Below are 71,494 nucleotides of genomic sequence, written 5' to 3'. Positions count from 1 at the left end.
TGCACTGTTTTCCCACCACCAGACTAGCTAGAAGCATTCAGACTTCAGAGGTAGACTTCGAGAATGCAAGTGTGGTAGAATCTGAAACTAATAGAACACAATATGTCATCATGTGCAGCTTTCTGTCAATAGAATATAGCCAGTGGCAGATGGTAGTTTTCGCTGAAGTGTAAGCCGCTTGCGTATATGCTCTGAAGTAGAGCACCAAGTCGGACTAGTTGGTTAAGATTCATTATGACGACTAAAACTGCGCTAAAAACACAAAGACAAAGACGAGCGCGAGTCTTGTTTTCCTCGTCTTTGTCTGTGTTTTTAGCGCAGTTTTAGTCGTCATATGCTCTGAACTTTGTCATGGCTTGAATTCCTCCCACTTCAGTGGAAATTACTGGAACAGGTGTGGAACCCCTGTTGTGGCAGGCAATTTTAGAAAACACTTCCCAGGAGCAGTGCAAGTTAAGGGTACACTGAAGATGCGACGTTCCTTTTATGACAGTTATGGGCTTTTCGCGATGTGTATTTTTTAGAACTGGCCCAACATCTAGCGCTAATGTACATTATTTTTTAGGCACAATTGTCATGACTTTTCGGCCAAAGGAAGTATATAAAGGCACAGATGAACAAGTTATTATTCCGATAAAATGGCAGGTCTCGCTGTACACAATTATCTTTACGGTATTTAATCAAACAGAAATTACACATAACCTACATTTAAAAAACTGTCCATATCTATTCTTTGCCGGGAAGCGCTGTAGTGATTCTGATCCCGTGCATGTCTTGTATCTCGGTTTTCAATGCCTGCGTAAGACAGTGCAGCATATTAGAAATCAGTTCAATGCGACTAGAGGAGACAATTGATGAATATAAATATGGTAGCGATACAGTTGCTCACCTCGTTAACCAACCTATGCTGCTGTACCCTTGAAAGATTCTTAAATACGGTCGACTGGACATATACTTCGTACATTGCACCACAGCCACCTGCAGAGAGAGAAAGGGAAAAAAAAATTATATCATGGATGCGCAATTCCAGTGCGACCGAAGGATAAATTCGCATTTTGCCCTTGACGAAACGAGCCATTCACTTAGCAAATGCACGTAAATGTCCGCTTGTTTTACGGTGCAGTGTCCATGCATCACCTGAAATATCTTTCACTTGGATGTCTTCCGCCTCTGGAAATTTCTTTTGAAGAATGCAGGACAAGCTCTTCTCACCACTTGTTTTAAGCGCTTCATTTGATAAATGCCTAAAGACCTAAAATGGACAGAATAGACCAACTTCATTACGCGATCCTTTTTAAGGGAAACGTTGTGTAATTCGTTAAACAAGTAAATAATCTCGTAGCAAAACAAAACCAACCTGTAAGCGCCGCACAAAACTAGAAAATACTCGGGACATCGCGAAAGTCCGCGCTTGCAAACTTTCATGCATGCATGCACTGTACAGTGTTAGCAGACAATTTACCTCGCACGCCAAGTTTCGCCAAACTCGCTAGTGTAAGTGGCTTGCTGTCGCAAAGCTGTACATTTCTTTGTCACCGCTGCAGTGTAAACAATAATTCTATTGGACGTTCATTGGCAGAATTACGCACACGCTTTGCAGCGCTAACACTAAACGCGATAAAAGAAGCAGTTTCGGAATCGGGAGTGGGAAAGTGCAACCGCTTGAGAACAAATATGGGCAAATGTGAAGAGACCATCGATCACCGCTTGTTCGACTGTTCCGATTTGACAAATATCGCCAGAATCTCTTTTTTGCTGCCCCATTTTTCTTCCCTACGTATGGAGTAGCAAACTGGGCAAAGTCTAGTTAAGCTTTCCTGCATTCTTTCTCCTTCTCGTTTAGCAAACCCGACACAGCCTTCCCTGCTTTTCCTGATCCTCCCCCCTCCCATTTCTCTCTTTTGAGAACAATTTCAACAAGGAATGTTTCATAAAGCTTTGGTTTTCTGGAGAAAGTTCATGGGCTGAGCTCGTCCTTGTCAAACCGCTTATTGTCAGCCATGCAGCATGCAGCCACACATCACATATGGATCATAGAGTTAATATACTGACTCTAGAGGAAAAGCTGGGCCGCGAGAACCTATAACCACAAGAACGCTGACATCTTGGACGTTGTCCTTCTTGCCATTACATATCAATCTTAAAGAAGCACCTGCACAATTAAAAACTTGCGGATATGTTTTGTGTTTATTTTGACTACTTCTACGAAAGAATACGACGGCTATTTATGAATTTACTGCGCGCGGAAAGGAGCGTTTGCAGGCGGGTAACTAGATGGCACCACCATTGCCACCATATCAACACTCGCGAGTACGCGAGTGTGTGCTTGCCGGCCGATTTGCGCCGGTTTGCGCGTCGTGTCAAAGCCCCCCTAAAACTTCGTTCGCGACGTGTATCTCGTAGTTGTCATAGTGTCCCGTTGTGTGCGTCTTCTGTCGCCGCATACCACTCGACTTGATGTGACAGCCCTTTTTTTCTTTCGAGCTGGAAACTTCACTGCATCAGTGCAAAACCAGGACGGACGGCAAAGAAAGATTGAGACAAGCCCTGAATGTACGAACTAGTCGCAACCGACTTTTTTTATACTTTTTAACGGCGATAAAGCTTCGTGGGCCGTGTAACTTTAGTTTCGATTGAAGCTTTCGGGAGATGTCTCACTCACATTCGCCGCTGCATGCTGCAAATCGACATTGTTCTGCTTTACGGCTCTCTGCGCTGAAGTACGGCAGCGATGAGCTGAAAAAGAACGTGGATACAGGTGTCTCGCCATTGCAAGTCGAATCAGCGCGCGACCACGGCCTACGGACTTTGCTTCGAGCTGCGAATCTGTCGAGTGACCTTGTGCCAGCGAACGAAGAAACTTTGGCAGGGAGTGCCTAGTAAAAACCATGCACAAACAGGTGGAAATTTTAACTGTTATCAACCGGACCAGCTGCACAGACAACCGTACACTAACACACGGCTTCACGCATCAAAACACAGCTGATGTTCTCCGAACAGCGCGTAGCCATAGAGTTAATATACTGACTCTAGAGGAAAAGCTCCCCATAGGGCCCATGCATTGGAACCTATAACCGCATGGGTTCCGCCATGATGGAACAAAACGATCGTTGCCAGCGTTGCCAGACCCTAAGACGCTCGCTATATTTGACGGTGGTAATCAGTTTAATCTACCAACCTAAGCCAGCTACGCGCTGTTCAGAGAACATCAGCTGTGTTTGATGCGTGAAGCCGTTGTGTTTGTGTACGGTTGTCTGTGCAGCTGGTCCGGTTGATAACAGTTAAAATTTCCCACCTGTTTGTGCATGGTTTTTACTAGGCACTCCCTACCAAAGTTTCTCCGTTCGCTGGCACAAAGGTCACTCGACAGATTCGCAGCTCGAAGGAAAGTCCGTAGGCCGTGGTCGCGCGCTGATTCGACTTGCAATGGCGAGACACCTGTATCAACGTTCTTTTTCAGCTCATTGCTGCCGTACTTCAGCGCAGAGAGCCGTAAAGCAGAACAATGTCGATTGCAGCATGCAGCGGCGAATGTGAGTGAGACATCTCCCGAAGGCTTCAATCGAAACTAAAGTTACGTGGCCCACGAAGCTTTATCACCGTTAAAAAGTATAAAAAAAAATCGGTTGCGACTAGTTCGTACATTCAGGGCTTGTCTCATCTCTTCTTTGCCGTCCGTCCTGGTTTGCACTGATGCACTGAAGTTTCCAGCTCGAAAGAAAAAAAGGGCTGTCACATGAAGTCGAGTGGTATGCGGCGACAGAAGACGCACACAACGGGACACTATGAGAACTACGAGATACACGTCGCGAACGAAGTTTCAGGGGCTTTGACACGACGCGCAAACCGGCGCAATCGGCCGCAAGCACACACTCGCGTACTCGCGAGTGTTGATATGGTGGTGCCATCTAGTTAACCCGCCTGCAAACGCTCCTTTCCGCGAGCAGTAAATTTCATAAATAGCCGTCGTATTCTTTCGTAGAGGTATTCAAATAAACACAAAACATATCCGCAAGTTTTAATTGGGCAGATGCTTCCTTTAGTATTGATATGTAATTGCAAGAATCGGCAACGTTCCAAGGATGTTCAGCGTTCTTGTGGTTATAGGTCCTCGCGGCCCAGCTTTTCCTCTAGAGTTCCAGTATATTAACTCTATGCGCCGTAGCTGGCTTAGGTTGGTAGATTAAAAACTGATTTACCACGTCAAATATAGCGAAGCGTCTCAGGGTCTGGCACGATGCAACGATCGTTTGGTTCCATCAGGCGGAACCCATGCGTTATAGGTTCCCAATGCATGGGCCCTATGGGGAGCTTTTCCTCCTAGAGGTCAGTATATTAACCTATGCTATGGGATGGCTCATAACAAGACAGAAGTTCAGGGGAAGATGGAGGCATGAAGTGATGAGAAAGTGTTGAACAGGAAAGGTTGCTGGCGCCAAAGTTTCGACAAGACTTGTCTTCGTCAAGGCAGCAACTGCCTCGATGCAGACAAGTCCGCTTGTCAAAACGTCCAGCGACATTTCCTGTTCAACAATTTCTGGTGGCGCCACTTTAACTTGGATCGCTAATGATTATTTTTACCTGCGGCGTTATTGCAGGTTACTGTGTTAGACTGCATGGCTGGTTCCTCCCGGTATATCCCGTCAAGGTTATGCCTGTGATATCTTAAAGTCAGCGAACATGGTTTTGTAATGCCAATGACCCCAGGACGCAGATGCATTCAGTGCACCTTTCTTAGTAAAATGAAAAGCTATAGATGGACCAAACTTTGATGTGACAATTCCATTCAGTCACCAAAGTGCTTTATTGGTTTCTTAGAAAAAGTACTTTTTGTTTTTGCGAGCAAAGGTAGTAGAAAATTACCAGAGCTTGGTATAACCTGGCTTGGCAAAGTGCAGTTCATGCAAAGTGAAGTCTACAAATGGCTATATGAATGTGAAGAAGCACTTCTTGGAACTTGTCACCAAGCCAAGGCCCCTAGCACTAGGTGCTTGGGCCACCAAATTTCATTGTGCTAGATGTTACAATGAAGAGTTCTTGTATAATGCTGCAAGATTTTGATCGGAGATGCAAGAGCACAAAGTGCAACTTTGGTTAGAAGAGATTGTTTGTTGACAATGCCAGTCATCCTTTGTGCTTCTTGCCTTCGTGAATGATGACACAATGTTGTTTGTAGTGCAGAGTTGCTGTGGTGAAACATGCCCTGAAATTGTGTACTACTGGTTGTGATAAGTTGCGAGCCTTGGTGAGCCTCCTGGTGCGACTAATTTCTCTTAGAAGGTACTTGTGGTGCCTGCCTCCACTGAGTTATAACTTTTTCAGTTGTAGAACAGCCATCTTGCAGCAAGTGAATTATAATAAGAATGCACAAGCTTCTGTATGCCATGAAGGCAAGAATGGAAGCACGCTGAAGGGATAAACAATTTACACAAATAAATGAAGTGCGTGATTTTTCTGTTTCACTCCCGAGTAATGGTGTTCCTATATACAAATGTCAAGTTCACCCCTCCCCCACCTTTTTTTTTGCACCTCATTCGTGTGCAGCACCTTGGCCAGCATATATAGCCTCTTGGCAGGCCCGTAGCCAGGAATTTTTTTCAGGGGGGGCCCACTTACTGAAAACCTTGACTTCTTGAGAAAAATGCCTATTTGCATTATTTATTTTTGGTAAAAACACCTATACCACCAAAATTTCGGGGGGAGGGGGTGCTACCCCCTGGCTATGGGCCTGCCTCTTGGAAAGACTGCAAGATCCAGAATGAATGCGGATTATCTATATACACATGCTTACCGAATAAAAAAATGTCAAGTGCTGCGCCAAACACACAGCACGTAACCTGGAGGAGCGGTCTTTATAGAGGCCATTGTAAACTCGCCTTAGGCCGCCTACTGGAAGCATATTTGTATGTGTATTTTTGAAGCAATAATTATTATGTCTAAGGGCAGACTTTCGAAAAAAAAAAAGAAGCAAGCACAGATGCGAGGTACCCACTACACGATAAAAACATCACATTTTGTGAAATAGCAAAGGACCCACTACATGTCTTCAAGGCAATATGTGCACCTATATACCTGTGTACTTGTTGCTGTGGTGGATGATGAGGATTTCGTTCATAATTGAAAATTTGTGGTGGATGATGAGGAGGATGATGAACTGTGGCCGAGCCATTTGTAACGGGTGGGAAGCTTCAAACCATGCACTTGTTACACAATTCATCAAGCGCGATGTCTGCTGTGATTCTACCCTTCTGCCATGCAATATTACATCGATTAATGCGTTTCCTCGTCATACACGACGCCAGTATAGGTTGTTTTTCCGACAAAATTTCGAGCGCTGGCGTGGCTCTGTGGTAGAACACGTGCTTGTGACGCAGAAAGCCTGGGTTCGAATCCTCCACTAACCCTGTTTTTTTTTAACTGTGGACGATAGGTGTGATGGACACCGGCGGTGGACAACTACACCACCAAGAAATCGGCTGTTGTTGCAATCTCATAAGAGCTTACGTTGTCACATTAATTAAAAGTAGTACTAGCACTTGTATTGAATTCATGCTAACAAAAGCCACATGCCTATTATCAACGAAGGAAAGAGAACTTAAGGGCTCGTATTTCTTTGTTAGGCACAACATTAATGAGAACTAACAGACAATAAAGCCAAGGAAAGTATAGGGGATGTTATTTGTAGTAATTATGATGTAAATGTGAAGAACGTAAAGTGGACGAAAAGATAACTTGTCGCTGACAGGGACCGAACCTGCAACCTTCGAATAATGCGTCGGATGCTCTACCAATTGACCTACGGCGGCGGCCGTCCTCCCGTCCAGTTCAGCATATATGTGCATTTAAACATGGTAGTGTTAGTCAGTGCCGCTCGCAGAAGTAAGTCTACCCTTGTAAACAAGCAGCCTTACATGCCTTCCTTTTTAATCCACTTGAGTACAGACCCAGGTAGCTTGGGAAATGTTTGTCATGCCCACACAAAGCAACACATAAAGAAGATCTGCACTGAGAAACATTCTAAAGACAAGGCAACGCAATAAGAGAGCACCACTTCTTTTTTTATTGTGCTTTGCAATGTCAGTGTTCATAAGCTCTTGACTTTATATACAGCAACATGCATCATAAAAAATTAACAGGTTCACTTCAAATGTGATGAAAACAAACGATATATAACAGCAATGGCCAAATGTGGCTTGCGCATATTTACAATATGTATGCACAACCACAAAAGTTTACTGACCACGTGAGCGCACGCCGAAGTGCCTGTCTGCACCACCTAGCGCTGCGCCATCTACCGTCGACCGCAACACTCGGCCAGAAACAGGTCTTCTTGTTATTCACTGGTATATGAATTTTCTTCTGCCGCGCAGAACATTGTTAGTTCGTTGTTTTCACACAGTGCACTTATCTACGGTATTAGCATCACACTGCTATATAGTACTTAGTACATAGTACTTAGTACCAACAAACACTTTACGCACTAGCTCATTAAAAGATTCTCAGAAGGCAAGTGAAACAATAAATAGTGACATCACGTTACTTTCTTTTATCCTCATGGTGTTCCACTTGCAAATAATGCAGTGGAAAAGTATGCGAAATTATACAAGTAGCTTGGGCAAAGAAGAATGTGTAACATTTATACAATAGGAAAAAGCCCTGCCGTTGCCTTCAATATACAGCATAAGTTCAAACATGACTGCTAAATTGCTCATCACACAAGTTGTAACTATATATACAAAAAAGAAAACAAAAAGTTTGAAGTGACTTCAACAACATCAGCAGCATAGCAAACCAGATGTTTGCCGACAGTTTAAAAGTGTCACAAATGTCTACACAAGTCTTTCCAAAATTAGTAAAAATAACAGCACAAAAAATGGCATGACAAAACATTCAAGTAAGAACATATCAATATGCACTGTTGCAGTTTCATAGCAAATTTTTCATTCAAGTTATCTGTTAGCACAGACATGGACATTTGCCCGAGTTAGACACTTGCTCAAATGTTTTCTTGAATGTAAAATCTTGTATAGATGCTGTCCTGTGTCTCACTACCACAACTAGGCATTTTACGTGGCCCGAAACTTACTTGGAATTGACTTTTAAAAAAGCACGAAAAGACAAAAAAAGAGAGGAAAAAAAAAAACAAGAGCAGTGGCGTTGCACAGGCAACCAATTTAATTTGCGGTAAAAAACCTTCACGGTATACATATGTTCAGGAAAATGCAATGAGAATTTAAAACGAAACTAAGCATGCTATTTAACCCAAAATAAATCAGTTGCTAGTTGAGCGCCAGTTCTCACGCATATGTGTTTCTCATGCATATGTTTCTTGACCTCTCTTAGTTATACACAATGAACCAACAACACATTTTGCTCAGCTTACAAACAGCTTGATCCGCTCTAAAAGGGGAAAGATCATACTAATCAAGAAGCATTGTGCCGTACATAATACAAGCCTGCATTCTTAGAACATTCTTGCATATTCTGGTTGTTTCATGGAAGGCATTATCTACTGAAAAAATGTTGCCGAGGAATAAGGACATCAGCTATGCACTATACTGTCAGCAATACCACTGAAAACAGGAAGCAATAATTTCAAAACGTAACAGAGCACACTGGTGAGCTGCAAATGTAATAGAATCAGTCACAAAAAAACATGCACTCTGAGATCCTTCACCATCCAGTTTACTATCAAATTTTGAGCTGATTCAGCAGTCACAACTGCCAGTCTGTGAAATGTGACCAATCAAAGGATTTCTCGCAATGTAAGAGACACCAAGAATCCCTTCGATAAGTTTGTCTATTTCTAGAGCAAAGTCAACCAGGGGCGAGATTGCGCAGATGTTTTTCTTTCCGAACGTTCGCTTGCTGTCTCGTGATTTGCCAGACACCATGCCCAGCTGACATTTGCCGATGAAGTGGCACAGTGTGGAGAGGGTAAGTGCATGTTTTGAAAGTGCGACGGCTGTGCGCTGCTGTCCCATTATACTTCGAAGAGAGGCACTGATCAGGTGACACAATGAAGTGAACAAAGAGTGACAATGACAAATATATATATCCATCAAATATCAACCCACGGCTCTGATATCAGTCACAGTTTCACAGCATATACAGAGATGCTAACCAAACTAGCCACTACAACTGCAGTGTACAGAGCATGTCGGGTTATGCAAGTGTGCTATTGGTAACATAAAACAAGCTCATAAAGTGGTTATAACCTAGAATAATACAATGTTAAACTCTATGAATACAGTAAAATGCCACTTATTACATGTCACAGTATTTACATGCATGGCCAGTACATGGGGCCATTTTTATCATGCACAAGCAAAAAAAAAAAGGAAAATAAAAACAGCTTTAGCCACTACACAGATTACACCTTTGTGGAAGGATTACTACTTGGCATGCAGGTGCTCATTGCAGATAAATTCTCAAGTAATAGCACATAATCAATTAAAGTCCAAAACATCAGGATGACCACTTGGCATGACATCCGATCCTCATACACGCAGCTCAATTTGCATCAAGGCTAACTGCAGAAAACTTTCGCCTTTAAGACTGTGTACAGAGGAGCCTCGCTACAAAATTTTACATTTTAAATATGAATGGAAACATCACTAAAAGCTTGGGCAGCAATTTGGGCAGTACCCATATGGCGCTGAGAAATCTCAGGGCAACATGGTGGGACTCGTGTCATATCTCTGTACCACGAAGTGTTCATATTGCTGGCTTAGGTGCTGTTCAGAGGCTAAAACAAGGGACTTCGACAATAACTAGCCCTCAAAATGGCTGCTGCTAATACATCCATTGCAGCTGATTAGTCAAATGGTGTGTATCTGTTTTGCCAAACACTACTGCTGCAAAGATGGAATCCATGTAGTAGACAAAGCTGCTTAGCAGCAAAATTGTACAGATGAATAGATCACACCATTATAACAAGATTAAAATACACCTTTATACCTTGTATAGGGAGGCAGAGACAATTTGCTGTTTAAGGAAAGCCACAAGCAACACTTGCAGCTTCTCCATACTAGTTGATATGTGCACGGCAGGAGAGACCTTTGTGGTATGAGGAACATGACACATTGCAGCAGGTGCAAAATGTAGAATAAACAACAATAAAAAAAAGTTTGAAACATAACAATGTGCTGCAGCACAGTGTGAAAATTCCTGCATTTTGGTAGCAGTAATTTCTGGGACGATAATAGTACACTAAGTGAATCCGGAAAGTGTAATGGTAATAAGTTATGTTGTAGCTGTTAACAATGTCAGATGGTAAATATCATTAAACAGGTCCCAGACACAATTTTTCAGGAACACATTTTACAGCATGTCAGACTAGAGTTCATAGCCAATTAATAAGCATAAGCACTTTATGCATGCATGAACTGAACAAGTATGCTTTCACAGTTTGTACGAGCAGAGAATTCAAGAAGTCATGAAAGCAGCAAAAGCTAGGCATATGTGAAAACATGAGACAGCATGTATATATGCAATTTAGTAATAAATAGTGAAAAATATGTCCAATCCATTCTGTGTGACAGTGCCACTTAATGGCACATGCAAATAGGCATTTTGGTATGTAACATACTCCTCACCCCATGCTTACAACCTTGTCACCAGAAATTCTTTACTAGTGTTTTCTAATGTTTACATAAAAAATCAATAATATTCTAAATGCTTTTTCCCATGACGCACTTTCTTGTGCTTTCGAGCAAATTCTATGATGCTATCAAAATATTTTAAGTACATGATGTATTTTCCTTGTGATGTAAACGTTATTATAAATTTTTTTTTCACTGGACCCACAACTAGCCTTCGGCTATGGATCGAATCAGTTTTGGTAACTCAGGTTATGTTCTACCCCTGCAAATAAAGAAATAAAATTGAAATAAAAGGTGGACATGCCACTGCCTCACTTATTCCCTTTAGTGCATCACTGCTTTCGTTGGACTCATTATTAGAAACAGGTGCAGATAAATCATTTGCATACCACACTCGTGTCACAAAAGAAGATGCGCACACACCCTTCCTTGACAATGTAAGAAAAAGCATGCTCACACACCTTCCTCCTAATGTATATACATAGCTTGCATTGACGTCACCGTGGCCGCCATCTTTGTGAACAAAGTTCTGGTGCCCCCTCCAATCCTTTGTGTTCCCCCTTGGCGCAGCTGGCGAACAGAATAAAGCGGAGGTGGGAAGAGGGGGGGGGGGGGGGGAAGAGGAGGAGAGCACAAAAGAACGTGCAGGGAATGAAGCTGAAATGACACTCTAATGAGATAAAAAAAAGATCACAGCATATCCACGGAGTGAATGATGATGAGTGGGCGAAGCTGCGGAGGGTCATCGGTAAACCGTGAATCTTCCGTGAATTCTGCCCAGTACATCATCACCGACGTGAGATCGGGCGCGTTTATACTAAAGGTTCGATGAGTTATGACGACTTGCAGCTCACTTTAATTTTACATGTACGCTGTGAATTTTCATTGTTTAGAAAACCATTGCTTTAGAAAACATCTGGCGTCTTTTCGTTTTGCTTTAGAAACATCTGGCGTTCTTTCGTTTTGCTTTTACAAAACATCTGGCGTCTTTCGTTGGTTTATTTCATCAATCAACGGCGTTTTGAACAAAATTTTTATTGTTTAACCACGCACAGGAGAATCGCACTTTAAAGGGGCCCTGCGACGCTTTTTCGTCTGCATTCTGCAGCGCTGGAGTACGTGTAGTGGTGAATACTGAGATGAACACAAAAAGAATTATCGAAATCAATGCATGGTAATGTAAGTTATTAGCCTTCAAACTTCGAAACCCTAGGAGACTACGAGGAAAAACGTTCCCTTTCGCATTTCACTCTCCCACTGACGTCAAAGGCTGGTTCCAATCACCGCGCGCATCTTACGGAGACATACTGGATGACTCACTTCGTGGTAGCCATTGTGCAGTGTTTCTAGCGTCGTTTTGCAGTTGTTTCCAAAGTTTCACATTAAAAAACGGAAATCCTTTTGTACCTGAGGAAGTATAAAGAGTGCTTTTATAATTTTTAGTGCACAGTAGTGTGGCCTATCTGTGACTTGGAAATTCGCGCTTTTTTATCGTACGAGGACGGACTGAGTACATACACAAACACAGAGCGCAGACTAACAACTGTTTTATTTCAAGGCATTTTCCTCACATATATACCCAAGTGAAAGCATCACAAAAACCCGAAGCAAGATAAAATATTCAAATGGGCATGCGCATGACATATGAGTTAGTTTGTTCCTATGAAGTGGATTTCTTTTGAAGGAAGATTAATGGATGGTGCGCTGATACATTCGTCGGCATGTGCCTGTGTCATCATGTAAGATTCAATAAGGAAATAGTTTACAATAAGGAATGCAATAAGGAAGTAGTTTACAACATTCCTTTGACATGCGGTAGGAGATACGTCGGACAGACGGAAAGGTGTTTAAATACAAGATTAAGAGAACATCGAAATAACTGTCAACTAATCACGCATCCGGGAAATCTAGCAACACATGTTTTGCAGTGTAAATGTGAGCCGCTTTTCGAGAAAACCACAATCTTGTCGCAGGTACACGATAAAATGGAACGAGTTATAACCGAATCTTACATGATGACACAGGCACATGCCGACGAATGTATCAGCGCACCATCCATTAATCTTTCTTCAAAAGAAATCCACTTCATAGGAACAAACTAACTCATATGTCATGCGCATGCCCATTTGAATATTTTATCTTGCTTCGGGCTTTTGTGATGCTTTCACTTGGGTATATATGTGAGGAAAATGCCTTGAAATAAAACAGTTGTTAGTCTGCGCTCTGTGTTTGTGTATGTACTCAGTCCGTCCTCGTACGATAAAAAAGCGCGAATTTCCAAGATGCAACACCAACTAGCCCCTGTAGCTGCTCTAATTACTATCTGTGACCATATGAATATTACGTGCGACTTGTCGTGTCAACCCAATCAAAACGCACGGCCAATGTCGTCACTCCCACGTGAAGGAGCATCACTTCCAATCACAAAAATAGCCATTGTCACACTAGTTCAAAAACAATGTGGTTTGTCCATTGAAATAAAATTATAACAGCTTTGTTTTTGGCGTTGCCACTCGCGCAACGATATCGGTGCATTTCACAGTTCGAGAAGAAGCAATGAAAACTACTTGCTTAACTTGTGTCGCAGGGCCCCTTTATAGTGAAGGAACAGAATGCAATTTACAACAAGTTCATCTCTATATAAGCTGGCACTTCATTTTTGCAACCACCTTACATTGAATTGCCCACAACACTCAGTCCAATGCATGCATCGATATTTTAAACTTATTCAGCTTGCATGCTGTGGCTCCTGACTAAAGAAATGAATCACACAGGCATCCTATTCATTTAGAAAGAAATCCAAATTTCAGAGAATGACCCTCAATGCATTATACCAAAAGATATCCTGAAACCCGTTTCTTTTCTTTTCTTGGCAGAAAGGAAAGCAGCCATCAGCGACAGTGCCTATGTGCTACATCACGCGAGCGCGTGGCAGAGCGCTCTGCAAGGTTGTACAGCGGTGCCAATCGTGGCATATTTTTGAGTTACCGGGAGAGAGTTTGGCTGCTCGTGCAAGTGCACATCGTCTCCACTTGCTTTCACGCTTGTTCTTGTTTTGCTCTGCTGTGATATCAGCTTCGAAAATAACTTCAAGGGTGAAAGCAAGCAAGTGGGGGCGATGCGTGCTTGCATGAGCAGCCAAACTCTCTCCCGATAACTTGAAAATATGCCATGATCGGCGCCACTGTACAACCTTGCAGAGCGCTCGGCCACGCACTTGTGTGATGTAGCTCATATTAAGCAGGATAGTACACATGGTACCTAAACTACACATATTAGCACAATTTTTGCTCACTCTAAACATGCATGCATTACTGATCTGCTAGCAAAATTTTTCCAGTACGATATGTCACGTGGCCTAAATGCAAACAAAAGGTGACATGCTGTAGCAAATGGTTGTCTAATGCTAAAAGTGACATCATGGATATGGGGTGCCCAAACCCGGAGCCGTGTTCGCCTTGAGACCCATGATAAAATGAGAGCTTTGCTACAGCTGTGCCAGGTCCCACTGGAGCCCTTACTGCATCACTACATTTTTCTTTTTAACAATCATAGATGTAACCTCAGAGCAACAAAAGCTTCCGTGAATGTCACATAAAAAAACCGTCTGAAATATTGGTTCCCTTCATACAATGCAGGCAAGTTGTCAGTGAAGTGCCACATGGACAGCTGTGCACACTTCACATGCCTGAGATCATGACTGAGATCTCAAGCCATTAATTTTTCTTAATGAAGTCCATGATTCCTGCTCCCACAGTGAGCATGTAAAAACTGTTTCAACAACTGTGCTCATGTTTAAGAGTTTATACCCGGATAACGTACCACTTACTGACACATTCAAACCTCACGAAAGCATGACTATTAAAACACCGGTAACTCTTAATGATCGTGGTATCATAATTTCATTGGTGCTCTGCAGCTAAAATGCATAAAGTGGAGTGTAAGGATACTACATCTCACAGAAGTATATACAGAAAAGAAAACAAGCAAAGAAAAAGGTGTGGCACACAAAAAATACTTACACGGAAAGCTATGAACTGCTTTCCCAAGCCGACCAGGTCGCAAATAATTGTTGCCAGTCCTAAACAATTAAGGTTAAAACACAGCCTTTTACAAGGAGCAATTTTTTAGATCGTCGTAGCCACTGCTAGTGTGTAGCCCTGCAATCACAGCAACAAATGTGCATGGCACTCATGGGCTTAAGACCAGCTCGAAGGGAGCAGTCAGGGGCGGCTCCAACGTGGCGCTCACGTCCGAGGCAGCCGGCGAGACGTCCTCGAAGCCCTGACCGAACGGCGACGCGCCCAGTGGCTCCTCGGCGGGAGACGCCGAGCCGTCGTCGTGCCGCGGGTCGCCACTGGGTCGTGGCCCACGACGACGCGACCCGGCCGGCAGGTCGGTCCTCATGGCAAGCATGGCGGCCTGCATCTTGGCCAGCATGCTCTCCGGCACAGAGAAGCCGACGATCTCGTCCAGCATGAGTCCTGGGCTACCGCGGTATTCGTCCGTCTCGGCCAACTCGCGAATGTCCTCGACGAGCAGCATGTAGGCCTTGCCCCCTGTGGCCGGCATCTGGTTGTGCTCGTACAGCCACTGCTTGTCTTCCTGGTCACCGGAGTACTTGAACACCTCCGGGTGCTTGATGTAGAGACGACCTCGCGTGGCGCCCAAACCCAGCGCCTTGTTCGCCTTGGCACCCATGATAAATTGCGAGTTCGGCTGCAGTCGCGCCGGATCCCACTTTGGCCCTTCCCGCTTCACTGCATCCGCCTTCAGCTTGCACGGCGTCGACCGACCCGACAGCACTCCGCCCTGATGCAGTGGCGGTCGCCCTTTCTTCTTCTTCACCAGCTGCAAACTCGCTTCAGAGTCGGAGTCCGAGTTGTCGCGTCTCTTGCGGCCCGTCACCGCATGCTTACCCAAGAACCTACCCAACTTCAGGTCTGATGGACTGTTGCGGCCCGAGTCAATGTTGTAGTCGGAGGTCGGGCTGTTTCCCCGAGTGTAGCTACCGTGGTACATCTTCTTGGCTTCTTCCAAGATCTGCCGGCACACGGCTTGGATGTGTTGCTCCGATATCGAGTGCTCGCCGTTGTTGATGCGCACGTTCTCCAGACCTGGCTTGAAGAATTTCTCCAAATACCGCTGTAGTATTTCGTCTATTTCGCGGTTGATGCTCTTCTGCAAATTCTGGCGTAGCACGTCGAGCGATTTTGCGGAACTCGTGATGCACCCCAGTTTTGCACGACTAATGGCCACAGACTGAGACCGACAGGAAGGCCGATAGGACATGGTAGACGGCAAGCACGATAGATTATACGGCCGCATGTTAAATGTGTTCAGCCAGGGCACCATGTTCGAACTGTCGCCTGAAAACACTTCACAAGATCCGCGGAACAGCATAGCACTCTTACGGTCACTCGCGTCTCCGGTTATTCTGCTGCGCTCAGAGTCGGAGGTGTCGTCGCCTTTATCAGAGGGAGAGTAGATCCGTATCTCTGGTATTATAGAAGCCATTGCAGACGACAGGAATAATTCAGAACTATTACGGGGCCAAGCAGCACCAGGCAGACTGCTTGAAGTTGCAGCGCTGCTACAGCGCTTGAGACGCCTACCATCCATACTTGAAGTCATAGTATGACATAACCCGACTTGGATTGACTCGCAAAACTTCATCGACTTCGTTTTATCTGACCGATAAAAAAAAGAGAAGAAAATAGCTAAATTTAGGTTTAACTTTAAGTTAATATTACCAGCATAACTTTATAAAGTTTTTAGTTGTTCCGGAGACTTCTGAAATGGGGTGTTTTCTTTTTTTTTAAGAAAGAAATCTGCCGCGACACTACCGGCCGTAGTTGCGTAAACACCATTGTATGTACTTGGAATTTTTCTTAATTTTGTTCGGGAGGGCTATTGTCTTCAGCCTCATTACAATTAAAGTTGTGCGAAAAGAAGCTCGACCAAACTGTAAAACTTTGCTGCGGCTCCATAGCAGGCTTCTAGAGATATGCTCGTTTCTGCAGTGCGCGTGCCTCGCTGCTTCGACTGTGTGGTGTCTCGTTGCGGCGGACTCCTCGCACGTTCTGCGGTGGCCTGTCGCGTTCAAGAGACCAGCGCGCGCCTGAGGATCTGCCGATCATTGTGGTAATTAGCAATTTGTGATGCGTCCCTGAAGGGTCCTGACGTGCGTCCGTAGCTAGAAGTGCTGTGCCTCGTACGTTCTAGCGTCCTCAGGAACACCGCAATGTCTGGCGAGAGCCGATCAGACCGCCTGCCTGCTAATGTTAAGCCGGTGAACTACAAGATTGAGCTGAAGCCCGACCTGAAGAAGCTCGCATTTGACGGCCGAACAGTCGTGACATTACAGGCAAGTATTCCGCCATTTCTGCGTTTGATATTAATCTTCGAGTTCCACCTCGTGACTGCCGACAGACCGCGCAGGAAACAGTTTCGCCACTTTTCTTCTCTCATTTCATTTTTGCTAGGCATTCAATTCGATCTTCGACTAGTTCCTGTTGTTTTTATAAAACACTACGTGTAACAATCTTCTCCTTAGTTAATTAAATTTTGTAACTTCGTTCGCTGCATATAAAACGCCAACGCTTTTGATCTACGTGCCCAATTTATGGAAATTCAATAATTAAAAACTTCCGTGCGCCATACGTTAGCATCAAATGCATCTTTCCTATTGCATATTTATGTATAAGTTCTGGAATCTGTATTTAGCGGGACATTTTTAAGCGCATACTTTTATCTCTATGGCGGGACGTTTGAATCCTCGAATTGCGAGTTACTCCCCCCCCCCCCCCTGCCCCCCGGGTCGTAAAATACTCGGTTTGCAGCTATTACTTTGAGATGTTACCGTCTCATTTTAGCTGATGTGTGTTTTTTTATTATTATTACGATTGCATTCTGAAAAATTGCAGATCCTAGAGTCAAGTGATGTCTTCGTCCTCAATTCACTTGACCTGGACATCAAGTCTGCCGAGTACATTTCCGATGAAGGAAAAGGTATGAGTGTGCTGTTTATCCATGTGATAAATTAGCGTTTGATGAGATTCCCAATACTCTTATGCAGTTTACACCGGTGTCATACTCTCGTTTAACCCTTTGAGGATCGAATTTTTTCGTGAAATCCAGTCCAAAAATGTGTAAATTTTTTATTCCTGAAATAAATTCTTCAAACGATTCTATTTAAGAAAAAAAGAGTCTAAAATTTTTTTTCGTGACCGTAAAGTGACAAAAAAATCAGTTTTGTTGTTACATACATATGGTTTATTCGTAGTAAAATCAAGCAGAATCCTAAAAATAAAGCTTCACAGTTTTTTATGAATAAAAATTATGCATTGTATTAAACATAGCTCACAAACATACAAAATTAAGCGCACCAGAGTACGTTTCCGGTTAAAAACGCTCGTGCTCTAACACTAAAAACTTTTCAGCGTGTGATAGTCTTTGAAGCATGGCTCCCCGCGCACGCGTTTCAGATGTCGCTCCTTGATCGTCATCGGAGTCGGAACTCGTCAAAAAATCCTCGTCTGACGAACTGAAATCCAATTAATCAGATTCTGATTCGGCACTTGGGGAATAGCTCCGCATCGGAAGAATCGCTGCTCGACTCACCGGCAGCAGCGCAACCGGCGCGCGCTTCCATAGCGTAAGCGAACTGCGTCAGTGAGCGCACAGAAGAAAACTATGGTTGTGCGCCCGTCCGGAAAGCAAAACGAGTGAAAAAGCTACAGTAATACTTCGTCTTATCGCCAACAAGACGTAGTTAGTTTTTCCGAGATCCCAAAACAGGAAACGCAATCACGGCGGCGTCGTTTTTGTAATTTAGCGCCGCACGGAAACAGATGTAATCGCGCGCCGGGGTGCAATAAACGAGAGAGTAACAAGCGGTCACCCTTTGAGAGATTAGAAACCAAACAGCCATCAGCTCTGCGGGCGCAAGAAGCGAAAACCAACCGAAGGACGAAACCGAAACCAGCCGGACCGCGTGCGCGCGTTTTGATGCGAGACTACAGGCCGCCGCGCCTCTTTGGAAAAAAAAAAAAAAAAAGACGGAGAGACATTGGCGCATTTAAAAAATTACACGTATTCCCGAAGCGTGGCAGCGCATTCCAAGAAAGAGAAATGGGAGAAGGCACGCGTTTGAAACCAAACCGCGCCGCGAGCGCTCTCGGTTGCGCAAGCGATAGCCGGTGCGCGGCGCGCCATTTTGCGAAGCATAAAAAAAGCAACAACGGAGAGACATCGGCGCATGAAAAAAATTCTACGTATTCCCGAAGCGTGGCAGCACATGCCAAGCAAGATAAATCATCGAAAAAGGCGCGCACTTTAAACCAGCTGCACCGCGAACGCGCTCGGATGGGCAAACGATAGGCGGCGCGCCGTTTTGGGAAGCGAAAAAGAAAATACAACGGAGAGACATCGGCGCATGAAAAAAATTCCACGTATTCCCGAAGTGTGGCACCACAAGCCAAACAACGAGAAATGATCGAAAAAGGCGCGCGTTTTAAAAATAAACGCTATGCCGTACATGTACGACGAAAACCCTTTGGTACCAGGAAGCTTCTGCCGTACATGTACGGCGAAAACCCTGAAGGGGTTAATAGGTCTTCTCGATTTGGCTGCACTTTCTACACATAATTCACGAAAGTGCCGCGCCAGTTCTTGCAGTGTGAGAGTGCAGCACAACAGTAGCGGTTTCGGTGCAGCGGTCAAATCGTGGGCAAAAGTGCAGCAGTGCCATGTACCTTGCGTTACTGGCACGAGACGAGAACTTGCGGGGAAGCTAGTGCTGAAGTGCAGATGGACTCGTGCAGCACTCTTGAATTAGTGCAGAAAGTGTAGCCAAATCGAGGAGACCTTATACATGGCTTGCACTGACGTCTCTGAAACAGCCACATTGGAGCACCAACATGGTGGGACGCAAAGTTTGTGATGTGATGTTAGTGTTAGCGGTACATCGCATGCTGGTTCCTTCGATATTCATGCACAGAAGCCCAATAACGTTCCAGCGATCTCGTTATCACACTGAAGCAGGTTAATCGCCGCGTGATTATACTGCCTTGACGTCATCTAAGCTGCCATGTTGTGCGTCCACGACATCATGTGCAAGCTAACTTCAGTTTGAGCTTGAAGGAAGACAATAGATGGCTTGCTTGCACTGACGTCACTGAAACAGCCATGTTGGAGCACCAAGATGGTGGGGCGCGAACTTTGTGATGTCACGTTAGTGTTATCGGTATATCGCATGCTGGTTCCTTCGTTATTCATGCACAGAGGCTCGGTAACGTTACAACGACGTCGTTATCACACTGAAGCAGGTTAATCGCCGCGTGATTATACTGCCTTGACGTCATCTAAGCTGCCATGTTGGAGACATGTTTTGCGTCCATGACGTCATGTGCAAGCTATCAATAGGAAAGAAGGAAACGAAAGGCAACAGAATGAACGCTAAACTTACAACTTGTCTTTATTCTATAACACTATAGCGCATTATATGGCTCGCTTACAACACGTGACGCCACATGCATGACCAAAAAACATTATTGAGCGTGTGGCGCTATAACAGAGTGAAACTATGATGCACCAACTTGCCCAATTTGCAGCACTTGTTGGTGTCATAAGGTCACTTTTGATCACGCTCATGGCCGATCAGGATTGGACTCTTGATTTCAGATTGCTGCTACATGGTCCAAACTAATCCGAATCGAGCTTGGTGCAAACATCAGCCAAATCACCGTCTGGGAGCCAAATTGCAATCAAAAGTGCCCTTGTGTTACTAGTATAACTAATGCCCTTTGACTGCTTTTCTTTGCGGGCTCTTTGCACATCATTGAAATTGGCCTTTGATATTTGGCAAATTTGTTACTCTTCAAGCCCGATTGTACTGACAGAAAATGAAAATATTTTGCTGTCTTATTCCTGTGCGCTAGGAACATGGGCAGTTAAGATGAAATAGCTTACTGTCATACTTCGCCCAAACATGCCTCGAGTGCAGGGGCGCAGTCAGAACCTTTTTGGGGGGTGGGGAGGGTTTCAACTAACCTTTGCGTATGTTCTAGCAGTGTGTGTTTGTATGTGTGTGTGTATTAGAGCACTGCACGGGCCCGGGCCTACCCGAAAACCCGAGCCCAACTCGGCCCGTGGGCCGGGCCGGGTAAAGTAGTTTTCACGGCAGGGCCGGGCACGGGCCTGGGGCTCCGGGCTTAGGGCCAGGCCCGGGTTTGAGGTGGCGGGCTCTGGTCGGGCCGGGCTTGAACTATGCTCAGATCTTAAGGGGGCACTAAAGTGAAGCACTGAATCGGTTTAGGCTGATAAAGTGTGCTCTGAGAACTCAAATGTCATTAATTTCATCATCATAAGTTTATATATACCGGAGAAAATCTAGGTCAAAGTTCCATTTTTAAATTTCGCACTGAAATCTATGCGCGGGCCGTCACGGATTTCAAACTGTATTGGTCGTATTTTGGCTTCATTCGCTCAACGAAATTTTTTCTGAATCTTGGTATGTTAGGTCTATGGCCCCCTCTGAGGCCAATGTACTTCATTTTTACCGATTAGGAACTACGTAGGCCCCAGTAGACGCCGTCGGAATCTATGACGTCACGGCGCTTGCTGCGCGAATTTCAAGGTGGCATCGCTACCCGCATTTTCTCGATCACCAAGTCTTGCCGCGGCGAGCGTGGTCATTTTGGAATTTTAAAAGGGCAATTTTCTTATAATACTAAAATCGTTTTTCTCTTTAGTGTCCCTCAGTGGCGTAGCCAGGGGATGGCACACCGGGCCCGAGCCCCCCTCCTCGCTCCCCGAAATCTTTTTTGCCATGGCATACAGAGCACTAAATGAGATTCAACTACATCTGCCTGCCCGGCCCCCACTTCAGATCACGGAGGTGCCGCCACCCGAAAAAATGTCTGCCTAAGCCCCTGGTGTCTTTTTAAGTGTGTTACGCATACGTTGTGCAACATGTTTGTTCCACATGTTATCTCGACAAAAAAAAAATGCTTTTTTATCTGGGGCAGGCTATTTAGAGAAGTTTTATGAGGGTCAGATACTGAACTACTTTTGCTTTTTGCATATGGGGCTACCTGATTTATCTGAAACGGGCGAGCTAAACGTAAATAGACCAGACTCTTATATAGTTAACATGTCAATATTCTGTGCTTTATTAACTGCATTCGCTATTATTTTATATCCCAAATGTTATTTTGTTATCGCAGTAATAAATGTAATATAATAAGTTTATACCTCTAACTTATGATCTCAAGAACGATCACAGAGCTCCAAAGCGGGGAAACGTTCTTGAAAGTTCCAGCCCTGCACTAAAACGCATGCAAGAACTGCGCGGGGTATCGTTACATAGAATCCCTATAAAGACGCATTCTTTTTCCGTCACGGCTCCCAGTGGTCATGTGACTCGCGCGAGATGGACATGCACAGCCTGGTCTGTGTGCCCACATTGTTAACATCTGAGCTTTCGTCTTGTTACGCTATATCAGGGTTCTCGGACCCACCTCAGCAAACGGGCCGCATTCACGAAAATTTACTCCCTCCAGGGCCACGATAGTGACGAAGGTAGGAGCAGGGATCAGGGAGGGGGGGGGGGGATAGATTGTACAAATGTCAGTTCACGTTGCCATTTGAAAGAAGACCTTTCACATTTGAAAAAAGACCTATCTCTTATATGGGTCATTTCTGAAGAGGATTTGGCGGCAGGATTCCATCAACATATCAATACCTATCTCCAAAATGACTAAATTGTTTCATGGTTATGTATCAATACATGGTAACTACAGGGAGTGCCTGAAGAAAAATAATGCTTTAGACCTGTCAAGTCTGTGTAGCTCAGGAATGTACTTATAAAGAAAATAAAAAAAATGTATGAAGACAGTCGGTGTGCGGGCCTCGGGCCGCTAGCGAGAGATCCACTGGCCGCATGCAGCCCGAGGGCCACGTGTTTGAGACCCCTGCGCTGTATAGTGCGAGAGCTACATGATATTGCCGCAAGAGCGTTGGAATGTGCAGGAGTAGCATAGGTCCACCGTACCGGGTGATGTCCCCCTTACGTCGAATCATATACATCCAATGAGTAAGCGTCGAGAAGCTTATTTGCGCCTTTATTACCAAACTGGAACAAACCCTGAAAATAGACCAAAATCGCTTCGTCCACCTCCTGCCTGTCGTACCCGCATAGCGCCGGGGCAACATCGTTGGGAAGGCATACACCATTATAATATGGAAAAAAAGAGCACGGTATAAACCGGTCATAACATACCCTGCTGAAAACTACAAGAAAAAGCCCTGAAAGAGGAGTTTTACAGATGATATTGAAGAGTGGCACGCTGTTCGGGAACGAGAGAAATAAAGCGATGAGGTGGACAGCTGCTATGTTCATTCTGCAGAGGTCCACAAATAAATCCTAAATTTGCTGTAGTGGTGGAAGTTAAGAACAACGACTGCTGACTCCTGCACAATCCGCAAGGCAGATGTACGCCCCTGTGGCCAGCGCAATCAGTGCAAGAAACTTTAGCGGCTCTATATGGGATGCAACAGAGCATGGCGTGCTTCAAGCCGGAATCTCTTGATAATATGATTTTTGGGACAATAACATGTTAAAAAAGAAACTATAAACTATGGCACAAAAAACTGTACTAGCAGTGGTATGATATATGAAAATTATGCTTTGACAAATAGCTTTTTCTTCGTTTGGGCTGCTTATATATGTATTTTTTACAGTACACGGTGCATGCGGTTCGTTTTAATTTTTTATCTAGGTTAGCGTATCTACAACGAGGGTAATAAATATGGCTTTTTTCGTCTACTTCTTTTGCTCTGGCAAGGCGCTACTATGCTGAAGACAGGTGCTATATACTTATCCAGAAGGGTGCACGATTCACTTCGTCGTTAGAGCATGCATTAAATTTCAGGGCAGAGTGAAATAAAAAGAAAGTGAAGAGAGCGTACTGTTCTCTGTCTCCACTGTTCTTATTGCGCTCCCTATCAAAACTGAACCCATGCTGTAAATCGCTTTCCTTGCTCCAATATATGCTACAAAACGCCCTTGATGATCCCCATTGTATTTGCAGAAAAAATACGCTCGCTCAACTACATGTTTCCACCGTGAGCCTCTTTTTACAAGAAATTACCGTAGGTTAAAGCATAATTGTTAGCGAAGCATGCACCAACAAAGCGTAGATATTTGCCACTTAATACACCTCGCTGTCGATTGCATGTACGGGCAACAGCGCCTAGATTATTGGCTCGGGCCCCCTGTCGGGCCCGATCTGCGGTCGGGCCGGGCCGGGTAAGCAAAATATTTCCTCTGGTTCGGGCCGGGCCTCTCTTTGAGTCACCGGGCCGGGCTCGGGCGGGTAAACTTCGAGTTCCGGGTCGGGCACGGGCCGAGAATCACGGCCCGTGCAGTGCTCTAATGTGTATATATGCAGGCACATGCGAAATTGAAAAATTTCGGTGGAGGGGGTTGAACCCCCCTCCCTCCCAGCTACGCCAATGCTCGAGTGGTTATATTTTTTAAAGCTGAAAGATTTCTTCTTTGGTCAACTTGAATGTGCTAGCTTAATGCGGACTCCATCTAGAGTAGCCACTGTTTGCTCCTTATGGCTCGCGTTGCATAATGTTAAGCTGATGTATATGAGTTTATTCTTCATGGCAATGCTGATGTAGTTACTGCACATTTTCAGACATCTCTCGAGCTAAGGCAAGCTTAGTTGATGGCAGTCCGTTTACATGCCCCAACGAAAAAACAGGGCACATTGCGAGGCATTTTTTATTCAAAAGCAGTACTCCATACAAGAAGTTAAGATGGCTAGTGAGCATTTAGTGCTTGTGTAAGTGCTCATCAATTGCCTTTTTATTTTTGGCTCCAGGGAGCAGGAGGAGCTTCCCTTTCTTAAAAATGCTGGCGGAACCTTCTGGTCAGTCTAACTTTGCCGGACAGCCGATCTCAGAGAATTTAGAAAAGGTCAAATATAGTACTTGCCAACACTAGTGATGGGAGTACTATGTAGTTTTGACGTCCTTGCCTTTAGGAAGTAGCTCTGACTGTGGTGTGTTGTGAAATTAGCTGTGGCTGTAGCAGCATACTTTAGCAAAAGTTGCCTAGTTTAGGAATATGGTATCTATTAATGTATGACCGCTAGAGATACAAGTGTCCTTTAACCTTTACGTTGGAGCCAGGCCACTTCCTTACCATGAAATAGTAAAATGAAAGTATTGGCTAGACAGACTTTTTTGCATTGTCTGCTGTTTTATTATGTAGTAAATTGAGGCACTCTTGCCATCCAAAGATGTACTGCTGCTGAACTAGTTAGGATGCTTGCTTTATCATGTTATTTTGCTTTGAGGGCTCAAGGCTAAGCTATCAAAATGAACTTGCTTAACCAAGGCATTTTCCAGAAATCCTGTGTTAAGGTAAAAGAAAGCTTCATTATGCTACTTTCGATAGAGTTGGAAGTACTGCTGCTGGGATTGGGCCCATCGTTCTTCAGGCCAACTTACCTTGTTCCTTGCAAGTTTTACGATGTGTGAGCAGGAGTGGTGACACAGGTGGGACTTGTTTTTCAGTGTTATTGATGTGTAGGGTAGCCGGCTAGGTGGAACCATGGTTAACCTCCCTGCATTTTCTCCTTTGTCTCATTCTTCTCATGGAGCACAGCGTGTGACCGTGCACAGTGAAGAGATCACCCATTGGAACAGTCTATGCAGTTTGACACGCTTTGAATGTAAAAGCCCCCCCCCCCCCTTTTTTTAAAGTGGGAGTTGGTGTGTGTTTGTAGGTTTGCACTGCTTGAAGGCACTGTTGTGGTCAATATTATCTGGGTGTCTTGCAGCAGCACTGCATTCTTGAGCAGCACCATTGATACCATTCTTGTGCAGCCTGATTTTTCTTCTTCTTCCTAATGCGTGTGAATGCACATTAGAGCATGGGACTTTGTAAGCAGCGACTTATCACTGTTGTGCGTTAAAACTTTGATCCTTCAATTGTACATTTGTGCAGTTGTGGTTTGTATAATTTTGACGAAAAGCTGTTGTGTTCGGCTGTGCCATGCAGAGCACAAGGTGAGCAGCATTGCCACATCCAAGGAAGAGGAGAGGATCACAATAAAGTTTGACACTGTGCTCGCCCCAGGCACAGGAAAACTTGCGATTTCCTATTCAGGTGAAATGAATGGAAAGTTAAAAGGCTTTTACTGGGTGAAATATAAAGGACAAAATGGTGAAGACAAGTTTGGAGGTGTTACTCATTTTGAGGTGAGCTCTTCTTTTTTTTGCAACTCCTATTCTATCATTCCATTATTTTGCTTAAGAGATAATTGAAAGCATTTGCTCATTTACAAGCTCTTCACTTGACCAGGTTTCTACTTGCAATAGATATTACATGGTACATGTATCAATGTGACTAAGACCTTCCTTTTTTTTTTTGTAGCAACCAAACTCCACACAGAGTTTATAATTTTGTGTAAGAAGTAGACAATGTTTGATTCAATATTAAAAGATAATTTGTTCATGTACTTGATCTTTCTTTAGACTTCATTATTCGACTGCCAATAGAGATTAACTTGGGGTTTCAGCATAATAGGCCGTTTTAGAAGCATGAACGAAAGGAGAACAGACTGTGTTTGATGTATTGCATGCCTTTTCTGCTTGTGTTGCTAAGATCACTGGCTGTTTGCTGTGGCACATGGAGGCATTGCTTACTGCTTTTGCATTTCCTGATCTTAAACCTTGCTGAAAGATGCAAGAACTTGGGCCATAGGTGTTCTCTTTATGCTGTATGTTTCGTGCTATTATGATACATTTGGGATAAGCCTTTCTCTCCCTTGTTGCATTGCCAAAATCGCGTGAATATTTGTCAAGTTTGTGAACCTTTGGTGTTACATATCTTTGGGGTTAAAATGAATCCAACAGACAGTTAAACCAAGGAAAGCATAGGGGACATTATTAGTTGTTTTTAATTGTATAATAACTATGACATAGATTGAAAGGAATTAAAGTGGACAAAAAGCACCATATTTGTCGGTGGGATCCACACCCACAACCTTCGAATTACAAGTTCGATGCTCCACCAATTGAGCTTTGACGGAAGCGTAATTCAAAGGTTGTGGGTTCGGATCCCACTGATGGAAAGGGTGCTCTTTCGCCCGCTTTAATTCCTTTCAATCTATGTCACAATTAATACAGTACAGTTAAAAACAACTAATAATGCCCCCTATGCTTTCCTTGGCTTCACTCTTTTAAATTCATTTGATTATTAACAAAAGCAACGAGCCCCCCAAAAAATTCCCCTTCTTTCGTTCATATCTTTGGGGTACCTTTTTGGTCACGATTGCATTGACACCCAAACTAGGCTTGCAACTACAATTGCTTCGAAGTTTTGTTTGCGTGTTTAAGAAACCGACAATGGACCTTTGTCAAGTTAAATTCAAAGACTGCTCTGTAAAATAAAGTAGACGTATTGTAAATATTCTTATCTGCTTGTACTTGGAATAAACAGGGCTGCTGTAGCCATAGTTCGTCATTTCTAATTAAGCCACTAGTATAGCTTTTTACATTAGTCTGATCTGTTGGCCGATTTCTGTCTCATCTGTTGCTGAAAGGCCCATGTGGTGTTTAGTAAATGTGAGGGATTGAGGGAACAACAAAAACCATGACTCTTGCAAACTTGCTTTCTGTTTAGATCACCGTGGCACCGATTGGCAAACAATCTAAACATTTATCGATGCACTAAGTCTTGGTTACTCATATGACCCATTTAGAGTGTATGCTGTTATTATTATTTTTTAGCCAACTGATGCCCGTCGAGCTTTCCCCTGCTGGGATGAACCAGCCTTGAAGGCGTCCTTTGATCTGACACTCGTCGTCCCCAAGGGTTACACCGCTCTCTCCAACACCGTAATTCAAATATGTTTTTTTACTTGAGCTTGAATTGTCATGTAATGCACTTGAGCCTTGATATAACTGTCACAGTTATAACGAAGCCACCAGATATAACAATGTAAATACTATAATATTCGTGCTTTTTATTATTTTTTCCAGTTAATTTAGATGAGCTTCAGTGCGCAGTAAAAATATGAGCTAAAAAGAATGCTGCTGATTATGAAGACCATCTCTCAAACGCGGTTGATGCTATGTTTCATGCCTGTTGAAACAAGTGCAATATAAGCATAGGTAGTATAACTAACAAAAAAGCTCAAATCTTTGGCACCTTCAAGGTGTAGCCTGAAAGTTGTAAACAAGCAGGAAAGTTTAATGCCTTCGAGTCAAGTTTTCTCCGAAGATCAGCTAATGTTTATGGGATGAAATGAATGTTTCCTGGAACTGTTGATGAATATGTTATCGTGTGCTATCCTGGTCAATTGCAGTGGACAAACTGCTTTGTATTAACTGCCGATATGGATAAACTACCTTGAAAAGGTGTGTAGTGAACTTGGGAGTAAATTGTCAATATTCTTATAGCTTTGTTCTCATCTACTTTTGTTGTACAAGGGATTGCTAGTGAATTGCTCTACATAAAGGATTAAATATAGTCTCCCTTCAAAGAGAGTTATTAATTTCTTGTTCTATGTGCAACTTTGAGTGTGTGTCAGAAAAATTTCATACAAATCATCCTTATGTCACTCTCAACAGGAAAAGATTATTTAATGCTGTCAACATTGGTTTACTGAGATGGCAGTATAAACAAAGTACAGGTTGAATAATATTAATTCTGTTGCTATTTACATGTAGACGTTTCTGTATAACTTTGTTCAGAATGCACTGAGGTTGAAATTTTAGTGGGTGAAAAGGAAAATAACTTTCCAGGCAGACCTTGAAAGAGTTACCTAAAAAAAGTTTTGCTGGATTCATTGAATCCTGCAGATGCCATCTATAGCGAAAATTAGGGGGCTGATTTTTTGCTTGCTTTCCATAAAATTTAAGTGAACAAAGCTTGAATAAAATTAGAAACCAAATATGATAAACAAAAAACAGACATCATATCTAAAGTAAACGCATGAAATTGCGCATGTACAGTGTAATGCGAAATTTTTAAAGCAAAATTTTCAAAGGCGAAATTTTTAAAGCAGCATGCATGTCCAGAAATATACTCTTGTGCAGTGAAGGTTACCTTGTACATATATATTGTGCCGGGCAGTTGTATCATGCCGGTTGTGGTTGTTAATTTTTATGCTTTCTTATATTTTCCAACTCAGAATGTTGTCATGGACGTGGACTGTCCTGGAGACCCAATGCTGCACATGGTCACGTTTGCCACAACCCCGAAGATGTCGACCTACCTGGTGGCCTTTGTTCTTGGCGAGTATGATTATGTTGAAGGAACTTCAGACGACGGCGTTCTGGTCAGGATCTACACACCCAAAGGCAAAAGCGAGCAAGGAAATTATGCCCTTGAGGTGAGCCATTTGCGTTGTAGTACACTTTTTCTGGAAATTTATATGTGTAGCTAATTTTGCATTGTTTGGCTCAATAGTGTGCTCTGTAGACCTTAAGCTTGTTGCTGGGTCATGTATGTGCTTTCCTTGGCTTTATTATTTGTGGCTTCATATCGCCATGCCTAGAAAGAAATTGGCCCTTTTATCCATACTCCTTCTTTCATTTTCAAGATGAGTGGGCCTTCTTTCTTTTTTCTCCCTGCTGTCCTTGCTGTGATCCCGACTTCCCCTCTTAGGTTTTGGCTAGCTTAGGTTAAATCGGCTAAAAAAAAAAAAAAAAAAAAAACCCTAGGGTTGGTTTCTTCAGGTTATGTGCTGATTTGTGTCTTATCTGTGTGTTTGCAATTACGTTTTGCCTTCTAGGTAGCTACTCGTGCTCTGCCTTACTACAAGAACTACTTTGGAATTGCCTACCCACTACCAAAAATGGACTTGATTGCTGTACCTGACCTTGCCGCAGGTGACCCACATAATGCTTTGTAGTTAACGATGTTGCAAGTGTATTCTTTATAAAGAACTCCTTTGGTATGTCTGGAGTGACTGTTGTAGATACAAATGTTCCCTCTGACTGCAATTTGCACCAGGATATCTTAAAGGGATACTAAAGAGTATCTTGCTTTCTTGCTTCTTAGTGAATTGCAATTTTACAATACCAACAACGCCCCTCTTACTGCAAGAAGATGCTTGGTAAGTGAGAGAACACGTGAAAAGAAAATGCGGGTGGCGATGCCACTTTAAAATTACCACACCAAATGCTAGGACGTCAATGCTTTTGACGGCGTCTACAAGGTCGTACGTAGTCCCTAATTTGCAAAAATGAAGTACATTGGTCTGTGAGGGGGGCCATAGGATTAAAATACCAAGTTTCAGAAAATTTCGTTGAGCCAATGTTGTTAAAGCACAAAAAATACTCTTTGAAATCCATGACATCTTGCGCGGAGATTTTGGCACGAGATCTAAGAATGAAACTTTGACCTTGATTTTCTCCTCTATTAATGAACATGTGATGGTGAAATTAATGATATTAGAGTTCTCAGAGTACAATTTTTCAATCTAAACCGATTCATTGTTTGTACTTAGATTTAGGCGCACGTTAAAAAACCCTAGGTGGTCAAAATTTCTGGAGCCCTCCACTACAGCACCCCTCATAGTCATATTGTGGTTTTGGGACATTAAACCCCAACAATTAATATTGTTATTGGTATTATTATTATTACCCAGATATCTTTCATATTTCTTGTATTTGAGTAGAAGATGGCGAGAAAGTTGACGCTAGGTCATTCAGTGTTCTGTAACTCTGAGCAGTAGAAATACATGCGCTTGGCTGTTCATTCCTTTAGCCAGCTTACTGCTATACTGTGGTGTGGATGCTGTCTTGTTAATTGTAAAAGCTGGGTTGCCCAAAGAAAGTCATTTTTTTCCAAGACCATATGTGTATGATCTAAAGCTTGTGCAAAATGCTAAATATTGATGGCATCCACATAACCGACTGTCTGAGCGATGACTTTTTATCAGAAGTTGTGTGATAAAAAAAAAGGCATCTCATACAAGAATATTCACTTTTTCCTTAATATCTTGCATTGTCATCTGCTGATTGACAAGCCTGAATTGTACAACTCAAGATTTTGAAAATTAAAAGAAAAAGAGCCTTCTATAAACATATGATACATGGGCGCAACACTTAAAAAGGGTGGCCTTGCGCTGCAGTGCAGCTTTTTCAATGGACAGTTGCTACTGCGTGAAGCAGAAACATAGGTTTCCTATTTGTCTGGGGGTGGCAAAGGGGGCCGACACGGCCTGGCTGGTGTCAAGCCAGGCTAACAGTGCATTGTTGATATTGAAATACACAAAATAAATCTGTCATTCTTGCGATCAAATTTTGGAAGCCTGCTTGTGCTAGGTTAATTTGCAGTAGTACTAGATGTCGAACAAAATGCAGCCCTTATTGGGGCTGTTGAGATGGCCTGGTGGCGAGTACTCGTTCTGCCCCTCTGTAACTGATGTTTCTGGTGTGAAGTACAAAGAATGCCTTGACCTACCCATCCCGAAGACTTAGCGCACGAAAACACGAGGACAGGAAGGGCACAAGGACACAGCGCTGTGTCCTCGTGCCCTTCTTGTCCGCGTGTTTTCGTGCGCCAAGCCTTCGAGATGGTGCAAGCACTTCAGAGATGTTGAATTACATTTTACTGTGCACACATGGGCAGAGAGAATGGAAAATGTATGGTTTTACCAGAAATGTTGTGAAACAAATGTGAAAACGTACTACCTCATCAGTAGCGCTGGAAAGGTTAATTACTGCAATGTGAAACTTAGTTATTGTGCTTATTTTTTCCCAGCTGCTATGGAAAACTGGGGTCTCGTGACCCATCGTGAGTCGGCTCTTCTTGTTGATGAACAGAACACATCTGCTGAAAGGAAACAGAACATTGCCCTGGTTGTCACACACGAAATTGCCCACCAGTGGTTTGGCAATCTGGTTACCATGGTATGTTTCTACTTTGCTGCGATTGCATCGTGCATAAAATACTGAGTGTTTTTTTTATACAGGGTGCCCCAGTTATCTCTAGCCAGAGTTTAAAAATATGCAGACTCACTCTATGACGACGCAACCAAATGCAGGGTGCTGACTATTGTCTGGAGTACGTCAAACATTTTTTTGTGTTCTTCTTAATTGTCTAATTAGGCATGTTTAATTAACTAACTTTTGAAGCAACAAAGCTTGGCTAAAAATTCCACAGAGAAAGTTGTAGATCAGTTTGCAAAACATCTGATTAGACAGTTTCTAACTTTCTATGTTTAAGTATTAGTGTCTTTTTGCTTACTACAGATGCCCATGAAATAAAAAAAAAAATGCCACGTGACATGCCCACTTGTGCGTGGTATTGCAGGGCTCCCAAACATTCCGCGCAAAAACGACCATAGTATTTGGCCGGGTGTGCTGCCTCAACAGGGCAGCGACGACGGTAACACAAGTGATAACTGCTGCGTCTGCTCATCGCTGTCATAAACCATCGTGAGGGAAGCACCTCATTGGTACGTGGAACGTTAGGGAGCACTGCAATCACGGTGTGCAATCGGGCATGTCACGTGGTGTTTTTTCGTAACACTAATATTTAATACATAGAAAGTTAGAAGCTGTCTAAGCGGACGTTTTGCAAACTGATCTACAATTTTCTTATAGGAATTTTTTGCCTAGCTTCGTTGCTTCAATGGTTACTTAATTAAACATGCCTAATTATACAATTCAGAACACAAAAAATAGTGTGACGTACTCCGCGTAATGGTCAGCAACATGCACTTGTTCTTGCTTTTGTTTACGCGTACCCAGCGTAAAAAGCCAGTTCAGAGAGGACAACCGGATTGCTGTGTTGGAGAATCTGTTCAATTGATAAAAAAGAAACCAAATTCAATGAATTATTACATTAAGGGGGCCTTGCAACACTTTTTGAAAGTTGTAAAAAAAGTGCCTTGCCACTAGATAATGCTGCCAGAAATGGCTAGACCATACATAGCAGACTTTGTTGGTGTTTGCTTGTGGCAACACCTTCCTGTAGACTGAGTCATGTAAAAGCCATTGATGCCCTGTTGAATGTATTCAGCAAGCTGATATTTAGCAAACCTTTATGGAAGACGAAACCTGCATAAAATTAGAACTGCATGAGATAAACAATAGTTGATCTTACATCCTTAAAGCACTGAGGATAAGAGTTATTAAAAACTGGGGCCCAACTTTTTTGGATTCTTCATACATTTAGAGATCCTCGTGCTCCCCTCTAGTACACCCGCAAAGCTTTGGGAGAACTCCAACACTATAAGAATTTCTGGAGACTGGGAATATGCTAATACCGGATAGCTTTTGAATTGAATATTTAACAGAATTTTAGGCTGCCAAATTTTGTGGGAAAAAAAAATGCTGGGCTTCACACAACTCACCTTATGCATAAAGAATATGTTAATTGTAGAAGCTGGGTCGCGCAAGTGGCCCAAGCTGAGTCGTAGTCTCCCTTTCTTCTGTGTGTTCTGAGCACTTCTTGTATGGTATGGTCTTCTTTGCTTATTAAATGGAACCCCACATTGTGTCAATCGTTATTCACACTACCTTTAGTGCCTTTATAAACCATTTTCACTTTTATGGCTGCAGTGGTTGCTCATTTCTGTATTAGCGCCTTGAATTCTGTCTGGATCTTTCAACCTTTTATAGGAATGGTGGACCCATCTATGGCTAAATGAAGGATTTGCATCTTTCATCGAGTTCCTCTGTGTGGATTACTTGTTTCCAAAGTATCACATCTGGACCCAGTTTGTTACCAACTGCTACGCTCAGGCAATGGAACTAGATGCATTGCAAAACAGCCATCCTATTGAGGTGACGTATTCCTCCTTGTGCTAAATGAGCACTAACGCAAATTTTTATTATTAAAGACGATAGTCTCTCTTGTGATACGTAAAGGGACACTAAAGGCAAATATTAAGTTGACGTTGATTGTTGAAATAGCAGTCCAGAAACCTCGTATTGCTACTTTTGTGCCAAGGAAGTGCTTACTTTGAAATAAACTCACGTTTTAGTGGTCCGCATCGCGTTAGCGCACTTCAAATCACCCACCTGAAAGCAGTCCTTCTCACGTCACTGTTGCTGTGCCCAACGTTGCCCGCCTTTACTGCGCGGCGGCGTGCACCATTCGGGCATCCGGTAACATCACATGCATGCAGCATTTTGTTGAACTTTCTGCCAGAACGACTTTCATGAGCGCGCAGAACACACGCGGCAGTCAGATACCGAAACTACCACTGAGATGCGACCACGTGAGTGTAGCACGGCACCGGGCGAAGTGCAGTTTGGCGAAAACGGAACCTTTGAACCACGCGCGCCGTTCCCCATCTCAATGCCAAAGAGGTTCTTTTTAGGGGCGAAGCTCCTTAAAGCGGCACCCGTTCGTCCCCGTCGTAGTGCGTAACCAGTCTTAACGCTAGTACCAGATCTTGACCTCCAAGGTGGTGCCGGTGGGAGATTTCTCCTGTGCGTTGTTGAACAATAAAAAATTCGCAGCGTGCGTGTTAACTAAAAGCCGACTTCTTCTGTCTCTCGTTCCCCATTAGCAGCCATTGGCATGTTCCAGTAGGAAATGTTAGTAGAAGTAGAAGTGTAAGTGTTAGCTAAAAGCCGACTTCTTCTGTCTCTCATTCCCCATTAGCAGCCATTGTTTACCTCCAAGGTAGTGCCTGGTGAGATTTCTCCTGTGCGTGATTAAACAATAAGAATTCAACGCGTACATGTAAAATTAAAGTGAGCTGCAAGTCGCCATGACTCTCATCGACCCTTTAGTATAAACCGGCCCGATCTCATGTCGTTGATGATGTACTGGGCGTGAAGCTGCGTGACGCCGTCGCCAAGATCCTGCCGTACGAGAGCTTCGCCCCACTCATCATCATTCACCCCATGGATATGCTGTGGAATTTTTTTAGGAATCAAACAGAAACGAACAAGCAGCATTTTAGTACGTCTCTTGATGCACGGAAGGTTCTTTTTTTATTGCAGCTAGTTTGATTACGAGTGATTAATTGTAGTCGGACTCTCTCACGTCATCGGGATCATTTCCAAAATGTCCCGCTCGTGGCGCTCATTTAGCTTAATTTCTCTGTAAGTAGGGCACTGCTGCTGATAATATTGCCGTTTTAGACGTTGTCATACATTGAGCTTTCACTCTGACATAAATAGTTATTTGCCTTTACTGTCTCTTTAAATGCAGAAATTTTGGTCTGTCTGTCTGTCACACGATTCAGCCACCTGGCCAAAGTATAAGCACTTGCTGAACGCCCAGCCATCTTGAACTGGTAGCTGCATTCATACTTGTCAACATTGTCGATCAAAAAGCAAATATTACGCATATCTGAGGTGCAACATCAATACACAAGTGTTAGGTGGTGTGTTCCTTTACTAGAAAATACATAGATACGTAATTCTAAAGACCCTAGTGTTATGCTATGAGCCAGATGCGGTGATTCAACATAAAGGAGTTTTGATAAAGGGTTCCATGGAATTTGGGGGTTCCACAAAAAGGCAGTTTAGGATTTTGCAAGCAGTCCGAATGAATGTGACCCGATTCAGTTTTATCCCCATAACATGCAAATTTATTGATTTAGGGATTAGAAAATTTGTATTGCATTTGTCTTTTACAGGTTCCTGTACGACATCCCAGTGAGATAGATGAAATCTTTGATGATATTTCATATCACAAAGGTGCTTCAGTTATCAGAATGCTCCACAACTACATTGGGGATGATGTAAGTTCTTCAGTTATGCTGTATGTGTCTTGGAACAGTGTTCCATGTAGCAGAGTCCGTTATAACATGGTTTGGCTTGGTGTTACACTTGCTTGATGGTGGCCATCTGTGCCACCTACAGCCCCACCTACTCTTTTTTCTTCTTACAGCAATCTTTAAGGAATGTGATGCAAATTTACCATAGTTGCAGAAATTTGTACTATAATGCTTTCTAAAAATTATGAGTCTCAGAAAGCAGTTATTCAAATTTTGTCTGTTCGGAGCCATGTTACGAGTCACTTGAACCTTGTTATAAGGACAGGAAACTACCTTCATCATACGAGGGCAAATCGGAAAGTCTTTGCCTCTGTTTTTTATTAGCCAAAGTAAGGCACATACTAGCAGTAGCGCATATACGTACTATTCTATGTACCTCCCACTACTTTTCCGCATAGTCTCCACACCATTGCACCACTACATTTGAGATGTCCTTATGGTAGATTTCGTCCGCCCAACTGTGGAGCCACCATCGGATCTGTTTTGGCCTTGGGGTTGTACTTGAATTACTGTCTTGCAAGGAGCTTCTTCAGTGGACTTTTCCACACATATGGGGAAAGGTGTCTTCAGCAAGACACCTTTCCCTATATGTGGGCTCCATTTCCCTGTGGGCTGCATTTCCTTGGCATTCATCACTGTCTCCACAGAAAAGGAATCGCACTTTATTGCTCGTACACTATGCATGTACATGCCATCTTCAACTGACAGCAGTGCCATGCCTTGGAGCTACCAGTAGATAAGGCCGGCACAGTTCAAGAAAGGTCCACAGCTGGGAATGGATATGATGACTTCACATTTACAGCTGTAATTTGGCTAAAAAAAATAGGGGTAACGAATTTCTGATTTGCACTCTTACCTGATATTTCTTATAAGCTTTGCATACTAATCTTGGATAGAAAGCTTTTAAGTGCAGCTCGTTTGCCCTTAAATTTGCCCGAGTTACCATCTGTTGTGGCAAACACGTTAAAGAAGCCAGAGGCCCAACAGCAATTTTGTGTGCGCTACAAATTTGTGGTATAATGTAAGAAGCAATTTTTCATTTTGTTCTTTAGAAATTCAGGGAAGGCATGAACTTATACTTGACGAAGCACAAGTACGGCAACACGACTACGGAGGATCTGTGGCACTGTCTGGGTGAAGTTTGTCATGTCCCTGTTGAGGCCATCATGAACACCTGGGTTAAACAGAAGGGCTACCCTGTGATATCTGTAAGCAAGAATGGCAGCTAGCATGCTGACCACCCCCCTAGTGTAGCCAGCTGTCGGCTGCATGTGTACGTTTTCCTTCCTGTACAGGTAACAAGCCAACAGGATGGAGATAACCGGGTGCTGATGTTCACCCAGGAGAAGTTCAACGCAGATGGCAAGGTCTCGAGTATGTGTCTACGCTTTGGCGCATGTTGTCTCCGGCTGAGCAAAAACAATGCTTTTCAGAGGACGGCTCTCTCTGGATGGTTCCAATCAGCATCACAACCTCAAAAACACCCAAAACAATCGTGAAGCAGTTCCTGCTGGACTCTGCTTCATCGGTGCTCATACTTGAGGGTGTGTCATCTTCCGAGTGGGTCAAGGTAGGAGTTTTTTTATCAAGGTGCATTGAAGCATTATTTTTCTGCTATGAATGTGAATCAGAAAAATATCAGTCATTTGTGCTTCTTCTGTCTTGTGTGTAGCAAGAACTTGTACATTTTTTGTGTACTTGTGTGTTCTTGTGTGTACTTGTGTGTAGTTGTGTACTAGCAACACAACTGCTGAAACGTTTCCAACTGTTTAGTCCTTTTATAGAATACACTAGTTTACAGAAACGTGTTCCTTTCCTTCCTGCATGCTGACTGTTCTGCTGTCATGGAGGGTGTTCAGTTATTTCCATGGTGACTCCCCCCCCCCTTAGATCACAGAGGTATAACCTGTAATGTGCTTGTCCCATAGGTCGGCAAAAAAACTGGAGCTCACTCAGACTCACTCAACAAATATATTTTGCTCCGAGGGCTCAGTCGGACTCAGACTCACCAAAATTTTCCTCAACCGGACTCGCTCGGACTCACTCGCTTAACTTTTTCTCAACCGGATTCACTCAGATTCAAACTCACCGGCATGTTACTCAGCCGGACTCACTCAGACTCACGGCTTCACCCGAGTCTGAGCCTGAGTGAGTCTACTCATGAGTCCGTTGGCGTAAAATGATCTTTTTTTCGATCTTGGTGTCAATGCTCTTAAATGCCAATATCTGACATAATCTGTGCGCTATGATGCGCCTTTTGACCTTGTACATTCAAATACGAGTTTTCAGTGGTTTCAATCCAGTAGGGACGTTTTTATGAAATACACGACTCACACGAGATGATATTGCGATAGCAATTATATCGACAGTCTCGGCTGGTTTTCGCCGCCGCCGTCATGCACCGTATATGTATAAGTATGTCTATATATATAAAAGTCCCAAAGAAAAATAATTCAGAAAAATGCTTCCGAAGCTCGAAATCGAACCGGCGACCTCTCTCTCTGCGGCGCGTGGCGCTAACCACTACGTCACAAAGCGCAGATCCTTCAGGTAGCTAACGGCAAGCGTTATATACACACCCTTTACTGCTGGCAGGACTCTGAGACGGCAGGCGCTTATAAGCGTTTCTTCATTACCAGCGAGATGGCGCGAGGAGCGCAACGGGCGCATTTAAAAGTCGTCGGCCAGCTCGCTCGCTTCTTTTAATATTTGCGCAGAGAGAACCTTGCCCTTCCGCTGTCTGCTCGCGCGGTAGTTGCTGCCGGGGGGCAAATGTTTTTGCAGCATAGCAGCATGTCCTTCACGGGCCACTTTTCTTGCTATCGCATTCATTGCTTCGACCTTGCGGCGAAAGTGTGATTTTTTATTTTGTCAAGAACTTCCCATAAAAGAGTTTGCTGGGGGTAGGTCATGGAACCCCTTCCCCTAACCGCGCCTCTGATCAATAAATATTGAGGTGGCGCATGAATGCTAGTGTGCTGAGATATATATATATATATATATGAATAACCTTTAGTACAAATACAAGCCAATATAAGGCTGATAGTAATGCTGAAGTTGAGTAGACAGGACCATAAGTCGGCAAAAAAAGCTGGAGCTCACTCTGACTCGCTGAAGAAATATATCTTGAGCTTCGGACCCGCTCGGACTCAGACTCATTAATATTTTCCTCAACTGGACTCACTCGGACTCAGGCTCACTAAAATTTTCTTCAACCGGACTCACTCGGACTCAAACTCGCCAAAATATTACTCACCTGGCTTACTCAGACTCACGGCCCGATCTGAGTCTGAGTGAGCTTGAGTGAGTTGACTCGTGAGTGAGTTTGCCAACCTGTGGCTTGTCCCATGATAACAGTGCACTTTTTTTTTTCTTTTTGTAGCAGCACACCCAATCATTTCACCTTGATAATATCTCTGCTTTTCAGTTTTTTGCATTGGTTAGATAGGCTGTGTGTGTGGTTGCTGTTACGTGTGTGTTCGAGGGCCCTTGACATTCTCATGTATGCCAATTCTGCATTTCCTCAGGTCAACGTTGGAACTGTTGGCTGCTACAGAACCTTGTACAGTTCTGAAATGCTATCTCAGCTGATCCCTGCTGTAGAAAACAAGACTTTGCCTCCATTGGACCGGCTGGGTCTTCAGAGTGACTTGTTCGCTCTTGTAAGCAAGTTATGCTTCTACATGCGCACTCATTAATACTAGAGCTGTGTGAATAGCAAAATCTTGGGTGCGAATCGAATCGAATAATTTTCGAATAATTTTCAAATATTTCTCAAACATTTTTCGAATACTTCGAAGTAAGATTACAGAAAAAAGTTGCAGAGAATACCTAAGTATGTTCTTATGAGATAGCAACATGAAAGTTTTTCTTTTTGCTAGGTTAGTGAAGCACTGGTGGGGTGGTGTTTCATAGTTGTCTTATCAAGAATGAGGCAATGTAGAGGCCGAACTGTATTTATGTACATGATTTGGTACAACCAAAGTGTTGCCAACAACACTTTACGCGTGATAGGTAAAGATGCCATTTCCTCAGCCTCTCCTCCTCTTTCAACAGCTGTGGAAGCCCAACTGATGTGGTGGACAAGGGTGTGCTCCCTTCAAGTCCGGAGTTCCAAATCTGCCTCGTAGACGTCGATATATAAGAACATCTGAAATTCTGGATGCTAAAAAGCTTCGGCATCAGATTTTTCGGACTTCCTGCCTAAATTTCAGGTCCAAAACAGCATTAATTGAGCCCCCAACTCTGCCACATCTTTCATCTCCATGTTCGAACCAGCGTTTTCTTGAGTTAATACATTTGCGACCGTAGCGAAGCTTGAAAGGCAGCTTTGCCGCAATACGGTGGTGTGATGAGGTGAAGCATATTGAAAATCTGAAGGGGTCACTTTCAATCGGACGTTGACTGTATTTGTCTTTGGGAAGTTCAAATAGTAAAATTTCAGTGCAAATCGAGTCGAATAGCAAACACTATTAGAAAAATATTTGAAATTTGAATATTCACACACTCCTAATTAATACATAATTTCAACTACAGTCAGGAGCCCTGTTTCTGCATCTTAATGGACGAAAAAAATATAAAAGTTGAAACCTAGGATAAAAAAATTCTTGCATGAGGTAATGTTTTGGTAGCACTGTAGGATTCTGTCCATTTCTGATCTCTTGAACACAAGATGCCACTGAACTGTAATTCAACATTCACAGAATTTCCAGAACGTTGATCCTCATATTATCAACCCACATAAACCTGATTGTTCAAGAAATGCCCAAATGCATTTTCCGCTCACTTATGTAAAATATCGTACAGCATGCTTGCGTGGCTGCGGCCTTTCCTTGGTGGCAAAAACAGCAAAGTGCCAGAAGGGATTAAAGGTACTGAAGTCACTGCACTGTGTTTGTCAATTGCCCATTTAAAATAACATGGTCGCATTTGCCATCGGCTTGTACTTTTATCTAATGACAATGGAGTGGCTACAACGTGCTAAATTACTTAGTGAGCACCACTGCATTCTAGCCACTCTAACAATTTCTGTACCATGCATAAAGCATAATTTTGGCAGTTCAGTGTAGCCTGAAGTTGACTTGTTGTATTGAGAAAAAATTGCTGTGAAAACAAAGGCATCTCTATCATTGATGCGGGTTTGTTTGTGGCACTTGAAATGATAATTGCTACATGGGTGGGCTACTCTTTTAAGTGCTAAAACAGCTAACTTTTCTGCACTTATGCTGACTGGTGTTTATATAACTTCAGGTGCAAAGTGGCCACAAATCGACTGTTGATATCCTTCGCCTGATGGAGGCCTATGTGGAAGAAGACAACTATACTGTCTGGAACTCCATCAACTCGTGTCTGGGCAAACTAAATCAGTTGCTTTCGCATACTGACATGCAGCCACTTTTGCACGTCTATGGCCGACGGCTCCTAGCCAGCATTTTCAGCAAGCTAGGCTGGGATCCCAAGCCTGATGAAAGTAAGTTCTCTGGAGACATTTCAACTGCCCTAAAATGTTTTTATAGAACTATTATTGTGACAATCCACACCCATGGCCTAGCAATTGCCTGATAATTTTAAGCGCACCACATATTTTGTGCTTGTTCCACCTAGCAAACTAGTAATATTGTGAGTGTGCCGCTTTACGTACCCGCTTAAAGTATACCACGTAGTAGTTGTGACGAATTGCCAACCCATACTACAGATAGCCCAATGTATATGATCTCTCTGGGTCATTCCGTACCTGCCATCTAGTGTTTATCATTATCACTTTTTGTCACATAAAGGCTAACTGTGCCGCCTCTACTAGTGTGGCTGACAGCGCTTATTGCTGTGAAATTCTGGCTCCTCTTTGGAAAGCTTAGAGGCCGGTCTTCCTGTAATTCTGGCTTTGTCGCAGCTGGGGTGATGCTTATGTGCACCGAGTTGTCATGTCAGCCTGAGCAAGGAACATAGCAAAGAACAGGAACATAGGTATGTTCCTGTTCGCGTTTGTGCACTCAAGCCTATCCGAAGATGATAAAATAATCTGGAAGCTTCCCAGACATTCGGGCGCGGTTTGCGAAATGCAGTGGCTATACGTGTAACGAATCGGTTACATGGAAATAGAATAAGAAGTGCACGTGGCAATATGTAGTTGTGATCTCAAATTTTCTGGTTTTTGTAATCGTGAGGTGTTTTTCCTAACCTGTGAAGCTTCCTTACCCTATAATGTACATGAATATTACATAAAAGCTGTGCATTTCAGAGCAAGTGCCACTTCAGCTAAATATGATGTGAAACATTTTTCAAGGTCACTTGGCTACCCTGTTGAGGAGCACTGTGATTGACCGTCTAGCCCGTTTCAAGGATCCAGATGTCTTGGCTGAAGCCCGAAAGAGGCTTGATGCCCACATCGCAGGAAAGGCCATAATTCCTGCGGACATTCGTGGCGCTGTAAGTGATGATTTGTGAGCTTGTTCTTCATTTTCGGCACTCTTTTACGGCACTCTTCTGCCCTTTAAAATTGTTACCAGGAAAGGTAATGCTGTCTGGCAAAAGAGCCACAGTTTTACAGTTTTGCCGCAAGGTCGAAGCAATGAGTGTGATAGCAACAATTGCAATGTTATACAAAGTAAGGCTAGCAGCTCACTCTTTTAGAACACAACCTGTTGTAACTGAACAAAACGGTGGCGTAAGGAAATGCGGCTGCTGCAGCAAGCAAAGCAACTGCTGTGCTGTTTATGGCTTCAACGTGAACTGTGCGATGAGAGCACCCCACATACAAAGGCATGAGCCGTCCATTTATTCCCTCTAAAGATACTGCATGCGTGACCACGCCTGGCATGTCAAAGTGCGCATTTCCTGCCGGAGACTAGCAACCACCCTCTGGCAACCTTCCGTGTGCTTTTGTGTGAAGGAAACGGCCAGTGTGTTTCGTCTCTGTGTGAGCCGCAACTGTCCACAGCCCTCGCATGCTTTCACTCGCACATAGGGCATACGACGTGCGGAGCAGTGTTAGCGATTTGGACTTTATAGCGGAACATGATGGCGATGGCAAAATGCACCTGGAGTGTCCATATAATTGCTATTGCAATAATAAGAACCAGTCTCGCTGTCGAACACTTCATTATTTTGTGGCACTAGTCACATGAGCAGCTTCTTAGCAGTTGTGTACTTTGTTTCATGTTCTATGCCTGAGATTTGATCTTGCTTAAAGTTGAATGCTCTTTTTTTTTTCCTTCTTATTTTTAAAGGTGTACCAGGCAGCAGCATCAGTTGCCGATCGAAAGCTGTACAGTGAGTTCTTGAAGGTATGTTCCTGAAGATCTTTGAATATGTAGTTTCAAGCATGATTAAATTTTGTCGCATTGCTGGTGTCAAAATGCCTGAATGTGCAGAAGTGGTTCAAATGTGCATCAGCCTGTTGTAGCATGTCCTGTATGTACTATGATGGTAGAAATGAATTGAAATACAAATTTTTCTTTACACAAGCTTCCTTTGCTTTTCGTGGTCTCTTATGGCATAGCGACTATCTGAAGGTCCATTCTGTCATCTTTGAAATGGTGCCAAGACAACATTGTTGTGTCATTGCAAATGACGTGACAATACAATGGTACCTTCCCCTGATTACTTTAACCAGCTTTTCTTCCTTTGTTTTTTCTTTCCTCAAGTGCACAGTAGGAAAGCAAAATTTTTTCTCAACTAGTACTACTTTATATTTGTTTCAGATCTTTTCCCACATGATAAACACCTGAAAATCACTGGGACAGAACAAATAAACTTAAAGTTTTACAATGGTCATCCAAACAAATACAAACCGTAAGCTCATGGCAATTGTCTGTTCTGATCGTAAAGGCATTCTTTTAATGGATTTCATGCTGAAAGGCACAACGGTCAATGCAAATATTTATTGCGAGATGCCAAATAAACCACAGGGAGCCATCCAAAACCACAGGTGAGGAATGCCTTGTGGAGGAATTATACAGTGCCTGCCCTCACACTGTGCCTGCAACTCGAGAATTACTGAATCGATTCAGATGGAAAAGTTTTGTTTATCCACCCTCTAGAGAAGCGTACGTTGGGGGGCTAGTTGGTAAGACATAATTGAAAAAATTTCTAACTGCGCTAAGGACGAGACACCAGAAACGAAGTGGACAGGACGATCGCAGACTAACAACTGCAGCTGACGGAAATGCAGAAGTAAATGAAGGAAAAGAATCGGAGAAGAATGAAAGGCGCAAGTTTGAAGTGATGCCGTACATACACAAGGTGTCGCACGGCATTAAAAAGGTGGCGAGAAGATACGGGGTCGATATGGTTTTTTCAGCGCCTTGCAAGTTGTCGCGTTTGTGTGCCATGTCCAACGCGAGCAAAGTGAACAATAGAGGATGTGATGTTAAGCACAGACGTGCGTATGTACCCTGTACATCTGAAGTGGTCTACGAATTCCCCCTGACCTGTGGAATGGTTTATGTGGGGCAGACCGGAAGGTGTATTAACAAGCGTTTGATGGAGCATGCTAATTCATTAGGAGACGGCAGTGGGAAGCACCTACCAGTTCATTGTGGCGCATGTGCGCAGGGATGCAAGCCCATCTTCAGTAGCACCAAGGTGATAGGGCGAGCCAGAAGCCAAAGAGCAAGAGAAATCTTGGAGGCATCTCGGATAGCTAGACACGGGCCTGATAAGTGCGTCAGCGACACATCCGTGTATCTTTCCAGAAAAGAGCGTGATTTCCTTTGTAGTAGATAGGAGTCTTGGGGGTGGTGAAACCTGTCACGTGGTCATGAATGTCATTGCGCACGCGCTTAGTTTGTTTCATAAGGGTGGTGTATGTTTCAATAAACCAGTTGTTAGTCTGCGATCGTCCTGTCCACTTCGTTTCTGGTGTCTCGTCCTTAGCGCAGTTAGAAATTTTTTCAACCACCCTCTAGTTCGTACCCTGCTCCTTGCTAAACTAAACAGTCTTTATTTTACTGATGAAACTCTTATTTTAGAAGGCCAGTAAACAAACCAGCTCGCCAATTCATGCAGACAGCCGCGGCGATCAAATTTTATGAATAGCACAGTGCTGCACGCCATGCGGACGCTCCATTTCGAAAATCAATTCCTGTGTCCCTCTCCAGCGCCTGTCCAATCCTCCTCATATGGGAAGTGACGTAATCTTACCCATGGGCAACATTACATTGCACCAACTTCGTTGATTGGTCCTCTGCACTACGAAACGGCACCTTGGCCCTGCGGGGATGCAGTTTTGGTCGCGCATTTACCACGCTTCTTCACCGCGCTGCTAGGGCGCCGCTCTGACATGAACAACACGTGGAGGAAGCCTTGCTTGGTCGTTGGCTGCGTGCCGATGACGTAATCGCTGACATCGCGTTACGTTGCCGAAGTGGCCGTAGTCACGACAGTGGGCTATGCCTGTTGCTCTTGGCTGCCGAGAAGGGATGGAAGGCCGAGCGAGAAACAGAAAACAGCAGAAGCGGGCCACGCCCTTAAACCTTTGTATCCCAGCGTCCACATATGTGGACAGAACATATCAGTGAAGTGGGATCAGGCTAGCCAACGCATTGCCTTAAAAATTGATTTGAAATGTTGGCATTACTTTAGCATTTCATAACATCTATATGTGTCCATTTCTGTGAACAAAGTGCGCACAGAACAGTGGCGTTCTTCTCAAGTCGCCTATAGAAGTGTATGCCTGCATTTGTTTTTATAAGTTCACTCTAAATTCACAAGAGTTTTTAAGTTACAGTAAAAGCTCGTTAATTCGAATTCCACGGGGACGCTGAGCAATTTCGAATTAAACAAAATTCGATATAATGAAAGTGAGCAAAAATGGGTGTATTTTGGGGTTGGGGGCACGAAAAATATTTATTGGCCAAAAAAGTCGGTGATGACCATCTGCTTCTTTTCTCTGAATGCCACAGCGGCGGCTCTCTGTTCCAGCGCGCGGACGCGGCGCAGGGAATCCTATTCACCCTCTTCAAAGGTGAAGAAGAGACACGTCACATTAGGTTCCTCCACTATCTCAGAAGCTGACGGGTGCACAGGCACTTTGTCATCTTCGTCTTCTTCACCTTCTGGCTCTTCAGCAAGAGGCTGCGCACCGGCTACTGAAGCGATAATGTCCTCATCAGTCGGGGCACCACACGCCGATGCACAGGTGTCAACTTCAACACAATCGGCAAAATTTACGCCCTGAAGAGTGCCGCGCAATGCCACTGACATGAGCTCCTCAGCCCCGTCCACCCCGACGTCACAACTATCCTGTGCATTTCCAGCTGGAAATGCACTGTGGCGGAAACAGTTTGCGATTGTGGTCGTCGTCACCTGTTCCCATGCGCTCACTGTGCTCGGAGGTATGCCGTGCTTCATTGCAATTTCACATTTGCTCGACTTCCCGTGGTCTACCTCTCGCAAAATCTCCACCTTCTCCTTGATAGTCTTCGCACAGTAGTACTTGCCCCGCGGCATCTTGCAACTTTGATGCGGAATAAGACGGCGTTGGTGGCGTGAACAAACAACGTGCTCAAAGAACAAAGTGACACCGCCGGGTGCGGCCTAGGACTACTCCGCCACTCCGCTGCCTCAGAGTCCCGCGTATAGTAAAAGTGGCGCCAGGCGCTGAGATAGCGGGAGGGCGACGGAACAAAATTGCTCCTGTGATTTCGGAGGCCATACTTTGCTCACCCTTCGCTCGGAGACCACCTGAAGCACCGTGCATCAAAGCTCGAAAAAACCGGTCATGCCACCTATCGTTCGGCCGTAAAAGCTTCCACTGGTGTTTGATGACGATGACGCTAGGCGGCGCATGATTCGAATTATCCGTAGAGGCGGCAATTTCTGTTCTAATTAACGAGTCGTTTTACACATGGTCTCCTATGCGCGGCGGACCGGACTGCGGCGACCATTTCGAATTATCCAAAATTTCGAATTAACGAGTTGTGAATTAACGAGCTTTCACTGTATTCGGCTTTATTCGAGAAATGGAAGGGTTCATCTTGTTTTTATTTGAGTTTTGTTGCACTGTGAGTGACCAAATATTTCTAAGTTGAGTTGCCGCTGCATACAACGGGCATATTGAGTTAGTGTAAGAAGCTGATAGAATGTAGTCAAGAGTCCGACGGAATCCCATCTGGTCGGGGACAAACATGGTGCAATATAACAAAAACGCCGACCAAGGTAAAATCCACAAAAATTAAAAAAGACAACATTTCGGCACCCCACACAGGAGTCTTGTTCACAATGACAGCAAATGGCGTAGTGCACTCTTATGCATGTGTCATCATGTGTTGCAGACATCGCGCATACACGGGGGGTTTGGAGTGACCCGATATTCCTGTTGAGTGTATGCGCAGTAGTCTGAATGGCCAAAGATTCCATGTGCAATTGCGGAAACAACTTTATTTCCGTAACAATGGTGCAAGCGTCATCCCAGTTGATACCATGTCCAGTAGACGCAGCATGCTCTGCAAGGGCATTAGAAGCTGCTTTCTTGTTCTTGATGTCATTAAAATGTACCCGGAGCCTTCTTTTGTAGTCTCCTGTTTCGCCAATATATACGTGTTCAGTCTTCGCAAGGAATTTTATACGCTACACCAGGAAAGTCGTCTCTGTCCAACTTATCCTTGACATTTGTGAGACGGCCTCTGAGCTTGCGTACCGGAACGTCAGCCACTTGTACGTCGTAGCTGCACAAAACCCGAGCGAGAGTTTCACTGCACCGAGTTCATGAATGAAGGCGGGTAACCGCAAGCAGCCAGCTCCTGTCGAACAGTCTCCACATCTTCTAGTGCGTCTTCTTGCTTAGAGCAAATCCGCCAAGTGTGCTTCACAAATGTTGACACCACTGAACGTTTATGGCAGGAGGGGTGCACAGAATTAAAGCTCAGAAAACGACCGGTATGTGTATCTTTTCTGTAAACGCTGAAAGTCGGGTGGCTACTGTCTCGTTTCACAAGGACGTCAAAGAGCGGAAGGCAGCCATCTGATTCTTCTTCCACGGTAAATTGTATTGTGGCCTCAATAGAATTTCGTCGTTCCAAGAATCGTGGCAGGGCATCCCGGTGCAAAATACAAAAACAATCATCCACATATCGAAGAAGAGTTTTGGGCGGGGCAGCAAATGAAGCGAGAGCACGGTTTTCAACAGCCTCCATGGTAAGGTTTGTGACAGTGATGGACACAGAAGAACCCATTGCAGTGCCATGCACCTGCTTGTAGTATTTGCTCCTGAATATGAAGTAGGTGTTCTCTAAGCAGAGCTGCAGCAACCTTAACAAATCAGGAATATCGATGGGCGTCCTGTCCGGCAATGATTGGTCTGACTCAAGGGCTGCCTTACACACGTCAACGGCCAGGCCAACTGGTACACTTGTAAAAAGCGACCGTACATCAAAAGATGCTAGAACGTCATTGTCATCCAGCACCATGTCGCGTACTTTATCAATGAAGTCGCTGGAGTTCCTTAAGTGCATTTCACTTTCCAACGAGCAGCGAGAGTACCCTGTGTAAGTAAGCCGAAAGCTTGTTGAGAGGCGACCTTGTAAAATCAACAATAGGGCAGATTGGGACACCTGTGTTGGGAATTTTAGGTGGTCCATACAAATCTGGCGCAGATCCATTGTTGCAAAGAAGAGAATAATATAGACTTGTGTTGAGGTGGCACGAAGCGAAAGGCGTCTGCGAGCAGCTTCTGGAGGTCCCTTTGAAGTTTGGCTGTTGGGTCTTTACGTAGTGGAAGGTACGTGCTGGCATCCTCGAGGAGGGAGTTAACCTTATTCACGTAGTAATCGTGTTGAGCAAAACAGTGGCGTTGCCTTTGTCCGCAGGAAGAATTACAATTTCTGCATTGTTACATAGGGACTTCACTGCCTGAAGTTCTGCTGAGGTCAGAGGGGAAGGCTGCACATGACGGAAGTGAAGAGAGCACAGACACTGCACGCGTACGGGCTTCATCGCTATGAGAGGGTTCTACGAGGCTTGCAGCGTTCTCGACGGCGCAAATTATGTTCTTACGGTCTGTTTCAGGGCCTGTGTTGAAATTGGGTCCTAGATTTAGAACTGCAGTCTCGGCGACGTTTGGCTTGTAAGAAGAAAGGTTATGCACAGTGCATTTTCTGGGCACATGCGCACCCTTCGCATGCCGCTCTTGTAAATTGGCCAGTTTCTTTTCGTGCGATTGATCGCAACGGCGGCTCTGAAGCATGACGTTGAAATTTGCATGTAGCTGTATGCTCGCGAATTCGTCCGGGCACTCGAATTCAATACGGCGCCGTGCAAAAAAGGCATCATTTTCCAAGCTCCGTATCCGGTTTTTGCATTCTAAAATTCTTGCTTGCAACAACTGTCGTTCCGCCTTCGAAACAACGCTGATGCCAAACTTTGTAGGGACAAGTCTGTTTAAGCGAAGGGAGCAAGGGATCATACCTTGAGCTTTTTGCAAGCCAGGTTGAACTTCAAGTGACACTTGAAGGAGGCCACCTTGCAGGAGAGCGCGACATAGCGCCAAATTTTCTAGATGAAGGAATGGCCGTACACCTGGTGAAGATTTATGTAGTCAAGAGTCCGACGGAATCCCGTCTGGTCGGGGAAAAACATGGTGCAATATAACCATTGTTGTGAAGAGCAAAGTGTAGTGTATAAAATTCCTTGCGAAGACTGTGAACACGTATATATTGGCGAAACAGGAAACTACAAAAGAAGGCTCCGGGAACATTTTAATGACGTCAAGAACAAGAGAGGGGCTTCTAATGCGCTCGCAGAGCATGTTGCGTCTACTGGACACGATATCAACTGGGATAACGCTTGCATCATTGCCACAGAAAGAAAGTTGTTTCTGCGATTGCACATGGAATCTTAGGCCATTCAGACACATACACTCAACAGGAATATCGGGACACTCCCCCCGTGTATGCGCGATGTCTGCAACACGTGATGACACGTGCATAAGAAGAGTGCACTACGCCGTTTGCTGTCATTGTGAAGAAGGCTCCCGTGTGGGGAGCCGAAACGTCGTCTTTTTTAATTTTTGTGTATTTTACCTTGGTTGGCGTTTTTGTTATATCGCACCAAGCTGATAGAATGCCGCATGGTAGTAAAACCTCTTTATTGCCGTGCAGCTCTACACAAAACATTAGCCGTAATATAGCTAGATACGCCTTTTTGTTTAAAATTTATTTGCTTGATTTGGGACGTGGATTAAGCGGTGAAGACACACATGCCATAATTTTTTAGCTGACTAGCGGAAGTGAATGTTCTGACTTGGCAAGCACCGATAATTAGCACGTTGAAGCAGAACCATTAACAAGCAAAGGCCTCTTGAACAATGCTACTGCTGATGATGAAAGCATTCAGTTTGAACGTAACCATGAACGCATTGGTAATGATGATCAACGTCAAGGAAGATGATGACGAACACGTTGAAGTAGAGCTGTGGGCAAGCAAATGGGCCTTGAATGGTGATAATGATGGTGATGATGGAAGCGTCGAACATGAGGATTAATGCGTTGATGATGCCGATAATGAACAATGATGAAAGTGTTGAATCAGAGCCGTTAGCAAGCGGCCATTTGAACGTTTATGATGATAATGATGAACGCGTTGAACTGATGATGAAGGCATTGATTATGGTAACTAGTGATGATAATAATGATTAATGCATTGAAAGAGCCGTCGGCAAGCAAAGTTCCAATCTACGATGAAGAAGGATGATAGACCTAGTGTAACTGGCGTTCCCAGCATCCACATATGTGGACTTGTTTTCTTCTAGAACTAAAGCCCAATATTCCAGGTTTTCAGTTTATTCCCTCTTTCGTATGTATTGTCATTGCAAATAAGCGAAAAAATATTTACTTGCACAACTAGATTGGCTTTGAGATACAAAGGCTTAATAGGACGACAACCCAAACGTGCCGTGCTGCCCTGTTCATGCTGCCTCTTTGTGCGAGACCGCTAAGTGCAGCGCACAGATGCCTTTGCGAATGAAAGCAGCTCACCATCGCTGTGTTCGTGTGCGGCTAGGAACAGGGTGGGCATAACAAACACTTTCGCGGCAAACATGTGCATACGGTACAGCATGCGCCCCTGCATTGACAACATCAGCTTAGTAGACGATGCGCTGCACACAACTAGGAACGATTTGCTTCACACAGCAGCAAACGCTGCGTGTCGGTGGAGATTTTCATACACTAGCGCATCGTTTACGTGCGCACACGCATTGGGGAAAGCTGGACAAGTCGTCCGCTCTTCCGCCACAGCCTTTGTGTTCCGCGTGATAGTTTCCAAGTGCTCTATGCAAGAGAGCCGTCATTTTTTCTGCACTTTGCTGGTATTGGTGGCGCTCATCACCAGACGCAAATTTGCAATTGGCAATTGGCACATAGTCAAGTTAGGTTTGTGGCAGGTAACGAAAGTATTCATGAGAGTCTGAGCGTGCACCAGTGTGCTGGGAGGCAATAAAGGTATTTCGGATGTGGCTGTGGCGATTTGACCGCTTGTGCGGAATAAAAGGGCATGAATGCGTTTTTTCGGATGATTTCACTGTCCCTAGGGACTCCGAAAAATTGGATGTTGACTGTATTTGCAAAATTCTTGCGACAGCATGTTCACGTACAAGTGCACAGTTGTCGCTTCGTCACACTTTTGGACCCCGGTGTCGTTTTCTGGCCCTTTAACTGCCAGGTCTCTGCTTAATGATGAAGTGTTCACAGTGATGAAATGTTCACAGCGATGAAGTGTTCACAGTGTTCACAATGATAATGTAACTGAGATGCTTGGCAATCACTGATGTCTAATACCGTTGCATGAAGAGTCTCTGTGTAAAGGTGCACCCCTTATTGCTTTTGTATCCGTCTTTTTTACGTGTTACAAAAGCTTGGCTCAAAGAACCACACAAAAATTTTGCTTTGTACAAAGATTCGTGAAATGGATTGAAGAGAGAATTTTACTTATTAGAAGAGCACTGGGTTGCGTTTCACCAGAGATGCACAATCAGAATGGGCATGTGAACTTGAGATTTAGATGGTGGTGTTGCCTTGCCTGTTCATTTTATGTAGCAGTACTCACACCTTCCATTACACGTGACAGTGACAGTAAGTTTTACTGCCCATCCCATGTATTGCCAAATTTTAATGGCCCAAGTCAGAACCTCCAAGATATGGCTTAGGAACTGGAATGTGGTAGAACAGTTGTACCCAGATAGCTTGCAGCGTTTGTAATATGAAGTACAAAGTGTGCCTATCTGAAGAATATCTAAAAGCTTCGAGGTCTCGGACAGGGTCTGGAGATCATGAAAAGGTGGGATTAACCTATTTGTTGCCTTAAGGCTGCGTCGAAGGCATAAAGGCTTTGCTTGCCAATTTGTCATTCACGCCACCTTGTGAAACGCACACTTCAGACTGGGAGACTTTTCACATTCTTGAGGATTTATGGATGTCCCTTTTCCAATAACAAATGGCTGTATGTTTGGCTGTACGATCAGTATTCTTCACTGCATTACATGGCTGCATTGCAACGAAGCTTAAAGGAGTGGTGACAGAAAATTTGTGAACCTCTGTTTTTTGCTCTTAATCAATGTCTGCTGACTCGATAATAGTGGCAACGAAGCTCATTTGCCCCAGAGCGAGACTAATGTTTAATTATGTGCTCGTCGTATGTTACAACCGGAGGCAGTTTCAATTTCGAAGAGCACTCAATGGCCCCGTGACATAGCCGGCCTGCTAGGTCAATTGACCGCAAAAGCCAGTGACGTCACTGGCCAGCTTCTGCCGTGTTGTCAGCGCTGCAGTTTCGTCTGCTGTGTTGAGCAGGTGTTGAGCGTTGCGAGTGCTTGTTTCCTCGATCGTCAAACTACGTTGCTTATCTAGTGCAGCGATGGACGAAAGAGCTGGGAGGAGTGTAAAAAACAGTAAGAAAAGCTCTATTCATTTTGCGAATCTCGCCGGTAGGTGCGATTTTGTTCTTGTCGTCGTCCAACTGAGGCGACGTTTACCACCAGGCTTGGAGTAGCCGCAGCATTAGACGTGCTGAAACATTTTTGCTCCGATCATTCGTAAAGTAGCAGGATGAGAAGTGACGAAGGAAGCAGTGAAATCACAACATTGGCGCTCTGTAACAGTGTTTATGCGTAACATGCAAGTGACGTGATGTACGCTTTACTGATTCCTATATTTATATCGGGCAACGCCGCGTTCTCAAGGCAAACCAATCCCACGTGCGCACATCGGAGGGCCGTAGCAGTTATCTTTCCACTACGCAATACGATCCCAGCAGCAGAGAGCTTTAGTTCGTCTGTAGGACTTCCTAACGTTTGCGGGTACCTGGTTACCGGAGCTGTTAATGGCTGCAGCAGTAGCAGCAACCACGGAGAAAGAAGGCAGCAACTGCAGAGCCCGTAGCGACATTTTGTGGCGCTTTGTTCAACTACAATCATTTCTTTTTTTTCCGTCGCGTTGCTGTTCTTGTCGAAAAAAAAAAAGCAATGAGAACACTGTGAATTGCTAATTATCTCACTGCTAATGCTTTACACAGAATCAGTAAGCGGGTAAGTCGCTGCGATGTTATATTGTAGGTCTCTGGTTAGGCTATGCATCATCAGGTGTCGCTACCGGCGTTGTCCGTCTCGTACACGCCTCTGGTAACCCGGCCAGAACTCGTGACGTAAGTGGTATCCGCTCTATGACCTCATCGTCTTTTGCTTCTATTTCCGATTTGGCTCTTTCGCGAACTTCAAAACTCAATTAATATACTTTTTAGGCTGTATTTGCGGCTGATATTGTACAGATGGCACCTATATGCACCCATTAGTGTGATTCAACAGTCAAATTGTGTCCGAATTTTAGTGTCACCACTCCTTTAATAAAGCAAATGCATCATTATGAAGGCACAAATAAATTCCCTGCTGTGCGAGCCGTTCATATTTTGAGGCACGCACCTTGCTAATTCTTCCTCCATTGCTTGCACTACCCCTTCAAATTCGATGTCCTGTTCGACAGCATCTGTGAAAACAGTACAGTTTTAGCAGGAATATTTTAGGTGGCAAAGGCTGTCGTGTGGCACTGAAGAGAGGCGTGCTTTCGGGAGCGATGCATTTGATATATCTGATGTGGAAGTTGTGGAGATAGATTTAGCACAAAGCTTACCCTACGAGGCGACCGTGAAGGGACGCGACGTTCTCCACTGCCGCCGCAAACAAAGACGCTACGACCGGGTTCGTCGATTCTCCGGCACGGCGCAGAAAAGGCAATCGAGGCAGGAGGTCAACAAACAACACGGGTTTATTAACCCAAGATGCAGCACAGTACGACAGTCACGGGCTTGCAGGCCGTAAAGGGAACTCCGCAAGACCGATCGAGTACGCTTGCCAGCGGCGCTACGACTACCACACAAAGGGCAGCAGTCGAGCACACGAACCAGAAGCCGCCTGCTAGAGCAGCGCGTCAACCTCTCGTGCTAGCCTGAGAGCATCTGCCGCGGGCAAGCCCGCGCCAGACAGAAGCGAGCTCAAGGGGGAAGGGGGTTGTCACTGGCAGCCAATGAGGACAGGCGTTGCGCAGTGACGTAAGCTAGCTTGGTGGCGTGAGCATGTCGAGGCATGCCCGGACGCATGCCCGCGCGCCGGGAAGCTGACGCATGGCTCGCACCAGACAAAGAGGCCTGGCGCTGCCGCCGTGGTCGCCATACTGCCGATTAACGGCGGTTCCCGGCGCTCGAGCCACGCGGGGCCAACACGAGCGCTAGCTGGGGAACGAGGCGCCAAAGGGAAGGGCGCGCTCAATTCCCACAAAGTGAACAGAAGTTCGACATACGTGTAGTACAGTGCTATACTTTCGCATGGGATTTCCAACTGTTCAATATAGCGAATAATCCAGTATGTCCGTGTTTAACTGTAATGTGAAAGCATCATACAAGACCCCATTCTGCGACCAGAAACATAGCTTTGGGAGATATCATGTATTGCCACTTTTGGCATAAGTTACTAAAAATTGCTCACGGAATTTCTGTTTACTTCTATACGACCTGCTTTGTTGATTTGTGGTGAACTCGGGCTGCAATTTTTTACTTGGTTTACTTTTTCTAGCGAACTATCACTGTTTATACTTCATCCTCTGTTGCTTATTGTTGGTGTGTCAGCAATGGCTAAACATAAATTCTCTAAAATTCTGCAGCTGTACAGAAGCACTGACCTTCAGGAGGAAAAGAATCGACTCTCGGCTGCCCTGGCTGGTGTGACCAACCCAGAGCTCATTCAAGCCACCCTTGAGTTTGCTCTTTCAGTGAGTGTCGTTGATGTCTGTATCATTACGTAGCAATTTGGCGATGTTTTCTTTCATGTTGATGCATTTCTGCAGAATGTTGCTGGCTTTATGAGTACATACAAGCACATTGCCTGTTTCCTGCTAGTACTCTACCCACTGCCAATCACCAGAGGTCCATTACCCAATAATCTTGCCTTTATGTGGCACTATGGCACTTATGATGGCACTGCACTGCTGTCACAGCTTCACGTCTCACAGCATGTTATGAGCAGAGTCAAGAAGTGAAGTCTGCAACAGAGAAATGTAGAAAATGACAGAAGCAGCCGAGTTTTGAAGTCGGTTGCAGTGTTGTCTTGGTGGCTGTGGTCAGTGTGGAGTTTGACTAACGTTTCACCTAGAAGCAGAAGGCAGAAAAGCAACAGGGTGTAACAGTTATATTATTACTGTGTGATAATCATTTCTTGCTTTGCACGTTGTTTGGTATCCACGAGGGGTAATGATCCTTTTGGTGTGACCGTGGCCATGTCAAGATGCCTTTGGGGTTCGCTAAATGGAGGCTTTTGTGTCAACCTATGTGTGTTAGTGGTCATTTTGATCTTTATGGAACCGGTCGTGGAGGCTGCATTTCGATGGAAGTGAAATGTGTGAGGCCTGTGTACTTAGATTTAGGTGCACGTTAAAGAACACCAGCTTGTCAAAATTTCTGCAGCCCTCGACTACCGTGTCCCTCGTAATCATATCGTGGTTTTGGGTTGTAAAACTCCAACAATTGTTCTTATTAACATCATGGAACTTGTCTTAAGTGCATGCTCATAGGCTGTCACCCTAGCTATTAATAGCTGCACACACCGAGCCCTAATGCTGCAATTGACCATGTGTTTACCAGAAGGCTTTTATCTCATGATGCAACCTCCACTTATCACTGTTGCAAGCCGCTAAGCTCACCAAGAGCAGAGCCATGAAGATGCAAGACTTGGGCTCAATGGGTACATTGCCTCTATCGCATGACACCCATGCTACTGCATGAAATGGTGTTAGTCATAATATAATCACATCACAATTATGAACATCACTTTTTCTGATGTAGGACATGAAGAAGTCTTGTGAATAGTATTGGGGGTACTATCATGAACAGAGCTTTGGATTTAATGTAATGTGCACTTGTGTCTCGCTGGAGTGGATGCCACGCCTTCACTTAAACATTTGGGTTTTGAATGAAACAACTTTATTGCGAGATCCAGCTAGTTGCTGGTCCGGGCCAGACTGCTCAGATGGAGGATGGAAGACCTTGTCTTCCACTAGCCTCCCTGGCCTGCTGGATAGCCCAGGTTTGGTCCTGTAGATAGGAGCTGAGCAGCGTTTTCTGCCATCGCTCCCAGAGAGGTTCTGGGGAGTCTGTTTGCTGATTGGGACACCCCGATAGCATGTGACTTAGGGAGCCCTCTTCTATTTTACATGCTTTACATATTGAGTCTGGGTAGATCTCTGGGAACATCCTGTGTAGTTGAAAAGGGTTGGGATAAGAATTGGTTTGCAATTTGTGCCACTCTCGCCTGTTTCCTATCTAATTTTGGGTGAGGCGGAGGGAAAATCCACCTCAAGTCTCGAAAGTACTTGTGCATTCTGCATAGCTGGTTATTCCGTCTTTCACTAGTAGTTCGTTTTCGGCAGCAGCACCTCCCGACGAGGGTACCCCTTGGGCTGTGCGGCGGGGGAGTTCTCGCGACAGCGCGTGGACCGTTTCTTTCGAGTTGTAAGTGGCTGTGTTTGTGTGTGCCGGGAACCAAATTAGATATCTAGGTTCCTCCGAACACGTCAGTTCCTGGCTATGCGTTAAAATTCTCAGGGCATGTTGCGAAATATGTCCGTGTGCAAAATTCCTGATCGCGACTTGTGAATTGCTTAGAATGAATTTGTGCTTAGTGGAGGTGAGGGCCATGGCGATGGCCACCTCTTCAGCTTCCTCTGTTCTTGTAGTTAAGACAGTACATGTGTTAATGCATTTCCGGTCGCGTCTACAGCCGCTGCAGCATGTGCTCCCTGCTTGGCGTATGGGCTCGTGTCTACAAACAGGGATTTTTTACTCGTGCTGTGTATCTTGAGCAGCGCTTTTTCTCTGTGGTGTCTGTGTTCTGTGTTGGTTGTGGGGTTCATGTTTCTAAGGAGTGGATTTATCGCGGTTTGGTACGGATTTGGTTGGGAATGCCTCATTTCTCTCCGTGCTGAACGTTTTATGTGATACCCAATTTTGTCAATATATTTCTGTCCGTTTTCATCGCGGACAGCCTTTCTAACTGGGAGACGCGCTGGGCTTTGGCAATCTCCTCTAGCGTGTTGTGAACGCCTAGTTTCAAAAATAGTTCCGTGCTCGCATATTCTGGAACGCCTAAGGCCTGTTTGTACACTTTCCTGATCAGGGCGTTGATTTTGTTGCTTTCTGCTCTGTACCAATTGTGGAAGGCCGCTACTTATACAGTGTGGCTAATTACAAACGCCTGTATTAGGCGCATGACGCTGGTTTCCCCCATGCTTCGGTATCTGTTTGTAACTCTGCGCGCTAGCCTCACTGTGTTAGCGACTTTGGCTTCTAGCTTGTGGACGGTTTTCCCGTTGGTTCCCTTGGACTCGATGATTAGTCCGAGGACCCGTATATGCTGGACTATGGGTGTAATTTTGCCATCGGCCATGTAGGCTCTTAGTATCTTCGTACTGGCGGCTGCCTGCATATAATTTTGGCTGCCTGCCTTTGAGCGTCGGTCTATACAGAAGTAGTTCTGATTTTTCTGGCAAACATTGAAGACCAGTACCATCTAGGTATCTCTCCACTGTGGCTACGGCTTCTTGCAGCCTCTGCTCTATGTAGCCGTCACTACCATCTCCTCTCCAGGTGGCGATGTCATCTGCATAGATGTAAAGTCCCTTAATATATATAAAGTAGCGACACTCTCCTCTATATCCTCTCCAAAGTGTCCAACCCTCCTCTCCCAAGTGTCCACACCTTATCTATATCCTCTCCCAAACGGCCACCGTGCGGGCACCGGGCCTAAAACCCGGCTCGCGCCACTTTCCTATCAAGAATGCTATGTCACGCTGATAACGCGCGCGTTTCCCGGGCGACGACCCGTGAAACGGGGTGGCGGAAGGCGGGAGAGGAGGGTGCTCGGCGTGGCGGCTGGGTTAAAAGAAAGACGGTACTTTCCTAAAAATATCCAGGGACTTTACATAGATGGAGTGATGAACTCTGGAAATTTTGTTGAGATCCTTCGGTAGACCTACCATTATCAATTGAAAAGCATAGGCGAGATCACAGAGCCCTGTGGCATTCCCTTGCTGCCCAACTCGTAGAGATCTGATTTAACGTCCCCTATGGTGATCCTCATTTTGTTGTTTGACAGGAAGTTTCTGACATAGTTGTACACTTTCTTTCCCATGTTGAGACTCGAGATTCGACCTAGAATAGCGCCATGTGCTGCGTTATCAAAAGCTTTTTTGAGATCCAGTCCGAGGATGGCCCAGGTGGATCTGGAGTTATTGTCGAGGATTTGGTGTTTAAGCTGCAGCATGGCGTCCTGCGTAGCTAAATGCCGCCGTAGCTAAATACCCTAGCATTGTACAGTGAAACCTTGGTGATAAGATCACAGCTCATACGAATTTCGGGGTGATACGAATTTTTCGTTGGTCCCGGCCAAGACCCATTGGCCTGCAATGTAATGGAGTACGGTTGTTGCGAACCAATTTTCACCTAGCGACATCTGATCCGAACGTACGCTAGCGCCCAGGTGTGAAGAGGTGCTGTTGCAGAAGACGCGCCAAGCACGTGCGGGCGTGGGAATGCAAGCGTGGGCATGCGCGCTGCACCGACAAATCGTCAGAATCGCGGTGTGAGAAAGACACTTTTCTTACTGTCAGAATAAACCTTCAGAGATGCATCACGGCCTCCGAGATTGTGGGCGCGAATCTTTGAAGCTCTTAGTATGTGCCTCCATGTGCCTTCGCGTTTAGATTACAGAGGACAATAGCGCCATGCTTTTTTTTTTCTAATGTGGCGACGCGGGCTGCTGTCGTACTGTGTTTACACGTGCCTGCCTCGTGCATTGGACATCCTATGAAAGGTGGACGAGGACCGAAAGAAGGCAAGGACGGTCTTGACAAAGGAGTCAGGCCTCACAACGTCAACATGCGCGACTGTTGAGGTCGCACTTGTGTGGGAACGGTAGTAAATCTCCCAAAAAACATCCCCAACAACTCCACAATAACAAAATCATAACAGGACCGTGGTTCTGTAATTTTGTGCCCTTGATCCATCGCGTCAAAGCGCTTCTTTCGTTTCTTTCGCTGCAGTACTCCGGTGTCATGCAAAAAAGCATACTAAAATTTGGAAGGGGCTACTGCTGTCGCGGGTCACAACGCACCTGGTCCATTAATTAAATACGCGCGTACGGGCCGTATATTTACGAGTGCTGGTATGATTGCAGACATCTAAAAACTTTACTGTCAATCATTCAGGGTTCTTCCTGACGTTGCTGCGGCCCTGAAAAACAATAAATGAAAATGTACGCCAGCTTTCTTTCGTCGCATGCTAATTTTCCATGCTTTCTGGTGATACGAATTTCGGATTATACGAATATTTTTGGTAGTCTGTGAGATTCGTATCACCGAGGTTTCACTGTATCTGGGTAATGACCACCGTCCTCTAGGTAGTTGTTTACTCTAATGAGAAAGGCGTGTTCCATTATCTTCCCCACGCACGACGTGAGCGAGATGGGTCTGAGGTTTGTACTGTTGATTGGTTTTCCCGGTTTAGGTATTAGAATCTTTTGGCTTCTTTCCATGCCTCGAGTATCTCTCCGCTAATCCAACACTCATTGATATACTCAGTTAAGAATTCTATAGAATCCTCGTCCAGGTTTCGGAGATGCGATTGGTTACGCTGTCCGGCCCCGGTGCCGATTTAAGATTTAGCTTGTGAAATACTGCCGTGATCTCTGCCGTGGTGAATTTCTGGTCTAGCTTTGGATGCGCGCCTCCAGAGTAATCTGGGTGCCGCACAGGCGGGGTCTGCGCACTGTATATGGCCTTTAGATTCTCGATTAACGGGCCTTCGTTTCCCTTGTGATCATGCGTTAATTTGCAAATGGTGTGCCTCTGTTCCGTTTTTGTGTTTGTTGGCTCGAGAAGGAATCTAAGCAACTTCCACGTCTGGGAAGCGCCGAGCTGTCTGTCCATGTCTCTGCATATCTCTTCCCATTGTTGCTTGTTTAGTTGCCTGCAATATGCTTCAACGTCCTTGTTTAGTTGGGCAATCTTTTTCCGTAAGCTTCTTTGGTGTCTCTGCTTCCTCCATCTCGCTTGGAGCGATTCTTTCGCCTGCCATAGGTGTATAAGCTTACTGTCCAGCCTTTCGAGGAGAACGTCTGCCTCCACTACCTGCTTGGCCTACCTGACACTGCTTATTACATTTTCCCACCAGCTTTTAATGTTCGGTGTGGGCGAGGAAGTCGACTGTCATCTTATCTCCCTGAATTTGTCCCAGTCGACTAGGCGTTTGGTTCGATTGGATGACTGAGTTTCGTCGTTTTCGTGCGGGATGTGCGTTACTAGAATTCTGTGGTCACTACACAGATCGCCGAAGGTGTTATGCCACGTCGCTCCAGGGGCGTTTTTTTTGTCATAGTGAGAAACTTTAAGTTCTCGTTTTGTATACTCCGCCATTGATATTTACCTTTGGTAGAGGTGAAGACTGTAGCCCCAAGCTTCGAGTGGAGCGTTGAAGTCTCCTCCCATTAAAAGCGGAGCATCTCCCGCTATCACTACCGCTTTCTTGAAAAGATTATGGAATTTTTGTCTCTGATTTGACAGGTTGCTGTATACGTTTAGAAGAAACTACTTTTCGCCTTTCAATTTTTAGGAATGACTTCAATCATGATGTGATCTTGTTCTATGCCGAGGTCATGGGTTTTGACTGTTAGTTCTCTCCGAACTAACATCGTGAGAATTCTATCATTGTCGCCCCTTGCCGGTGCCTATGGATTGGTAGTCTGCCAGTTTGGCGAGGCCATGCACTTCCTGGAGCAAAATAACATCTGATTTATTACCCTGCTTAACATATTGTTGGAGAACGCATCTTTTTGCCCTGTATCCCCTACATTTCCATTGCCAGATTTTAAACTGTCCCTTACCTCATCTGCCCATATCCTATGTTTAGTGTGATGGAGGAGTAAAGGTAGGTTAACGTAGAATGGCTATTGGCGTTGCTGCCGCCGCATTATTTGAGGGGCGTTGTTGCTGCTGCTGCTGGAAAGTTGCTACCGCAGCCACTGTAGGTGTCATTTCACTGTTGTTGTGTCATTCTATCGCTTCAACCGTGGTGGTGAGTGCTGCAATATCTATGGACGCCTTTGTGGTGCCCTCGACTAGCGATTGGATCGTGGCTAGTATTTGATCTACCTTCTTCTCAGTGTTGTCTAACCTGCTTGGTTGTTGTGCGACATCTTGCCTAGAGCCTTGGGTTTCTACGGCCATTTGAGTTTTGGCCTTTCTTTTGAGAAGGGGGGTGGTTACCTCCATGCGATCCTCGACTACCGGAATTTCGTTACTCGCTACCGCAATAGGAGTGGATTTTTGGAGTTTCCCGGGTGTACCCTCTCTCTCGAGAGTTGCTCGATTTTGGCATGTAACTGCGCTATCATCTCTCTCATTTGGATATTTTCCACTTTGAGCTTCTCGAGCTCCTCGTTATTGTGTTTAACAGACTCCCCAGTCTCGGCCGGTTGCGACTCGCATACTTTATCTGCCCAGCTCACTGTGTTTGTTGACTCCCTCGATGTCGACCTGGACCTGGGCTGCGACCTCACGGGGGTGGAGCCTCTCGTGTTGGACCTCATCCTTTGTTGTCCCCTCGATCTTGATCTTGACCTCGAGCGAGACCTTCCTTTCGCTTGAGAAGTCGCTTGTCTCTGGTCGTCTTGTATCCTGGCCCACTGCCTTTGCTTAACAATGAAGGGCTTCTTAAACTTGGCCTTGCAGTTTCTGTCCGCTGTGGCATGATCCTTGCCACACATCCGGCATTTGGGCTCACACATGTGGTCTCCGTTCGGATTAAAGGCACCGCACCCAGGGCAGAGTCTATCGGTCAGGTTCGGGCAGACAGCGCTCCTGTGTCCAATCCTGTTGCATTGTCTGCAGAAGCCTATTTACTTGCAATAGAGCGCACAGCATGTGATGGCCCCAGTGTAGCACACGGTAGTAGGGACCCTGTTGCCGCTGAAGAGCACTATAACGGTCGTGGTGTTGCCCAGCCTCTTAGCGGGCAACCTTGGGGTTTTTAGCCGTAATGAGAGCTGATATGATATTGCTTGGTGTTTCGTCCAGCGGAATTCCTCTGATATTGCTTGGTGTTTCGTCCAGCGGAATTCCTCTGATGACTCCCTTGGATGTATCCTCGGGCGCCGTCTCGTATGCCGCCACTTCGTGTTCCTTACCTCTCGCGTTGATCTGTTTGATTCGTCTATATTGGGCGGCCCGATCAGGGTCGGGAGTGCTCACCACTAAGATATTTTGAGTCTTGTTGCGACAGATCTCGTCAGACTGTCTCTCCTCGAACGGTATGCTGGCCGCCTCTTATAGGCATCTGTTGATTTCCGTCGGGCCGAGCTGAGCCACGCATAGTCCTCCTCTGGGTCTAATAACCACTTTGTAGTCGCCCGCAGGTAGTCTTGGCATCCTGGTCGTCTTCTCGATTCGGCCAAGCAGGCTATCTTGGGTTTTGGTCTGCGTCTTGTCTTTACTCCCGCTTCAGCATTGCTGCCAGTGCGATCGCCATCGACACCGCTCTCCTTGTTTTTGCCTGCGCCTCGACTGCATCTCCTTTGATAGTGTGCCAGGCCTCTTTACTAGCCGATTTGTTGATCATTTCAGTATTTCCTTGTTGAAAATCTATGTCTTTAGCCTTGGCGCCGTCGCCAGATGCCTCAGCTGCCAGCGAGACCGGCTCCATAGTGTTTTGTGCCGCCCTGCGCGTCGGGGAGCCCGGCTTAGTGCCTTTCCACGTTGCGTGTGCAGGAAAGTGGCCGTAAATTGGCAAAAAGTGGTTGGCCCACCTGTATGTTGATATCCACTGATTCCTGGTGATGAGCCGGTGCCTTCAGTACCAGATTTCTCTGGTTGCATGGTGATTTTCGGTGTGAAATCATTCGTAGATGCAGGAGCCGACGTGAAGTACGTACGTACCTTTCGGCGACCACAGCGTTCCCTCCTCTGCACCCATCTGACAACATTTGGGTTATTAATTACGTATTACATTTGATTTGCCAACCATTGTACTTTAGTAAATACAAATGAGAGCTTTTCTTCGCACTTTGTGTTGGATGGCAGTAGTTTCAGGCCGTTCAATTTTTATTAACTGTGTGTCTAGCAATCTGTGAAGTGGAGAGATGACAGACAGGCTACCTTTGTCATCTGTTTTCTCACACTATGGCCTTGCATATAAAAAACAATATTTGTGTTCTTTTCATGCTCTTTCGTTTCTTGTCTGAACATAAAGACTTGAAGAAAGCCAGTTTTACAACTGTATACTGTGTACAGGCAAAACTGTTCTTATTTTACAGATACATAGCAGAAAAAGATGTACACTGCTATGGCAATATTACATATTGTGTCTATCTATGTTCTGATGTAAAGGATGAAGTGAAGTCGCAAGATGCTGTCTTTGTCATCATCTACTGTGCCATCACTGCCGTGGGCCGGGACCTCACGTGGAGGTTCTTCGAGAACAACAAGGATGCTGTTAGGAAGCGCTATGGCTCTGGCTTCCTCATTGCGAGGCTTGTCAAGGTTTGTCAGAGAACTTTGAAATTGGTATACCACACTTTCAGGCTTGAAAGCTGTCTTGAAAACTGGAAGGGCTTGTGAAACTTGGAGCAGCCAAGTTTAGTCAGCAAGGTTCCCTCCTGTACAAGATGGCTAATAGGCATGATGTTCAAAATAGTAGTAAATTCTGCTGAAATTCTTGATGTTTCAACTTTAATGAAGCACAATATTGTGAGCTCACGCACAGGAGCAGTGCTGGGTATTCGTCCCATGCGTGCAGAAAGATTTGCTGGTCTGTGGCAATACCCAAGCTCGGTACACAAGAGACACAAAATATGTTACACAGGTTTGCCCTCGGGTTGAGTTGTAGTGTTTGGATTTGCTTTGGCCTCATGCACAATACCTCTGCGATAGGACCTGGTTATGAAAAGTCACAAGATGTCACTATAGCTGCGGCAAAGTATTTCCACCTTTACGTAGAGTTTTGTGTGTGAAAATGACAGGTGCCTAACTGTTATAGGATGTTTGTAAAAAAATTTGTAGTGTCCAGAAACACACCCTGTATATAACATTTTCTTTCTGTGCTGCCAGCACATACAATGTAGCCCTTCATGATCCAGTGATGATGCATATTCAAAAGCTTTGTTTCTGTTGTATTCTAGCACCACTGTTGTGTCAAACGTTTGTCCATGTGAGAGCAGTTTCAGAGTACACCATCCTTTTGCTATTGCATACCTGCCAGATCTGGAATTTTCCGCAATTCTAACGAACTTGTACTCATTCTACAGTTTTAGAACCATTACAGCATCAAGCTCTGCAAAAAAATTATTCTTTTCTTAAGAAAGTGTCAAAAGAGGGGTGTGCAAAACTTGATATTGCCACGACCTCTCTCCCTCTCAGCCTTACTGGCCCCTCAAAGATTTGTTTCCATGGAGGGCATGCATGGCAGCTTCTGCAGGACAATTTTCTGCATGCTGGACTGCAGACATTCACCGAATTTCTATAGTGCAGTGCAGTGAAGCCAATTTTCTGTCTTAACTTTTAAGAAATTTTTTGTTATGCTGACAAAATATCATTTATTATTTTTTTGTAATTTTATGTGCGTAATAATGCTTAGCATCATTTAAAAATTGGTATTCTGAAGTAATTTTTTGCTCGAGAGCTTGGTAGCCAAGGTAGAGGCCCGTGTACTTAGATTTAGGTGCACGTTAAAGAACACCAGATGGTCGAAATTTCCGGAGCCCTCCACTATGGCGTCTCTCATAATCATATCGTGGTTTTGGGACGTAAAACCCCAGATATTATTATATTATATCTTGGTAGCCAAGGGGAAATAAATGTAAATCATTGCTATTTAAAGTGTCTGTTTATTTATCTCATGGAAGGTGCGTGTAGGGCAAAATTCTAGAAATAAACATGGCAATCTCTGGTGGGTGGGGCAGTAGCACATGTGTCACGCAAGTTCAATTTCTTTTAACTTACGAATTGTCTGGAATTATTCTAAGCCTTAAATTAAAATTCTTCTTCCCAAGTTATTGGCATTCAACTTTCCCTTTCAAATGCAACAGACGTCATTCAGAATGGTTCACTGGTTACTTGGCAAGAGTATACACTCAAACCTCATTATAACAAAGTCACATCTGCTACGAAAATAACTTCGTTATATACGAAAATTCGTTATAAACGTTTATTTGTAACACTGTATCTATTACAAGACTATTCCTCATTTGCCTCGTTATAACCGATAATTCGTTATATCCATGTTCGTTATATTGAGGTTTGAGTGTATTGAAATTTCACATGTGCCTAAATGGAAAATAAGTGTTTGCCCTAAGGTGAAGCTTCCTCTTAAATTGCGATAAAAAGTGTGTCTTTCACAGTTATTGCTACACAAATTCAAATGTAGATCTCTAATTACAGTTTGTTTGCGATTTGTTTGTGACTATTCTACATCATTGTCTGGCAATTATATTTTTCAGTGCATCACTGAAAATTTTGCGACTGAGGAGAAAGCTTTGGAGATAGAGGTAAGTTTAAAAAGACAAGTGGATAACTCGTGGATGTCCTTTTGGTACAGTTGCATTGCTTTCCTGTCAGTTAAATATTGCTTTTATACCTTCTTTACATTTGCATTTTAATTTAGTGCTTTTTTTTTCTCTTTTCCTGCACGTGAACAGTGCCACATTAGTGGGATCAACCAGTAATGTTGCTACTCATAGAGAATTGTGAAGTTGAAAAGGTGTTTTATTCATTGGGAAATTCCCCTTCCTCATAAGTATCACTGCATGGACTGTATGGTAGGTGATCAGAGATGAATTCAGACATATTTTGTAGCTTTGTTACTTTGAAATTATGAACTGATAATTCTCATATTGCCTTGAATTGTCAAGGTTCCGTGAGGGTGTGAGGAATTGATCCAGTGGCCTGTACATTGTGGATCCTTTTGCTATACGGTATCTCACAAGCTGGTTGCAGCAGGGTGGAAGCTACAAGGTGTAAGCAAGCCACATGCTTGCACAGCAAAACATAGTTCTATATGTGACAGCCTTATAATTGGCAAGGTTGAGACATTTGCGTTTGTTTGGCACATGCTACATCGCAGCGATATGTGATATATCACGCTTTGCATGTATGTCGTATGCCTTTGATTGTTGTATATCGGTAACCGGCAATAATTGTGATAAAGAAGCAACATGGCAGCCCCCTTGCAGACATGGCCGTCACTTCTAAGGTGACCTTGTGCTTGCTATTTGCCCATTGTCCTGTCAGTAATGAATAAATGGTGGAATCGGTTATCACTGTGCCAGCTCATGCTGAGCACAAAGCATCAGGTATGCTTTGTCCTTATTATTGAGATCAGTTGTTTGTTCAGCCAAACCTGCTAAGCCTTGTCTCTGAGAGTTTGAGAGTGTATCTTAAAAACAGTGCAAAGTAATCACGAATACATTGCTGTCAAAGTATCAGGGCACAAATATAAAGCAAATACAAGTGCTGGTTTAGAACTTATGGGGTACACAGCACATGACGACAACTTCATATGTTCAAGGCGGAAGGCACCAGCGTCAACGGGTGCCCACCATGGTGTTTCTTTTTTTTTTCTGGAACTGCCATCTACACTCTTTAGTCACGTAACTCGTGCACGCATACACAAATGGGATGCCCAGCAGATGACACAGCAGAGGTGAATGCATCTTGAGGGATTTTCACTCTTCCTATTGGCTGAGCAGCCCTGCAGCCTCCACAGTGCTGCAACCTACTTGTGAGATGGACTATAGTCACTGTTCCTCCTGCACTTTCATGACTTCGTACTTCTTTCTCTTTTTTTGCCTATTCATCATTTGCTGGGGGTGGTAGCAGCGCGAAACTATCTGAACATTTGCCTCATTCACAATAAAGCATGCAGTCGCCACCAAACATGTCAACACACCACATTCCCACTGACAGTATGCAACGTGAAAAAAAATTCACACATCGTCGAGCAGCAAACTGGTCAAGTGTAGCACTCGTTCTGCCTCTTTGCTGATAGACCATGTGTAAATTTTGTTGCACTCTTTGCTTTCAGTATGAATCGCTAACCAGACCAGGCAAAAATGCATTTTTTTCATGAGGTGTGTACTTGTGTAAATAATGTAAGATACCGAACAAGCACCCCCTCCAATTTCACTGTGAATTTCAAGTTTCCACATAGTTCCGTGAAAGCTCCCCTCCCTCCTCTTTCTTCTCTCTCTCTCTCTCTGCACCCTGATCATGCACCACATCCGTGCAGTGCTGGCCTGCTTGAATCCCATTCAGTTTGTCATGGCATTCTTTTTTTCCCCTGCATAATGAACTCGCCCTAAATTTAACACAAGACAGCCATGACGATTTTCAGGGCCCCGCAAGCAAAAGCATGGCTTTTGAGATCTGTATTCCAAGATGGTACCTATGACGACGTAGTCAGCAAAAGTAAGGCCTCTGAGATCTGTGTTTGTTGCTTAGAGCCTTGGCTCATCATCAAAGGTGCTTCCATGCTATGCTTCCCACAGTTTGATCGCGTTGCCATTGCGTTTCTTGTGTTTGTGAGCCGTTGTTGTAATGCGCTGTGTGACGAACAAGAGTGAAAAGACTTCTGAGGAGGACCACATGCGCTCCATTCTTTTCTGGTGGGAAAACGTTGCTGACAAATTACCGCGACAGGAAGTTAATTTGTTTGTTTACTTATTTATTACAAGTACTTTCAGAGCCCAAGGGCATTACAGAAAAGAGTGGTTAATACATACACAAGTGTGCAATGATAAATTTTCTGAAAATACAAGTTAACAAAATACCGTATCTTGAATGGCACTTTTGAAGTTGGTAATGCACGTTTCCATTCATCGCTCTCATCGCCGTTCCTCTGCAAAATAAATGACACCTTTCTGCTCGTACCTCTGTAGCCAGAGCGACAACCCTGTATGCAGCAAGTATTCGGCATCGTCACTCACCTACTACACCATCCGTGTTCTCGCACACATTTCTCACAGCCGTCAGTCTCACAAATTTAGAAAAACGAGAAAAACAATGTCGATGCTGCCGGATTCCTCGGGCCCCCAGCTCTCCCTATGCAGCGAAGCTTTCCTCAATGCCCCCCGCGTGCTCTTAGTGCCGCCGCGCGGCAGCTGTGGCGACATAGCAAGCTTTCTCCATAGCGTTACGGAGGAGTTTAGTGACCAGAAAAGCATTGAAGGACTCTGGTGTAAGTAAAGGTGCTGGAGCATGCACACATGGGATGCACACATGGTTGCTGTTGTGGTGAGCTAATGGTCAAGAGTGGAAGGGCCAGTGTAGGTTATAAGAACTTTTGATTTAACAGCAGTGTCATTGCCAAGACTATTTTTGCCCTTACTAGATGCACTGAAACATTGACTTTGAAATAAATCCAACCAATAGTGATCAAGCTTTTGTGGACTGGTTTAACAAGTCCTAAAGGTCACAGGTGTTTAAGAATGAGGCAGGATAGAGCAGGCAGCAAAATCCTAAGCTCCTCACCTAATTCAGGAAGTAGCGCAAAGAATCACATGAATGGCGAAAGCAAGACAAGACACCTGTGTCTTGTCTTGCTTCTGTCTTGTCTGTCTGACAGTACAAGAAGGGACACAGCGCTGTGTCCCTTCTTGTACTGTCAACTGGCCCATCAGTCTCTCCTTTTGAACTCCTCACCTAGACGATTTTTTTTCTACCTTTACAAGAATATCTAGCAACTTGGTATAGTTATTCACCATTTGCAGGAAGTATTGCAGCACTTCTTTGATTAGCTATTTGTCGGTAAGAAAACCAGAGTGCTTTATCTGCTATTTGTCGCCAGTATAGTAGTAGCAGTATTAATAATCCTAAATATCTTGTTGTGGCACAACTTAGAATTGACAAAAGGCATGCCACATTCTTTTCCTAAATGCAGCTCGCTGTCCAAAATTCAGTGGCTGCTGCTTTGCAATATGCAGTTCGCAAAAGGCCACTGTTTTTAGTGGTGGTTGTGGCTGTGCCTGTAAGAGCCATCAAACTAATAAATAAATTTCCACATCAAATGCTAGTTGGCACTATTAACGAAAGAAGGGAGAGGGGCAAGGGGCAAGGGTTCGGTTCTTAAGTTAGGCACAACCTAATGAAACCAACAGAAAGTGAAGCTAAGGAAGGCACAAGGACGTTGCTCTTCTGTTTTTTTATAACTGTAGTAATGACACAAATGGAAAGGAAATAAAGAAAAGTGGATGAAAGGTCAACTTGGCACAGGTAGGGACCTAAGTACTAGAGGTGTGCACGGGCTCCGGGTAGCCCGAAAGCCCGACCCGGCCCGCGGGCCGGGCTCGGGCGGGCCGACGTATTTTCACCTCGGGCCCGGGCCGGGCTCGGGCCACTTGGAGTTTTATCGGGCCGGGCTCGGGCCCAGCGCAAAGCCCGACTCAAGCCCGAAATATAGAGATGAGCGGGAATTGTTTTCCAGCACGCATGCAGCGCCTTTTCCGCGACCATCCTTTACCGCTTTTCCTTTCCATTCGCTACTTCAAACAAAAGGGGAGCAGGTAAAGCACTGCCTCTGTTGCACTCCGACAGAGAAGTAACACCACCTGAGCTATAGTGACGGCGCCACGCGACTGTTCGCGTTAGATATGAGTGAAAATGCACGCGACAGCGACCCGACGTAGGTCGCCTTCATGAAAGCTGACGCTTGCATGGGCATACCCCATACACGTGACGGCTTTGGCGAGCGAACTCCATTGTTGCTGGCATGAGGCTGTCTACTTGTAATTTGTAATCTGTGTAATAGAGACTGCTTGTCGTGTGTCGTTTGATGATATTTGTTATGGTCAATAAAATGCCAAATTACCGGAAAACAATGTTTTGTTTTAGCAGCGAACCTTCAAAAAGCCGGGCCGGGCTGGGCCCGGGATTGTGTTTTCGTACGTCGGGCCGGGCCGGGCGGGCCTTCGACAAAGTCAGCGGGCCCGGGCCGGGCTCGGGCTCGGAAATACGGCCCGTGCACAGCTCTACTAAGTACTAAACAACAGTTGAAAAACATTCCAGTAATGTCCCCTATACCTTCCTTGCCGTCACTGTCTGTTGGTTTCATTAGGTTGTTGGAATAGTTTCTTCAGGCTTTCATCCATGTTTGACTATATTTGGAATTAAAAACGCTGATGTACCTGGAATGAAGTCTGACAAGCTTTACTGGCACTGCAGTTGTTCTTCAGCCAGAACTACTTTCCTGGTGTGGAGCGTGTCGTCCAGCAGTCCCTGGAGAACATCAGGCTGAATGCGGCATGGATCGCTAGGGATACCGAATGTGTTCGGAAGTTTCTAAAGACGGCAGCATCTTCATCGCCATAAAACCTTTTGTAGAACAGCTTTTCTTTAGTTTGTTTCACTCTGTGTGACAGCTTACTAGGTGTGTGCTGAAAGTTTATACAAAGTTTAGCTTATATAGTGCGAGTTAGGGGTGGTTTCCCTTTTGGTTGTTTGTTTTTATTTTACAGCAGATATTGTGCATAGTGGAAGTGCTAAACAAGTTCAGTGGTTATTGAAAGTAAAGGGCGAAAACAGTGCTTATTGAAAGTAAAGGACGAAAGTTTTGTGTGTTATGTATGTGTGTGTGTGCGTGTGTGTGTGATCTTCATATGTTTAGGCTTTCAATGATGGCATGCAGATCTCTACTGTGTAATTATACACTTCCAATGAAATACGATGAATACAATGAACTCATTCTCCAAATGAGGTATTCTTGTTTGACTTCACTACATGTGCCATTAACTGAGCACTAGTAATTGTGCTGTTATGAAGAACGTGGGTATTTTGACCTTTCAAAACAGGCATTACCTGAGGTCCTGGAGCAGACCTCTCCTACTCGAGCACAGAGTGCTAGTTTGATCAATTATTGTTTCCTACTTCCCTCCCCCCCCCCCTTTTTTTTTCTTTTCAAGCTCATTGCTCAATGTCAGCTCAAGAAGCACTGAATATACAGATGAGTGGGCTGTGTAATGTCGAAGTGCAGTATTGATCTGGAGCATGCTCTTTTTTATTTTTAGCAGTTTTATGTCAATTTGCCATGGAGTCATTTGCTATTTCTCTACATGTAGGCCAGGGTATATTTAGCAAATGCAATGGTGCTGCACTTGTCATACATCGGAGCACAGTTTGCTTGATTGCTGTGTTGGTTGCCACTAAGGAGCTAGCTAGCACCAGTGACTTTAAAATGAGAGCATCTTTGGAGAGTAGAAAGTCTGTGGCGATAGGCACCTTTACCGAAACTAACTTCTGCAATGTTCTTAAATAAGTACATCGGCAAACGGGGAGGAGCCAAGAAAATATTTTGAGGTAGAAAATGGAGCCGGCACACGAAGGGTGCTTGCTAGTCCTGCAATGAAATGGTGTGGTGCTACTGTAGAAGACTGTGTGGACATATTCAAACCCATCAAATTCCCAGTGTTTGCTCCAGATCAACACGTCAAAATCATTAAGGTGGCATTGACAAGGGTAGGACCATGTCTATGCCATTTGCCTTTGCATTGCTTGCCTTTCGTTTTCAGTGCCTCTCGGCTCACAACTCGGCCTTTTTTTT

The 71,494-nt window shown here is 44.5% G+C and overlaps 3 protein-coding genes across 3 annotated transcripts; 1 reads left to right on the top strand and 2 right to left on the bottom strand.

Moving 5' to 3' along the window:
- Positions 1–625: 625 nt before the first annotated feature.
- LOC119378990 (bolA-like protein 3) lies at positions 626–1,495 on the bottom strand. Its single transcript, XM_037648117.2, has 4 exons — positions 1,358–1,495; positions 1,138–1,252; positions 890–978; positions 626–795 (listed from the first exon to the last, which is right to left on the bottom strand). Exons 1-4 carry the CDS (start codon positions 1,427–1,429, stop codon positions 727–729), a joined length of 345 nt encoding a protein of 114 aa, XP_037504045.1. The 5' UTR covers positions 1,430–1,495; the 3' UTR covers positions 626–726.
- Positions 1,496–13,674: 12,179 nt separating this feature from the next.
- LOC119378989 (deoxynucleotidyltransferase terminal-interacting protein 1) lies at positions 13,675–16,246 on the bottom strand. The gene has a single exon (XM_037648116.2). It carries the CDS (start codon positions 16,236–16,238, stop codon positions 14,796–14,798), a length of 1,443 nt encoding a protein of 480 aa, XP_037504044.2. The 5' UTR covers positions 16,239–16,246; the 3' UTR covers positions 13,675–14,795.
- Positions 16,247–16,505: 259 nt separating this feature from the next.
- LOC119378988 (puromycin-sensitive aminopeptidase) lies at positions 16,506–70,630 on the top strand. Its single transcript, XM_037648115.2, has 21 exons — positions 16,506–16,748; positions 16,830–16,971; positions 17,531–17,615; positions 25,684–25,883; positions 27,417–27,524; positions 28,823–29,023; positions 29,426–29,522; positions 31,402–31,550; positions 33,267–33,431; positions 35,243–35,347; positions 36,436–36,591; positions 36,679–36,757; positions 36,817–36,953; positions 38,911–39,045; positions 40,634–40,853; positions 41,667–41,809; positions 42,610–42,666; positions 54,526–54,633; positions 63,295–63,447; positions 65,403–65,450; positions 70,120–70,630. The coding sequence occupies exons 1-21, from the start codon at positions 16,612–16,614 to the stop codon at positions 70,264–70,266; spliced, it is 2,772 nt and encodes a 923-aa protein (XP_037504043.1). The 5' UTR covers positions 16,506–16,611; the 3' UTR covers positions 70,267–70,630.
- Positions 70,631–71,494: the final 864 nt, after the last annotated feature.

Source organism: Rhipicephalus sanguineus, chromosome 1 (assembly GCF_013339695.2).
Source record: "Rhipicephalus sanguineus isolate Rsan-2018 chromosome 1, BIME_Rsan_1.4, whole genome shotgun sequence".
NCBI classification, from domain to species: domain Eukaryota; kingdom Metazoa; phylum Arthropoda; class Arachnida; order Ixodida; family Ixodidae; genus Rhipicephalus; species Rhipicephalus sanguineus.
This window is presented reverse-complemented; position numbering and strand designations above follow the sequence as displayed.

Excerpts from the sequence above, each read along its gene's own strand:
- LOC119378988 (XM_037648115.2), top strand. The coding sequence starts at position 16,612 with ATGCTCGTTTCTGCAGTGCGCGTGCCTCGCTGCTTCGACTGTGTGGTG. Across the intron at positions 27,525-28,822 it reads ACACCGCTCTCTCCAACACC|AATGTTGTCATGGACGTGGA; the intron begins GTAATTCAAATA and ends TTTCCAACTCAG. Across the intron at positions 29,523-31,401 it reads TGTACCTGACCTTGCCGCAG|CTGCTATGGAAAACTGGGGT; the intron begins GTGACCCACATA and ends ATTTTTTCCCAG.
- LOC119378990 (XM_037648117.2), bottom strand. The coding sequence starts at position 1,429 with ATGCATGAAAGTTTGCAAGCGCGGACTTTCGCGATGTCCCGAGTATTT. Across the intron at positions 1,253-1,357 it reads GTTTTGTGCGGCGCTTACAG|GTCTTTAGGCATTTATCAAA; the intron begins GTTGGTTTTGTT and ends TGTCCATTTTAG. Across the intron at positions 796-889 it reads AGCATAGGTTGGTTAACGAG|GCATTGAAAACCGAGATACA; the intron begins GTGAGCAACTGT and ends TGTCTTACGCAG.
- LOC119378989 (XM_037648116.2), bottom strand. The coding sequence starts at position 16,238 with ATGACTTCAAGTATGGATGGTAGGCGTCTCAAGCGCTGTAGCAGCGCT.